General features: G+C 50.1%; 3 protein-coding genes across 10 annotated transcripts; 2 read left to right on the top strand and 1 right to left on the bottom strand.

Annotated features, from left to right (window-relative positions):
- Positions 1 to 1,536: 1,536 nt before the first annotated feature.
- SNX33 (sorting nexin 33) lies at positions 1,537 to 16,043 on the bottom strand. Its single transcript, XM_016927221.4, has 2 exons — positions 13,221 to 16,043; positions 1,537 to 6,839 (listed from the first exon to the last, which is right to left on the bottom strand). Exons 1-2 carry the CDS (start codon positions 14,689 to 14,691, stop codon positions 6,586 to 6,588), a joined length of 1,725 nt encoding a protein of 574 aa, XP_016782710.2. The 5' UTR covers positions 14,692 to 16,043; the 3' UTR covers positions 1,537 to 6,585.
- On the top strand, positions 15,834 to 24,721 carry IMP3 (IMP U3 small nucleolar ribonucleoprotein 3). Its single transcript, XM_003952708.5, has 2 exons — positions 15,834 to 15,931; positions 23,550 to 24,721. Exon 2 carries the CDS (start codon positions 23,650 to 23,652, stop codon positions 24,202 to 24,204), a length of 555 nt encoding a protein of 184 aa, XP_003952757.1. The 5' UTR covers positions 15,834 to 15,931; positions 23,550 to 23,649; the 3' UTR covers positions 24,205 to 24,721.
- A 9,673-nt stretch (positions 24,722 to 34,394) lies between these two features.
- Positions 34,395 to 62,654, top strand: SNUPN (snurportin 1). Of its 8 annotated transcripts, XM_063793968.1 has the most exons (10): positions 34,395 to 34,623; positions 35,010 to 35,142; positions 40,039 to 40,201; positions 43,527 to 43,671; positions 51,087 to 51,191; positions 51,429 to 51,522; positions 53,444 to 53,541; positions 55,520 to 55,597; positions 59,536 to 59,616; positions 62,056 to 62,654. In XM_063793968.1, exons 3-10 carry the CDS (start codon positions 40,044 to 40,046, stop codon positions 62,377 to 62,379), a joined length of 1,083 nt encoding a protein of 360 aa, XP_063650038.1. In that variant the 5' UTR covers positions 34,395 to 34,623; positions 35,010 to 35,142; positions 40,039 to 40,043; the 3' UTR covers positions 62,380 to 62,654. The 8 variants fall into 8 exon arrangements, 7 of the variants coding, with proteins under 7 accessions (XP_063650038.1, XP_016782716.3, XP_016782715.3 ...); XM_016927227.4 differs by lacking the exon at positions 34,395 to 34,623 and having other exon boundaries at positions 34,920 to 35,610; XM_016927226.4 differs by lacking the exon at positions 34,395 to 34,623 and having other exon boundaries at positions 34,975 to 35,142.
- The last annotated feature ends 1,229 nt before the right edge of the window (positions 62,655 to 63,883 follow it).

Below are 63,883 nucleotides of genomic sequence, written 5' to 3'. Positions count from 1 at the left end.
AAACTGAGGCTGAATGATGACCTTACATGAGGTCACCCAGTGAATCTGTTTATGGGAAGCATTGGGTATGAGACTGGGGCTCTTAACCTTGGGCTGTGCTATCCTGTATATGTTGGTATATGTAACTGTTAGTGGCCCAGTGGACCCCTCCTGCCCTGGATGACAAGTACAATGACAGCCAAGGACCCCAAGGAATCTGCTCCCCACGGAGGCAGTGTGGCAACACGGGGCAAGGTTAAAGGTCTGGGGGCGGTTGGGGCCCTGGTTCCAGGCCCAGCTCTGCCATCTACCCACTGTGTGGCTTTAAAGGGCTTGCCCAGTCAGTTTTCCAACCTATGAAGTGGGGGTACCAATACTCTTAGCACTCTCTCTCCCCAGGGCTGCTCCAGCTCTACTCAGGCTGATGACCCCACCTGCTCCTCAGTGGCGCTGGCTGTGCAGGCACTGCCCAGATGATGTGTTCTGCTCACGTCACCCTCCTAACAGCCATCTGGAACTCCCCTCTCAGTGGAGAAACAGAAGCATGAAGCAGTTAAGAAACATCCCTACAGCAAGGCCACACTGGTCAGAATCTGCACTTGCCTCCGGGTGGTAGAGGGAAAGGAATGGGGTTGGGGTGGGGGCTGCTGCTATCTGGGGGCAGCAGGGCTGTATGGAGGAGCCTCATACTCCCTTGCTCCAACCCCAGAGCACTCCTGCCAAATGGCAGCAAGGGGTGCGGGTCAGCCCAGAAGAGGCTCCAGGTGCCTCCAGGCTTCAGCCAGCCTCCAACACCCAGCCCTGGCACTGGCCATCTGCCTCTCAGCACAGGTAGCCCAGGGCTGGGTACTGTTTCGCACCAGCCTTGGCTACTCCAGCACCTCCCTCACTGGACCCCATTTCCTGGTGTGTAAAATGACGGTAATAATCTCTTGCACATGGGATGGTTGTAAAATAACGGCCATCCAGTGCCCATCACAGTGCTGCCTGCACTGGGAGATAGTAGAATCCCCAGAGGCTGGGAGATTCCGAAGCAGTGGGACTCATACCCCCATCCCAGGTAGAACCCCAAGAAAGGAGCCAGATCCCAGAAGAAACCGGGTGGCATGGGGTGTCTAAGCGGCACCCCAGAGCTCCCTGTGCTTGACTGCGAAGTGGGAGCTGTGGAATGATGACCACAGGCCCCAGAGGGGGCCACAGGCCACAGAAAGGACCTCTATCAGCCCCTTAGTACAGGGGAAATGGAAGGAGCCCTGAGTGCCCAAGAGCAGAGAAGAGCCAGACACACAGAGCCTCAGGATGGGCATCAAGGGAGCATGCAGGGGAAAGGCAGGAGGCAGGGCAAGATGATCGGAGGGCCCAATGCTGACCAGGACCATGGCGGGCATCGCAGGCCCAATGGCAGCATCCAGGTCCAGGAGTTCTGCAAGAAGCAACCCGTAACAATGTGTGCTGCTGGGTGGGCAGGGCAGGGAGGAGGGAAGAGAGCAGAGCACCAACAGAAAGGGGCAAAATCAAAATTAATACAGTTTAATTAAGTATCTACAAGACAGGACACAAGTTATAAACTGAACCCTTTAATGTGGAATGCAGGTAAATATTAATATGAATGATAGAGTGTGGGATTCAGCCTTTAAAATGCAAAGCTCCCTAAGGTCTTCAAATGTGCCATCCCCAAAAGTTCTACACATCCCTGGGGAAAGAAAGGGTCCCCAAATTGATTTGAGATTACACTTCTACCATGTGGGGAATGGGGGAGGAAAAGAGAAATTCAGGTCAGATATAAAAAAAAATTAAGTTATGTTCCTCACTCATGTTCCTTTGTAAACGGAGCTCCTGAGTCACTGCAGCTGTCACCGCGCAGTGCCATCTTCAGACCCTTCATCCCTCAGGGCTGGGGGGACTCACCCTACCCTCTCACCCTTCACATTTCAGCCATTGGGTTCACCAGCCTCCTATCCCTTCACTCCTCTAGAGGGGAAATCTGCCTCCCCTTCTTCCTTTGGCCCTAAATGAGTTCATCAGTGTGACTCTAAGGAGTGATGGCAGGGAGCTGGGTTTGAGTCCAGCCCCGCCAGAGATTCCCTGTGTGAACCTAGGCAGGTCCCATCTTCCCTCTGGCCAAGTCTCAGTCTCTTCGTTGTGAAAGGGAAAAAATGCTGCCTACGGGGGCTGCTGAGCAGACCCAGGCCACAGCTATGTGAGCACTACTTCTTAAACAGACTGCACTGCACTGGGGTTTGACTAACAAAACAAAACAAAACCAAAAGAAAAAAAAAGTTTGTGTTCAACTATGTTGAACAGAGCTGGGTTTCACAATCAGCCCTTCTGAGCTACGTCTGGGGGTGGTGAGGTTTGATTTTTCCCCATGGTCTTCCTACCGGGGCTCACCGTCTTCTCCTGCCCCAGCCGGTGGAGAGGGGAACCAGAGCCGAACTAGTGGGGAAGCAGGTTAGGGTGGGTGGGGGAGCTGAGCAGGCTTGGCTCCTGGAGGCCTGAGTCAGCGGGCAGGCGGGCAGGGCGGGCTGGGTCCTCACATGCTTGGGGAGGAGATGGTGCAGGAATGTTCCTCCCGCCCAGGCCCAGGCCCTGCCCACCGCATCCTGGCTCCAGCTCCCGTGGCCACTGCAGCTCAGCTCTAGCTTGAGAAGGGAGCTGCCTGGAGCTCTGCTGGATCGGTTCAGCCAGGGGCCTTCAGAGGCAGCCTGGCCCAGAGGATTGGCCCAGGGGAGGGCAGGGCCAGGAAACAGAGTCTGCCCAGAGCCAGGCTCTGGCCCCAGAGTATCCCCTGCCCTGCTGGGTGATAAGGCCAGCCACCACTGCTCCCTGGGCCTCAGGCGCCCATCTGTTCAATAAGGAGCTGAACTTGGTGGTATCCAGTCATCCCAATTGCATCCCTAGACCTCAGGCTGTGTGCCTGTATGTGGTGCTTGTGACTGGCTCTACTCCCCCTTGGAGACACCCCCTCCAGGGGTGGTGTCTCCAAGCAAAGCTCTCCTTAATCTCTGATGAGGTGGGGACCCTGGGAGGTCATGCAGGTGCAGTCCAGGCACAGAGATGCTTATGACACCTTTGCTCTGTGCAAGCATGGCTTTGTGGCGGTGTGTGCCCGAGTATGTGTCACTGTGTGAGGCTATGACCATGTGCATAGGACTGTGGTGTGGCTGTGTGTGACAAAGTAGCCACTGGTGCTTTGAATGGACGGCAAGGCATGTGTGGCTGTGGCTGTGAATGTGTAATAGCGTGTGGCAGTATGACTGTGTGAGCATACAGGCATGCTTATGTGGCGTATGTGCCTGTGGGCAGGTGTGTGACTGCGTGTGCTTGTTGTGAGACTGAGCGATTACATTCGTGAGTCTGTGCGTGTGTAGACACGTGGAAGACATATGGCTCTGTCATCTGGGAGGGGTGGTGCAGAGCAGGGGCCGATGGGGCCACCTGCCTCTCCCAGGCCTGGCTCTGCTCCAGCCAGTGGCGCAGCCATGGCACAGTGGTTCATAGCCCTCCTGTGTCCAGCGGGTGACGACATGCAGGATCTGAGGTCCGCCTCCATCCCCAGCCCCCATTTGTGGCCACAAAGCGGATTCCTTTTCCTGTACTGGGCCAAGACTGGTGACCAGGGGATCCCCTACCCCGTGTGCTGGTAGCTGTCCAGGGCAGAAAGAGAAGCCTTGTTTTCCACCCCCTCAGAGCAAAGCAAGGGAGGAAACGAGGCAGCTGGGTCCAGCCGAGTCGGGAACATCTGCCTGGCATGTGACGAGGCAGGAATCGGCCATCATCAGGATGCCCCCAACACTGGTCCCCCAATCTCCTGCTGAAAGGGGCTTAGCTACCCCAGAATGGCCCCAAGTTCCCCCAATACCCCCACCCCCATAGAGGCAGAAAGAAAAGAGAGAGGAGGGCCAGGACAGCCTCCCTCCCTACCACACACACACCTGCCCCAGCCCAGAGACCTCAGGATACCAGGAGCAGGCCTGGCATTATCCCAAGACTCCACTTCCTGATGCTTCTCCTGGATCCAAGTCCCTCCTGAGAAAAGTATCAGACTGATGGCCTCACCCTGAGGATGGAAGGCCTGGGAGGTGGTCCCCTCTCAAGGAAGGCACACAGAGGACAACACTGTTCCCAGAGCAGGAAGCATGAGCAGGGGACTTTCCAGGCACCATGGGTTAGGAGGAGCATTCCCACCAGCCCTGCCCCGGCCTGGCCCAGCCCCCACTGCTCAGAGCCCCCTCTGCAGATGGCTACATGGATGGCAGAGCTGAGAAGAGGTTAAGGGCGGGAAGTTCCTCGGATGGGTTAGAAAATGGGGCAGGGTGGAGAGAGGGGAAAATTCCTCAGAAAGTCCCAAATCTGACCTAATGTTGACCAAGGGCCAGGGGGACCCATTCCAGAAGTTCCTCTGAGGACACTATGCCCTGAACAGGGAGTCCTGCCCGCCCCTTCCCCCACCGCACCTGCTGGCCCTTCTCCATCTTCCTGCACAAGCTCCCTGGTCCCTGGTCTAGCCAACCTTCCCTGACGGCCTTGACCCTGGAAGCCCTCCCTCCACCAAGTCCCCATTGCCTCCAAAGGAGAGCCAAGTCTCAACCAGTACCCTCCTCTCATCTGTGGATGAACAGATCCAAGAGCAAGGTCCGCTCATCCTGACCAGGGCACCCCCAAGGGCACAGCCAGCGTCCTCTTCAGTTTCCAATGTGGGAGCCTCCGCAGGGCTGGGTACCCAGGACGGTTTGGGGAAGAGACACAGCTTCTGAGTCCCCCACTTCCCTCCCCTGGACTAGGGCTTTTCAAGGGCAAGGCCAGGGCATGGCTCCTTGGGGAGAGGAGCCACCATCTATTAATTGTCCTAGGGCACAGCATCCTGTCCCTTCCTCATACAACCCTCAGCCCCAGATCACAAGGCAGTACAGCCAGTCCCCTGGGCAGCACTCCACCTGTTTTAGAGACAAGAGTGCGTTCTAGGGAGGGATGGATCCACCCAGGGGTCCACAGCCGCCTCTAGCTCCTCCTGCCTGCTGGCACCTTCCACCAGCATAGCCCTCCCCCGAACTTTTGAGGTTCTGTGGAAAATCTGTGCCCACCACGACCTCAGAATCTCATCCAATGGCTCTCAGGAGCAATTAGGGCTCTATCCTTCTCCTGCCCTCCGCCTTTCTGGGATCCAAACAGAAAAAGTCATGCTTGTGTTATCTTAATTGTAAAAGGTTTATCAAGAAAAAAGATTCAAGGAGCAGCATCCAGGAGGAGACCATGACCCCCCCGGGGGCAAGGGGGGCAGTGGTGACACAGGTCAGCACCCCACAGCAAGCTGCTGGACTACACCCTGACCTGGGTGGGGAGGAGGCAGAAACCCCTCGGGGATGTAAACATAGGTCAGAGACAGCACAACCTGATGGGGAGCAGGGGCCCACATTCCAGCGAGGCAGGCAGAGGGCAGGTGGGCATGGAATCCCTCGCATGGCTGGGCAGGCAGGCCCCTGTCTTTTTCCTCTTAGGTTTCCCATTGTGCAACAGGAAGGATCTGGGGAAGACAGTGCCACGGAGCCCAAGGACCCTGGGATCCTGGGTTTGGACCTGCTTCGAGTGTGGGGAGTTATTGCTGGTGAACTCAAATATACAGTCACTTTTGAGAGTCTTCTCCAGGAAGGTGTCACCAGGGATCTGGGGCCCAGGGCTTATACCTCAGCACCTTGAGCCCGAGGAGGGGAGGATGCTGCAATGGTCCCCTACCCGAGATAAGCTGAGGGCCCAAAAGTGGAGGGGAGTCAGAGGCCTACAGGAGGGAGATGGCCTGTAGCCCCCTCCTGCAGGGGACAGGGTGATGTAAGGACAGCCAGCAACATGGGAGCAAGGGAGATCCCTTCCTACCACACAGGCCAGAATCCCCATGGAAAGCATACCTAACTTGCTTGGAAAGTAAGGGAGAGAAGAGGGAGATGTTTGCATGCCTCCATAACTTTGCCCATGCTGTTCCTCTCCCCTGAAAGTCCTTCTCCCCCATGTACTGTCTGGCAGGCCCTTGTCATTTTTCAAAACACTGCCCGAGTGTTGCCTACTCTATGGAGTCTTCCCTGACCAGTGGAATGCTGTGGTCCCTTCTATGAGCTTCCAGAAATCCCTCACTTAACCATCAGTCATACTGCATTGACTCTGTCTGTGTCTGACCCCGACCTTCACTGAGGACTCCTGAAGAGCAGGCATGTCACAGCCCTGGGTGCCCAGCGTCCGACCCAAGGGTGCAGCAGGCCTCGGTGTCTGCTGAATGGATAAGGCAGCAGTGGCCAGGTGAGCAAGCAAAATAGGCTCTAGGGGAGGCTGAGACCCTGGCCTGACCTTCACTGACTGATCGGCAGCCCAGGCCTTGGCCTCGAGGGCTCCTGACTCTATTCTCACCCCTGCTGTGCCCCACTTCTAAGGAGTGGGGAATTTCCCAGGGGCACCCATGACTCCTTGAAAGCTCCTTCTCCCAGGAGGCAGGACAGGCCGCTTATCTCCCCCACCGCTGACCCCTCCCCCAGCCACTGCTGGTATAGGGAGGTCGGGAAAGTGGGGTACACTGCAGTGACCAGCCCCAGGGGAAGGAGGGGGCCCAGGCACACGCGGTCAGAGGTTGTCATACATGCGCAGGGTCTTCTCCAGCTGCTGGCCCACCCGCTGGTAGAAGAGGATCTGCTGGCGCAGGTAGTTCTGCATCATGTGCTTGAAGTCGAGCTCACGGCGCTGGTGGAAGTGGTTCATCTCGGCCTGCAGGGCGAAACCCACCACGCGGCAGCGCCTGCGAATGCCGTCTGCCTCGTCCTGCACCATGCGGCCCTCGTCACTCATGCGTTGGCTCTCCTTCACCTTGGCGAAGGCGCCTGGCATAGGCAGAGCAGAGGACAGCGTGTGAGGGCTCTGATCTCCATGTGCTCCCTGTACCCTTGAGGGCAGACAGCACCCTCATCAGCTCAACTCGGACGTCATTCCTGAGCCCCAGACCCACATTCCAGCCACCTGGGTGTCTCTGCCAGGATGTTACCCAAGCCATCACCCTCAGCACCTCCTAAACCAAGCACATCATCTTCTCTCCAAATGTGCAGTGCCACCAGTAGCCCATATGTGACCAGTCACAGCCCTGCTTGATGGACTATGAATTCAATGAGGATAGAGCCTGTCCTCAACCTCTCTGTGTCCCTGGTACCCAGAACAAGGCCTGGCCCACAGCAGATCCTGATATAGGCCTGCTGAACTGATTCAACCCTGTCCCTCACTGGACTGCTACAACAGCCCCGCCACGTCTCCCTGCCCTCCGCCCCAGCCTCTGACAGGTTCTCTGCAGCATCTAAAGAGGTCTCCCAAGCTGGGCACCTTTCCTAGCTCTCCACTACCTACAGATCAAGGTCCACACCAATCTGCCTGGCCTGGGGGGCCCTCACCTCTGGGAGTTGGCCCCTGTACGCATTCCACACTGACCCCCATGTTCGTCTAACTTACCTGGCTCTTTCCTACCTTCCTACCTCTGCCCCCTGGATTCCTATTCATAATTCATGGCCCCGATCAGGTGCCACTTCTACACTGGAGCCTCTCCCAGTTCCCCTGACAGAATGTCTCTCCCATGTCACCTGTGCCCTGGCTCCCCACCCCCAGCCCCATCACACTGCTGATTCTAAAACAACTCTTCAAAGGCCACCTGGTGTATCTCCCAGACACGCACGCCCTGTTCCCTCCTCATCCCAGCCCCCAGGGAACTCGAGGAGGTTGTGTAATAACCAGGTGACAGATGGGGGGTGGAGATGAACCTGGGCAGAGGACCCAATTTAGAAGAATCTGAATGAATGAACAAGCAGCTGGTGAATGAATTTCAGTTCTGAATTAAAAGGGACTTGACAAATTCTGCCTTTAAGCCAGTGGGGACAGTTGCTGGGAAGAGAAGGAAGTTTGCCTGTGCCTGGCACTCAGTCGCCGAGGGCTGCAGAGAATCCACCATACAAAGAAGATTAGGAGCAGGGAAGGGTTGGCATAGAGGACAGCACACCCCTGAGCACTGCAAACGCACCCACTACACACAGATAGCGTGCTCAATATCCATGCTTTCCCACTTCTCCTTTAAGGAGGGCTCTTGAGGGCTGTCTAGATGATATTCTCTTCACTCCCTGGCTCAAATTGTCCAGTGCATTCTAAATGCATTCATTGAGCACTTACTGTATATCAGGCCCAGGGCTCTACATGCTGGGAATAACTCTGGATGCCTTTAGAAGGGGCAACATCCATGTTAGTTGATAAGTGCATGGCTAATCGGCTAATAGTAGCATTTCAGGCAAACAGACTCAAGTTCAGAGAGTCTCCAGGGCTGCTCACACAGCGCCCAAAAGAAATCTGCATTCCCCAGCTCCCAGCCCACTCAGTCCTTCTGCCACCTTCCCTGGACCACCTCCTGCACCATCTCAACAGCCCAGCCCTGGGCAGCAGAAGGGGGATCACCCCAAGGCCCAGGATAGGACCCAGTAAGAGACTTCAGAGCTAGAAAGGCCCAAAAGATCAGGTGTCCAACCCTCGATTCCACCTCCATCCTACTACTGTACAGAGGAGGCCAAGGCCCTGAGGGGCAGGAACTTGCCCAGGACTCCCAGCCTCTTTCCTGCCTGGTCCTCCACAGCTGGGGGTCGGACACCACTTCTGCTGCAGGGAGCCCATGCCAGGTCCTTCAGGCATATGTGTGGGGCCCCCAGACGTTGGACACAGGGATTCAAGAAGGTCCCAAGGAGTAGGAAGAACCGTAAGAAGAAAGGTAGAAAACAGCAGGGTGAAGAAACTGAAGTTAAACTTCCGCAGAAGGAACCCAGCTAAAGGGGAGATACTGAACTAGCCTGGATTCCACCTGCCGAGAAAGTTGGAACAGTGGAAGTGCATCTATAGCCTTTTCCTGTCCATGGCCTTAGAGGAAGGAAAGGCCTCTTTTGCTGATGAGGAGCCCAAAGAGTAAGAATGAACCCATTGCAATGGTTAGGCATCCACAGACAGGCAGGAGGCCAGGGATGGGGAGCAAAGGCTGCAGAGGTCGGGGGGAAACAGAGGCCCCACCCTGTTCTCCGTTACCCCTCCACCCTGTGACTCAGCTCTGGGGCCAGGACCAGCTAATGCTAATGCACCCCACCCCACAGGCTGGGAGTCAGGGCTCAGGCCTGTCCAGCATCCCCCCTACATTCTACTTAAGACTTAACCTGAGAGCTGAGGACCCAGGGGGACCTCCTGCCTCAGCACTCCTCTTACAGGCTGGGTCCCAAAAATGCAGAAAGGAGGGTTGGAGCCCACCAGCTGCAAGTCCCAGGGATATTCCCTAAGCTCCCACCTCAATCCATCTTGCCCCTGCCTCTTGGAGACAGTTAACATCCACCCCAGGTTGGGGGCAGGAGGGAGCAGGAGGTCTGAGTCCTAGTCCTAGCTGTATCCTCTCCAGCAAGCCACTGCTCTTGCCTGGGCTCCAGGTCTCCCCACTGCCCAGTGGGACAGGTTGCACTAGATGTGATGCTGTTGACAACCTCTCACATGGTATAGTGCTTTAAGGAGTTTCCACATCTGTAAAATGGGATAATAATAGTACCTGCCCTATAGTATAGTTGAGGCTTAACTGAACTAATATGTACACAGTTCAAAGGAGCGCACCTGAGATAGAATAGAAGCTCCAGATGCTACATGTTATGGCTTGAAAACTGCTTTTCTTTTCTTTTTTTTTTTTATTTGAGATGGAGTCTTGTTCTGTTGCCCAAGCTGGAGTGCAGTGGCTTGATCTCGGCTCACTGCAACCTCCGCCTCCTGGGTTCAAGCAATTCTTCTGCCTCAGCCTCCCAAGTAGCTGGGATTACAGGCACCTGCCACCATGCCTGGCTATTTTTTTGTATTTTTAGTAGAGACAGGGTTTCACTATGTTAGCCAGGCTGGTGTCGAACTCCTGTGATCCGCCCACTTCGGCCTCCCAAAGTGCTGAGATTACAGGATGAGCGGTAGAGGGAAGGCTAGATGATGGCTCAGAACCCAGAGGCTGAACCCACCCGTCCCCCAGGCAAGAACTTGTCCCTACAGTGGCCACTTTGCCTTGGCCACGCTGTCCCTATGGCCCCTCCATGGAAGCTCTGTGGTCCTGGGCCTCTCTCTAGCCCACAGGACCAGTGAAGGAGCACCCAAGCCTTCCTCCCTCCTCTTTCCCCTTCTGGCTCAGCTCTCCATCCCTGGGGATCACCTCCCCTATCTGGGAGGGCACAGTGGAAACAGCCTGGGCTGCGGAGCCAGACACACTGGGCTCCAGCTCCTGCTCTGAGGCTCATCTGCATCGCTGCACCTCGTCTGTAAAACAGAAGTGACCACATCGCCCTCCTGACCTGTCATGAGCCTTAGGACCAGCCCCGCTCTTGCTGGCTGTCAAGTTGGGGGTCCATACGTCCCAGCTTGCCCTGGACAGTTAGTTTCCCCTGTTGTCCTGGGATCACTATTGCTAGGGCCCCCTTTTATGCCCCAAACTGCCCTGGTTAATTATATGGTTACCCTTCTCTTAGGAGACCCCTGGATTGGGCTACAGGGACTAGGCCCGTGGGAAGACCGGGCTCCTCTCAGCTCCAGCCAGGGTTTATGTCCCATTTTATTTCATTTTATTATTTTTCTGAAAAGCATACAAATTTGTTTAATGTAAGTTTCACATGACATGGAGCCCTCCTAAGGAAATGAAGACCCTCGGGTCCCATTTTACTCACCTAGAGACTGAGGGGAGAAATCTCTCCCAAAGTCATGTCAGATGCAAAGTTTGTCCAAATCCTGGTCTCCTGACTCCCACCTAGGCCTCCACTGTCCTTCCTCCCACACACTCACCACCCATTCAGATGTCCAGACAGGCTGGACAGAATCCTGGGGGCCCAGGACCAAACTGTTCTTCTCTTTTCTTTGAGAAGGGCTCCACCCCTAAGGCCAGCATTAGGACCCCCTCCTTATCACTCCCATTGGGCTGTGGTCCCCAAAGCCTGTCCAGTTCTGTCTCAGTACCCCCTCCCTAACTTGCCCCACACCACAGGCCTGGGAGGAGCAGTGCAGAGCCCAGAACTTAGAGTAAGCCAGAGAGGGCTTGGCCCATTGGGAGGGGTCCTCCCGGGGAGGGAAGGCAGTGGGCTGGCCTCTGCTTCAGGTCAAATGCATCAGCACAGAGGACAGTGGCCTCTGACTCTTAGAAACACCTCAAGTAGAAACTCAGAAATGGCCTATCTCAGCTCTGTCTCTCTGCCCAGGGTCAGAAAGGCTGGTCTGGCTTCCCCCCAGCCTGGGAGGCCCTGGTGTCCTTCCTAGGTGTGGGGCTGCCCTAATGTCCTCAGCTCTGCTCTGGGTGGGGGGACCCCAGCCACTGCATGGGAGCATCTGTTTAATCATTGCATTCCCCCTCCTGCTGCCTGCACAGGAACAAGCCATCTAAGGAGCTGGTTGAACCAGCCTTCCCACTTCTGCTCAGGGAGACACCTGCCCCAGTGGGCCCCCAGCAGGCCTGGCCACCTCCCCTGCCCTACTCCTGCCCCAGTGCTCAGAGCCAGAGCTAAGGTGTCATTCTGTTTCTGAGCCAGACCCTCCCCAGGAGTCCCTTCCCACCCACTCCCTTGAAGGCCTGATGGCTCACTGGGACCCCATTCCCTTGTTTTACAGATCAGGAAACTAAGGCCCAGAGGGGCAAAGGCACTCCCCAGGGACGCACAGCAATCTAGGGGCAGAGCCAAGAGTAGCACTCAGGTTTGTGTTTCCTGGAGTTCAGAGGAGGAAGAAAGGTAGAGATGAGAAAAAAAAAAAACAGAAAGAAAGGAAGAGGAAGAGGATATAGCGAGGGGAGAAAGGAGGCTGGGAGCTGGAGAAGTTATAGAAGTCAACCTCTTGGTAAAGGAAAGCAAGGCCAGCTTACCCCAGGCCCTCCCTGGTGGTGGTGGGTGACATGTTTCCTGTTCCCCAGGCTCAGTGCAGAGGTCTGCCCCCTGGCCCCACCCAGAGTCAAACTCCCCACCAAGCCAGGTCTGACCTCAGGGCCCAAGGGCCAGGGAGCCAGCTCCACGCCCTGCAGACGAGTTACCAAGCAGCCCCAGGGAGGATCACACCTCTCTCCTGACATCTGCCCTCCCAGCTGTGCCCAGGACTCAGGCACCTGCTGGGGCAGCCACTGGCTCTCTCCTCAGGCAAGAAGAGAAGCCAGGCTTGGGAAGCAGGAGTTGGATAGGCCATGTGGACAGTGCCCTGGACCCCTGATTCCGCACCCCTGGCCCAGCCAGAGTGCCCCTGTGTGACCCAGGATGAGTCATTTCCCCGGCAGTTCCTTGACAGCCCCAGCAGTAACAGGCAGAGGCCCATCCTGTCCCTCCCCCACAGAGGGGGTCATGAGAACTGAAAACATGGCTAGGCTTGGGAAGTGGCCAACACGGACGTGTCCTTGGGGAGGTGGCAGGAGGAAGGGACCGTCCCAGCCGGGCCACAGGCTGTGCAACCACTTTTCTGTGGACACTAGCTCCTTCATCTGCAAAATGGGGACAGGGATCTTCCTGCACACAGACAAGACGCTCATAAAGAGAATACACAGTGGTGAGAGTAGCTTCCAAAGCTGCAAAGGTGGGGAGGTTAACTTGCAAGGAGCACAAGACAGGCCCCCACTCTGAGCTCTTGTTATCTGGGTTGGGTCTGTGTCTCCCAAGGGCCTACCGGCTCCTCAAGGGCAAGGCCTGGGGCCTGGTCATCTATGTGTTCTCAGAACCCAGCATGACACCATGCATGATGGATGAACGAGATGCAAACAGAGAAAATGAATGAACTGACAAGAAGGTAAATATCAAGCTCCATGAGGACAGAGACCAGGCCTGTGCACAACAATATCCCTGCACCTAGAAGCACATTTGCCACAGACACAGAGTTGATATTCAACACGTTTGTTTGTTTGTTTGTTTGTTTGTTTGTTTGTTTGTTTTAGAGACAGGGTCTCACTCTGTCACCCAGGCTGGAGTGCAGTGGCACAATCGGGCTCACTGTAGTCTCAACCTCCTGGGCCCAAGTGATCCTCCTACTTCAACCTCCCAAAGTGCTGAGATTACAAGCGTAAGCCACCGTGCCCAGCCCAACACATTTGTTAAATGAATGATTGAGACAGAGAAATAAAGACAAGTTGCTCCATTCTATCCAGGCCATCCCCATCTCCCCAGGGCCCAGCAGAGAGCCAGACTCAGGATGAGTTTCCTGCCTGCACTGGGCCTTACCTTTTTGTAGATGGATGATGTCAGGGAAGTTGGAGAGCAGGCCCTGGTAGAGAGACAGTGTGTCCAGCATCTGGAAGAGGTCATTCTTGGGCTGCTCAGCAAACATCTCCCCGATGGCTTCATAGGTACGGCCCGTGTGAGAAATGGCACTGTTGAGGGCCTCAGAGCAAAAGGGGGGGTCCATCTGGAAGGAATGACTGATGGCCTGGAAGGCACTGCCCAGCTTCTGGAATTCCTTGCGGAAGCCCCCCACATGTTTACGCACCAGCTCTGATGCCACAGTGCTGAGCTGCAGGACGCTGTCGTCCATCTTCTTACTGAAGGCCTTGAAAGTGTCCACGCGATCTTCCACGTCCTGCAGGTCCTGGTGCTCGGTGGGGATCTGGAAGGTGAGCAGGAAGCTGGCACCCACCATCTCATCCTTCTCCGCCCGGCGTTTTCCCATCTTCCACTGCTTGTCATCCAGGCAGCTGAGGAAATGCTGGAAGCCTTCGTACTGGGAGAGCACAGGGTGGCTGGTCATGTGGTCCATCCAGAGGATGAGTCTCCGCTTCCGCTTTTCGATGAAGTCCTCCTCGAAGCGGCCAGTGGCCTGCTTCTCAGGCAGGTGGGGCACCGAGATGACAGTGAACTTGTGTAGCAGGCGGTTATAGAGCCAGTCAAAGTGTTTGTAGCGCCGGTAGACGGGTGAGGCAGCATGGGTGGGTGTGAGCTTGTAGGAGATGTAGCTTTTGATGCCCTTGAATTTGGTCTGTTTTGTGGGGTCCTCCACAGAGCAGGCAAATGGGTGGGGATTGGCCTTCCACTGGGGGCCACGAGGGCCCATTTCAATGGAGTATGTCTCAGCGATCTTGGCCATCATGGGCACATCACCCAGGATGAAGGCCTCCACTCCAGAACGCACAAAGCATGAGAAACGGTTGAGGTTACGGCCCACCACACTGCCTCGCTTGGCAGATGCCAGGCTGTCCTGCCGCTCCAGTGGTGGCTTGGGCCGGAAGGCCATGTGCTGGCTGGGGTAGGCACCAGGGTAGGAGAGGTTGAGGGGAGGGTGCCCGTTGGTGCCCAGCCCACCAGCCCGTGGCTCCTCCACCACTGTGCATCCGTCATCCCAGTCATCCCAGTCATCATCATCATCCTCCTCGAAGCTACCCTGGTTTGAGAGGAAGCCACTGCCCCCGCCACTCCTAGCTGGGCTGGCCACACTGGGGCTGTTGTACAAGCTCACCTGGGCTCCGGGAGAGCCTGCAGGGCTGCTGGAGTAGTCAGCATGGTTGGTGCTGATGCCAGAACGGACGATCTCCACATAAGAGGCAGGAAAGAGCCCTGTCTCCCCACGGCTGTTCTGGCCCTGCAGCCAGCCATCCAGTGAGGTCTCGCTAAAGATGACCAGGTCCTCATCCTGCTGGATGCTGATTTCCTCCTTGTTCTCACTGTGAAAGTCATAGAGGGCTCGGCCTTTCAGTGCCATGGCTGGGCTGGGTGGTATAGAAAGATGGGAAGGAGAGGGTCCTGCCCAGACCGGGGATGCTCACAAGGCAGTCCAAGAATGCACTCGCAGCTGAATGGCGCTTACACAGTTCAATCTCTCAGGTCCTAAGGTGGGGTCTCAGCACCCACAGATGCTGTCCAGTCTCCCGCTCTTCAAAGCAATGTCCATGGCCCAGAAACTGCCCTATCAGGTCTCCGGGCATATGCTTGTGAGCAGGGAGGGCTCATGTCCACAGTCTCCTCCTCCCTTAGCAGCCTCTGGGGGGTTAGAGGGGAGTCTCTCCTAACTCCTACTCCCAGAAGAAAAGTCAAGTGACCTGGAGAAATCTGCCCTGCGAGGGGAAAAATTCGACACTTTCTACTGGAACAACGTTCTAAAATAGAAGAGACTCACTCTGAAACCACCATTCCAGAAACCCGGGCAGGGCTCGGCTGTCCCTCTGGCTCCCAGATTCTTTTGGCGGCTCTCGCTTTGGGAGGCTCTCACATTCCTCTGCAGATCTGCCCCTTCCTCCTTCCTCCTCTTGCTCCTGGGCCACTGGGTTTTCAAAAATCCGGAAAATCCAAGAGGGGCAAGGAGAAAAGCAGCAGCCGCCTGAATCGAGTCCAAGGGTGGATGTGTCCGGCTTCACAACGAGCCAGGCCGGGAAAACAAGGACTCAGGCTTACACAACAGGCCGCCAACTCTTCGACCCCGGCTGCGCAGCCGGAGCCCCCGCCGGCTCGGGCGCCCTCTCCCCGCCCCAGAAGTGGCCAGCTCCAACCCCGGAGGAAGGAGGGGGCGCGACGAGGCTGTCGGGCGACTTCTAGCCACTCGCTGAGTGGTCTCTTTTGTTTGCCTAATTCCTCAGCAGTTTCTGAGCCTGACGCTGACCCTGCTCTGAATCCCAGGAACCCCGTCCAAAGGTAACCCCAGCAGAAACCGGTTCCTCACCCGGGACTTACGACCCCCGATCACCACCCTCGCGTGCACGCACACACTCAACAGTTTGGAGTTTGGAGAGTGAGCTCCGGCGAGCAGATGGCGCGGCCAGCCGTCTGTCCGTCCTTCCTCCTCTCCGCCCTGCGGGGCCCGGCCAGTGGGGGGCGGGCTGCGCCCCCAGCCTGCCTTCCCCGGCGCTCGCAGACCCTCCGCTCCGCCAGCGAGAAGGCAGCTCCAAAACAAAAAGGCGATTCCGGGAGGTGGCGTCCTGAGGAAGGAGGGGATCGCCAAAGGGGAGGTGAGGGGTGGGGAGAGGGAGGAGGGAGGGGGAAGCAGGCTGGAGAATCGGGCAAACTCCGCTGCACTTCCGTGCGTCCCGGCGGGGCAGGGACGGCCAGCTCCGCCCTCCCGCGGGCCCGGGGCGCTGCAGCCGAGCCCCCGCCTACTCCTCCGCGCGGCTTCCCAGCTGGCCAGCGCCCTCGCTCGCTGGCGCTCAGTCCGGGAGGCGAGAGGGAGGAAACGACCCGGGAACGAGGGGGCCCGAGAGCCTCCGGGGCTGGTCCCTGGGACCGCCACCTCCCCTCCTCTCCCTCCGCCTGTCCGCCCTCGCCGGGAGACACCTCACGCCCCCGTGGTTGGAGCGCCCGGCGGGGGAGCTTGCCAGCTGCCGCTGCCTCGCTTCCTGGACTCCGTCATCCTCCTGCCTTTTCCGTGACGCAAATGGAGTAAAACTCCGAAAGTTTGCAAAGCGTGGGGCTGCAAGGAGCACCGCGCCAGAGCCAGGATCGGGAGATCGGGGTGGGGGGAGGGGGGTGCGTGGAAAGCCGCCGCGCCAGCTGGGGTTGGGGAGCAGAGTCGCGGACTCGCCTTCCCACCTTCCCATTCCCCACCCCTGCTCCGCAGGGACGGGTCGTGGCGCAGCTCAGAGATTGTTTTCCGGAGGAACAGAAACGGCCTGCGCGTTCCAGGCGTCTGACCTAAGATACCGAGAGCTGCGGGTGCAGCACCCTAGCCAGACAGGGCGACCCTGCCCTGGGCGACTAGCTTGGAAGGAGGGAAAGACACTACTCTACATCTGCAGCGACAGGGAACAAGTCTAGGTGCCACCCGGTTCCGTGTTGCTTAGTACAGCAGCGGGGACTGGATGTTCTGTGCTAGCCAGCGGCAGCAAGGAGAGAAGTGGTCAGGTAGAGAATCTTCGAGAAGAGGCAAGTGGGATCTGACCCTCGATCAGCATATCGGGAACACTTTGGGCATTGATTCTGCTAGGCACTGTGCTGGGCACTGGGGAGTAGTACACCACAAGGCAGTCGGGGTTTCTATCCTGGGGGGCTTACAGTCCACCCTCTCTTGTCTTTAATCAATCCATTCTGTCTCAGTCATTCATTCAGCCAAGTCATGCACTCAAGAAACATTAACTGAGTACCTACTCTGCACCAGGCCCCTGAGCTACAAAGACAAATAAGACATTATCCTTATTTTCCAAAAGCTCAGATATGTTGTGACAAGTAGACAAATGCTCCCTGCCCAGTGTGACTAGTTAGTGCCATGAAAAGTGCACATGAGGGTACCTACCGCAGCCTGGGTAGAGCAAGGATCAAGGAAAGCTTCCTGAAGGAGGAAGTGCCTAAGATGAGGCAAAGGCTTCAGGAGGACTCCCTTTCCTGGCTATACCCTGGAGTCTTGTCTACCCTGTCTAGCTAGATCTTCCCTTCATTCTCTCCCTAGTCACTTATTGCAGATTAACTGGTACAAGGTAGTTCTGCTAAAGATGGATACCTTTGGCTGTTTTGAGGGACATGGTTCCCAGACCTCTGGCTCCAAAACCCAGTTTCACTGGTTCAGTGAGTGGATCCGACTCCCTTTGCAGGTCTGGCATTTGACCAGAATAAAGGCCTATGTACAAACCCCAGAAGGCTAGGTATTAATTTGCACAGAGAAATAAAACTGTCAAGCAGAACTGAATTTCTGCATCAATAGATCAAGGCAGTTTGGGCTACCCCTTGGGAAGCCCAGTTACCAGAAAGTTAGCTCAGTGAGTCTGGAACCCCCAAGAGGGGAAAGGGTATGAGGAGTCTCTCAGTCAAGTAACCTTAAAACCTTGCTTCCTGTCATGGGGCAGCCTTCATTCTAAAGACAGTTCGTCCTAGCATCTCTAAGACAGAATATACGTTTTCCCCACGTGCTTTTAGGACCCCCCTTCCCTGTGATCTATCTTCTGTCCACATAGCCTTTCTCCAAACTGAGTTTAACAATAGCATCAGGGCCGGGTGCAGTGGCTCACACCTGTAATCCCAGCACTTTGGGAGGCCAAGGCAGGTGGATCACTTGAGCTCAGGAGTTCGAGACCAGCTTGGCCAACATGGCGAAACCCCATCTCTACTAAAAATACAAAAAATTAGCTGGGCGTGATGGCGCATGCCTGTAATCCCAGCTACTCAGGAGGCTGAGGTAGAAGAATTGCTTGAACCCAGGAGGCAGAGGTTGCAGTGAGCCGAGATTGTGCCACTGCACTCTAGCCTGGTGATAGAGCAAGACTCCCATCTCAAACAACAACAACAAAAAAAATAGCATCAGCCAGGTGAGGTGGCCAGGAGTCAGAGGTTGCAGTGAGCCAAGATGGTGCCATTGTATATGTCATTATACTCCAGCCTGGGGGACAGATCGAAACCCTGTCTCACAAAAAAAAAAAAAAAAAAGCAAAAAAAAGCATCTACTTCCTTAGTGCTTGCTGAGTGATGGACACTACAGTAAACGCTTTACCTTTATTAGTTTACTTAATACAATTGGGATTTCTTTTCACCCAATAGGGTCCCCCTCCAGCCCAACCTCCCCGAGGCGTCCTCAGCCACCACCCTTGACAGACTTTAGTTGGTTCCCAAACACTCAGTCACACATTTACAGACCAGCCATTTTGGATTTACTCCCACATGTGTTCTAGGCGGGTTTTTTGTAACTCTCAGGAGCCACCCTTATTTCCAGGTTCTTGGGAGGAACTCACTCTTCAGCCTCACCGAGATTTCCAAAACCTGTATCTTCCCATTCCCTCCCCTCCAGGGACCTTCTTCAGTCCTAGGGGAAACAGGCCATGTTAGCAGTCTCAGGAAACTGCACTAACCCTTGTGATCTCCCTATACCCTGCCCATTCCTATGGAAACAGTCCCTTTAGTCAAGTCTCACATTATTCTTTTTTTCCTTTCTGTTTTTTTGTTTTGTTTTGTTTTGTTTTGTTTTGAGACAGGGTCTCACTCTGTTGCCCAGGCTGGAATACAGTGGCACAATCACAGCTCACTGCAGCTTCAACCTCCCTGGGCTCAGGTGATCCTCCCCACCTCAGCCTCCCAAGTAGCTGGAACTACAGGCACCCGCCACCACACCCAGCCAACTTTTGTATTTCTGTATAGGGGGCTTTTCACTATGTTGCCCAGGCTGATCTCAAACTCCTGGGCTCAAGCAATCCTTCTGCCTCGGTCTCTCAAAGTGCTGGGATTACAAGCATGAGCCACCACCCCCAGCTTGTCACGTTATTCTCACTGGGGTGTGTTCTGTCTTTCCTGCTGGGACCCTGATTCATACACAGGAAACAGCATCCATCTCTCATCCAGGCATCCAATTTCCATCCTTTAGGAAAGGAAACAGCAAGGGAGAACTGTGCCCAGTGGTTTTCAGGCTGACTCTGCTGGTGGCAGCCTGCAGGACACACTGGACTATTACTGTAGGAATGCAGACAAAAGATGATGAGGGCCTGACATAGGGCAGGGGTAACAGGCTGGAGAGACAAAAATCTGGGAGAGCTTTTGGAGGTAGAATAGACTGGAAAAGCAACCAATAAGCTGCAGCTATTGAGTGAAGTATCAACCCACATGTTAAAAAAGATTTTTTTTGAGGCCGGGTATGGTGGCTCATGCCTGTAATCCCAGCACTTTGGGAGGCTGAGGTGGGCGGATCACGAGGTCAAGAGGTCGAGACCATCCTGGGCAACATGGTGAAACCCTGTCTCTACTAAAAATACAAAAATTAGCTAGGCATGGTGGTGTGTGCCTGTAGTCCCAGCTACTCAGGAGGCTGAGGCAGGAGAATCGCTTGAACCCGGGAGGCAAAGGTTGCAGTGAGCCGAGATTGCACCCGCCACTGTGCTCCAGCCTAGTGACAGAGCAAGACTCCATCTCAAAATTTTTTTTGACTCCACTTTCCCCACCAGCTATTGCCCCATTCCTCTGCTCACCTTTGCAGCAAAATTCCTTGAAATAGCTGTCTATACTAAGTGCGTCCAATTTTTTTTCTCCTGTTCTCTCTTTAAATCCCTCTGGCCAATCTTTTACTCCCACACTCCACTGAACTATTCTTGTCAAGGTCATCAATAGCCTTGGTGTTGCTGGACCCTAATGGTTATTCTCAGTCCTTCTCTTATTTAGCCTTTTGGTAGCATTTGACCTGGTTGATCACTCCTTCCTCCTGGATACATTTTCTTCATTTGCATTGGAGAGAACATACTCTCCTGGTATTTCTTCCACCTCACTGGTTCATCCTCTTCTCTCCAATAATTCTTTTTTTTTTTTTTCTTTTTTGAGACAGAGTCTTGCTCTGTCACCCAGGCTGGAGTACAGTGGTGCGATCTCGGCTCACTGCAACCTCCGCCTCCCAGGTTCAAGCAATTCTCTTGCCTCAGCCTCCCAAGTAGCTGGGATTACAGGCGCCCGCCACCACGCCCGGCTAACTTTTTGTATTTTTAGTAGAGATGGGATTTCACCGTGTTAACCAGGCTGGTCTCGATCTCTTGACCTCATGATCCACCTGCCTCAGCCTCCCAAAGTGCTGGGATTACAGGCATGAGCCACAGCGCCCAGCAAGCCTCCAATAATTCTTAACGTTAGAGTAACCACAGTAGAGTTGTCCTCTTGTCTTTTGTATCCATAGGCAGTCCTTTGATGATCTCATCCAGCCGAATGACTTCAAATACCACTCATTCTAGTAATGCCCAATTTTTTAAATCTCCAGCCCTTTTTAAAAAAACTCTTAACTCATATATCTATTTCTCCTTGACATCTCCCCTCAGAAGTCTAATGGATGCCTCCAACCCAAGATGTCCAAAATTGAATTTCTGAGCCGGGCATGGTGGCTTATGCTTGTAATCCCAGCACTTTGGGAGCCTGAGGTAGCAGGATCGCTTGAGCCCAGGAGTTCAACACCAGCCATGACAACATAGTGAGACCCCATCTCTACAAAAAATTTAAAAATTAGTAGCCAGGTGCAGTGGCTCACATCTATAATCCCAGCACTTTGGGAGGCCGAGGGTGGGCGGATCACCTGAGGTCAGAAGTTCGAGACCAGCCTAGCCAACATGGCGAAACCCCATCTCTATTAAAAATACAAAAATTAGCTGGGCGTGGTGGCAGGCGCCTGTAATCCCAGCTACTTGAGAGGCTGAGGCAGGGATAATCGCTTGAACCTGAGAGGCGGAGGTTGCAGTGAGCTGACATCGTGCCATTGCACTCCAGCCTGGGCAAGACTCTGTCTCAAATAATAATAATAATAAAATAAAAAATAAAAATTAGCTGGGCATGGTGGCATGTGCCTGTAGTCCCAGCTACTCAAGAGGATTGCTTGAGGCTGGAAGGTTGAGGCTGCAGTGAGCCTTGGTCGTACCACTGCACTCCAGCCTGGGCAACAGTGTGAGACCCTATCTCAAAAACAAAAACAAACAAAAAACATAAGTGTCAATCCTTTGCTCAAAACCCCGAAGTATCTGCCTCTCAACATAAAAGCCAAAGTCTTTTCAAGGGACTACAAGCTCTTTAACCTCTTCCTCTCCTCCTTGCCCACTCTGCTCCAGCCAAGATAGCTTTCTTACTCTTCTGACATGCCAGGCACATTCCTGCCTTAAGGCATTTCCACTGTTTCCTCTTCCTGAAATGTTCTCCCCCTAGATATCCACACATGGCTTAACCCCTATAAAATATCACCTTCTCAATAAGACCTACTCTGGGGCCGGGTGCAGTGGCTTATGCCTGTAATCCCAGCACTTTGGGAGGCCAAAGTGGGTGGATCACAAGGTCAGGAGATGGAGACCATCCTGGCTAACACGGTGAAACCTCGTCTCTACTAAAAGTACAAAAAATTAGCCAGGTGTGGTGGCAGGTGCCTGCAGTCCCAGCTACTCAGGAGGCTGAGGCAGGAGAATAGCTTGAACCCAGGAGGCGGAGGTTGCAGTGAGCCAAGATCACACCACTGCACTCCAGCCTGGGCGACAGAGCAAGACTCCATCTCCAAAAAAAAAAAGAAAAAATCAATTAGATTAAAAAAAGCAAACGATCTGTATTAGCTTTCTGTTTGTTTTAGAGATAGGATCTTGTTCTGTTGCCCAAGCTGGAGTGCAGTAGTGTGATCATGGCTCACTGCATCCTTGAACTTCCGGCTTCAAGGGATCCTCCCCCCTCTTACCCCGAAACCCTCACCAGTAGCTGGGACTATAGGTGCTGCCACCATGCCTGGCTAATTTTTTTTTTTTTTTTTTTTTTGTCCATAGGGACTGAGTCTTACTATGTTGCCCAGGCTGGTCTTGAACTCCTGGCCTCCAGTGATCCTCCCACCTTGGCCTCCCAGTGTTGGGATTACAGGCATGAGCCACCATGCCTAGCCTGGTGATGTTTTCTTAAACTGGCTAAGTTCATGAGTATTTATTATACTTTATAATTTACATATTATATTATTTTCCAGATATCGAATATTATATATATATATACATCTTTTTGAGACAGGGTCTGGCTCTGTTGTGCAAGCTGGGGTGCAGTGGCACCATTGTAGCTCAATGCAGCCTACAAGTCCTGGACTCAAATGATCCTTCCCCCTCAGCCTCCCAGGTAGTCAGGACTACAGGCGCGCACCACCATGCTTGGCTAATTCTTTAAGATTTTTTACAGAGGTGGGATCTCGCTTCTTTTTTCTTTTTTCTTTTTTTTTGCCTAGGTTGGTCTTGAACTCCTGGCCTCAAATGATCCTCCCACCTCAGCCTCCCAAAGTGCTGGGATTACAGGCATGTGCCACCGCACCCAACCCCCAAATATTGTATTGTAAAAGACAATGAAAAGCATACAAAACAAAAATGATCAGTGAGAAGCTAGGTGGCGTCAAATGCCCGGGCAAAAAGGGGTTAGGTCTGCAGCGCTACACTCAGATGTAACTTACAGATGCAACTAGCGGAAACAGCATTAAATTTGTTAACTCAATGCTTGGTGGCCAGAAATTCATGTCAGGATAATTCATTTGAGCACAGACTAAAGGGTTTGGACTTGTAGTTATAGTCCAAGTTTCTCAAACTTGCTGGGTTTTATGAATCATCTGACACTTTAGTTAATAATATAGATTTCCAGGCGACTCCCTTATAGATCCCTTTTCTGTGGGCCTAGGAAGCAGCCAATCAGTATTTCATGGGTTCGTTGCCACCTATCCCAACTTGACAATGAGAGATCGCTCTGCCTGCCAGGTGAAGGACCTGACGCTGGCGGGCGGCGGGGACTACCAGGTCAGCCCCAGGACAGCCGGCTCCGGCAAGCTCCCCCAAGGCATGGCAGGAGCCCAGTGCAAGTTAGCACAGTAAACCCAATCAACAAGCCGCAGTCACCCCTCTTCCCCAGAAATGGCCTCTTCAGCTCTTGCGGGGGAGACTCTGAAAGTCCCCAAAGGACAGAAGTCTAGGAGGAAATGATTGCCGCAGAAAGGGATACACTCTTGGCTACTAAAAACCGCGCGGAGCCGCCTAGGGACCCGCCCCCAACCACCCACCTCCGGTGCTTCTACCCCCTCCCTCGCAAACACGAAGAAAAGAAGAAACGCGAGATCCCAGTGCAGAGGCGTGGTCCCACCCTGGCCAATGGGAAGTGAGGGCGTGACTTTAAGTCTTTCTTTCATTGGCCCAGGGTCCCAGGCCGTCCAGGTCTTGGTGCGCCGCGGCGGAAATCGCGCGGACGCCAGAACGCGCTCTCAGCTTCGGGTCCTGCCGCTGCGGCTGCCGCCATCATGGTGCGGAAGCTTAAGTTCCACGAGCAGAAGCTGCTGAAGCAGGTGGACTTCCTGAACTGGGAGGTCACCGACCACAACCTGCACGAGCTGCGCGTGCTGCGGCGTTACCGGCTGCAGCGGCGGGAGGACTACACGCGCTACAACCAGCTGAGCCGTGCCGTGCGTGAGCTGGCGCGGCGCCTGCGCGACCTGCCCGAACGCGACCAGTTCCGCGTGCGCGCTTCGGCCGCGCTGCTGGACAAGCTGTATGCTCTCGGCTTGGTGCCCACGCGCGGTTCGCTGGAGCTCTGCGACTTCGTCACGGCCTCGTCCTTCTGCCGCCGCCGCCTCCCCACCGTGCTCCTCAAGCTGCGCATGGCGCAGCACCTTCAGGCTGCCGTGGCCTTTGTGGAGCAAGGTCACGTACGCGTGGGCCCTGACGTGGTTACCGACCCCGCCTTCCTTGTCACGCGCAGCATGGAGGACTTTGTCACTTGGGTGGACTCGTCCAAGATCAAGCGGCACGTGCTGGAGTACAATGAGGAGCGCGATGACTTCGATCTGGAAGCCTAGCGGATCTCCCACTTTGCATGGCTGTCTTTTACAGATGGGAAAACTGAGGCCTGATGCTGGAGATTCTATGAGGGTGCTCTCCTCAAGGGTATCAGACGGTCGAAGGTTCTTAAGAATTTGATTCATCAGTGGCAGGCCATGCATAGAGCCACGGGAGGTGCGTCCTTGTTTTCCAGGAAATGTTCTTAGAAGTTGGACTACTTATTATTGACTGTGCCTTGGGAAACAGTGGGAAGTAACTTGGTGCTGCACTGGGGTATTGTTGGCTTCTTGTGTTGGAAACTTTGTAATGTAAAAGGAAAAACTGGAAATCCCCACGCCCTGTTTCCCTTTATCGTCTTGTGGTTGGACTGGTTCAATTCGTTTAACTCGAATTCTTGCTCCTGGCCGTGGTTAAGCTGTGTACAGATGATGGAGAGTTTGGCCTCAAGTTTTTATAAACTGAGCGAGACTAGTGTTCAGGATCTCCTCCCTTGTTTAAATGTCAATAAATGCCCCAACTGCTTTGTAAGTGCAACTTTTTAATCTGTCTGGTTTTCTTTTTTTCTCTAGAGACGGAGTCTTGCTCTGTCACCCAGGCTGGAGTGCAGTGGCGCGATCTCGGCTCACTGCAACCTCCGCCTCCCGAGTTCAAGCAATTTTCCTGCCTCAGCCTCCCGAGTAGCTAGGAATACTCCGCCATCGCGCCCGGCTAATTTTTGTGGTTTTAGTAGAGTCAGGGTTTCACCATGTTGGCCAGGCTGGTCTGGAACTCCTGAACTCGTGATCCGCCCGCCTTGGCCTCCCAAAGTGCTGGGATTACAGGCATGAGCAAACTGCGCCCAGCCTCTGGTTTTCTTACATAGAGTCATATTTATACGTCCCAGGAGCCCAGAGAAGAATAGAGTCAGCAGCGAGTGACCTGCCTGTGGATTAGATGTGCAACAGGGCCACATGTGGAGGATGCAGGATGTTGTACAGGATTGGGCAAATTTGTCACTTTACCAGTCCCTTCCTTGGAATGAGTGTTTTGGCAGAGCTCTTCCTCACATAACTTCCTGTTGATATTCCAGCCCCAGGAAATACTGTATTAGAGGGCTAGGATGTTTGCTTGTCTAAGGAAATAATCACTCTGTAGCTTGGCCATCTAGCGGTTAGAAGTGGCCCAGGAGGTTCCTGGAAATTTAGATGATAGCAGTGATAGAGAATTAGAAGGGAGACTACCAAGTTTTACTCAAGATTTCTTTATTCTTTTTTCTTTTTGTTTTTTTTTTTTTCACACAAGGCCCAAGCTGGAGTGCAGTGGAGCTGTCACAGCTCACTGCAGCCTCGATCTCCTGGGCTCAAGCAGTCCTCCCACCTCAGCCTCCCCAGTAGCTGGGATTATAGGCATGTACCACCACCCCTGGCTAGTTTTTAATTTTTGTAGACACAGGGTTTTGGCATGTTACCTAGGCTGATCTCAAACTCCTAAGTTCAAGCAATCCTGCCTCAGCCTCCCAAAGTGCTGGGATTACAGGTGTGAGCCACCGTGCCTGGCCAAGCCTTCTAAAAGGAGAATAAATAGGATGCCAAGGTCAGTGGATTGGCTTTTAGTGGTGCCTTGTTCGCTTCCCCAGGTGTGAGGCAGCATTAGGTGAAGAAATGATTTAGAGAAGGGGACTTATTATATCATGGGATCATATAATACCAAGTACTTCTACTATATGTCAGCTCCATTTTTAAGTGCACCACCTATATTAGCCCATTTCAACCTCCCAGCAATCCTGTAAAGTGGAGAATCCAATTCTCTACTTTTCAGATAAGGAAACGGAGGCAGAGATGGGTCAAATTACCAAAGATTACGTAGCCAGTAAGCAATGGACTGGGACTGTGTCAGTGTCAGCACACCCAGCCCTTGATGTGTGTCAGAGTTTAGAGAGAGTCTCTGAACTTGAATTTACAAACCAGCAGGGAAAAGCAGCAGCACTAGGCAATTCGATCGGTCTCCACAAGATGCTGTATAAAGGTGTGAGGAGGGAGCAAACATTGAACTGGGAAGGCATTAAGGAAAAGGTGATATTCACGTTAGGAAGGGAACTAACTCTCATCTAGGCCCTGCTAGTTCTAGGCTGCCATTTACTCTTACCAACAACTCTGCAAGGTAGGTGGTGGTATCTGTAACTTCAGTTTGGGAAACAATTGGAATAGCAACCTGTCCAAGGCTAGGTTTCAAGTCCAGTCTCATGTGACTCCAGAGGCCATGTTTGTTTCAGTGCTGTCCCTTTAGAAGTGGAAGGAGAGAGAATCCTGCTCTCCAGCTCTGGTGGCTGGGCATAGTCTGCCCATTTGGAGGAACATCCTCAGGGCTCCCAAGATTGTGGATCTCATGGAGGAAAAACAAAGTGGCTCTACAGGGCAGGACCCCTGTGGCCCTCCAGCTCCCACCAGACCCCACAAGACATGGCAGATAGATCAGCCCCTTTGGAGTAATTGGAGCCTGCACCCATGGCCCAAGCAGATAAAAACCTCAAAATTCAGGCCAGGCGCGGTGGCTCATGCCTGCAATCCCAGCACTCTGGGAGGCTGAGGTGGGCAGATCACTTGAGGCCAGGAGTTCAAGACCAGCCTGTCCAACATGGTGAAACCCCATCTCTAGCAAAAATATAAAAATTAGTCGGGCGTGATGGCACATGTTTGTAAACCCAGCTACTTGGGCTAGGTTTGCAAAGCTGAGGCTGAGGCAGAAGAATAGCTTGAACCTGGGAGGCAGAGGTTGCAGTGAGCCGAGATCATGCCACTGCACTCCAGCCTGGGCGACAGAGTAAATAAATAAGTAAATAAATAAATAAGAATAAAAGCTTTAGATTTAAGAAAAAAAATCTGCTAGGCATGGCGGCTCATGCCTGTAATCCCAGCACCTTGGGAGCCTGAGGTGGGCAGATCACCTGAGTTCAGGAGTTGGAGATCAGCCTGGCCCATGTGGCGAAACCCCGTCTGTACTAAAAATACAAAAATTAGGCGGGCATGGTAGTAGCCACCTGTAATCCCAGCTACTCAGGAGGCTGAGGCACAAGAATCTCTTGAACCCAGGAGGCGGAGGTTGCAGTGAGCCAAGATCGCACCACTGCACTCCAGCCTAGGGGACAGAGTGAGACTCTGTCTGAAAAAAAAAAAAGAAAAGAAAAAAAATGTAAGACAGTGATTCAGAAAGCAAGCTCTGGAGCCAAATAGCCTAGTCTGAATCCTGACCCCTATGCTTAGCTAGCTGTGTAACATTGATTGTTTTACCGAGCCTCTCTGTCCCTCCGTTTTCCTCATCATAAAAATGTGGTAATATTGGAGGGGGGTGTGGAATTACTGTTTAATGGTACAGAGTTTCTGTTTTGGGTGATGATAATGTTTTGAAGTCTGGGCGTGGTGGCTCACCCTTGTAATCCTAGCACTTTGGGAGGCCGACGCAGGTGGATTGCTTGAGCCCAGGAGTTCAAGACCTGGGCAGCATGGCAAAAAAAAAAAAAAAAAAAAAAACCACAAAAATTAGTTGGGTGTGGTGATGTGTGCCTGTAGTCCCAGCTACTTGGGAGGCTGACGTGGGAAGGTCACCTGAGCCCAGGGAGGTTGAGGGTGCAGTGAGCCATGATCACGCTCCAGCCTGGGTGACAGGACAGAGTGAGACCCAGTCTCAAAAAAAAAAAAAAGTTTTGGAAAAACTTTCACAATGTAGAACAACACATTTCACATTCACAATGTAGTACAATGTGGTATAGTACAATAGTGGTGACTGTTGTACTACATTGCGAGTGTAATTAATACCACTGAATTAACACTTAAAAGTGGCTACAATGGTAAATTCTATGTTATGTATATTTTACCACATTTTTTAATGTGAAAAGGTGGGGGTAAAAAATAGTACTGACATTAAAAATTGTAGAGAGGAGGTCGGCGCGGTGGCTCACGCCTGCAATCCCAGCACTTTGGGAGACCAAGGCAGGTGGATCACGTGAGGTCAGGAGTTCGAGACTAGCCTGGCCAACATGGTGAAACCTCATCTCTACTAAAAATATGGGCGTGGTGCTGCACGCTTGTAATCCCAGCTGCTCGGGAGGCTGAGGCAGGAAAATTGCTTGAACCCAGGAGGCAGAGGTTGCAGTGAGCCAAGATCGTGCCACTGCACTCCAGCCTGGGCAACAGAGCAAGACTCTGTCTCAAAAAAATAAAAAATAATCACTCAGCTAGCTAATAATGGCTACCCCGGCAGTGCTTACCACGCCCCAGGCTTTGTGCTGTCTCATGTAGTCCTCACAACAACCTTATGGGTACTATTATTATGGCCATTTTATCACTGACAGAACTAAAGCTCAAAGACAATAGCTTACCTGAGTCACAGAGTTAGCGATGGAGGCAGGTTTGCACCTAGTTCTCTCTGACTCCAGGTTCCACAATTTTAGCCACTCAGTTACACCGGGACTGAGCCTACTATGGCTTGGAGCAGTGGTTCTCAAACTTGACCATGCCACATTTGAACCTTGGGGAAGGATTGTGAAAACAGATGCTGTCTCCACTCCATTCATGTTTCTTTTATTTTTTTTTTTTTTTGAGATGGAGTCTTGCTCTGTTGCCCAGGCTGGAGTGCAGTGGTGCGATCTTGGCTCACTACAAGTTCCGCCTCCCGGGTTCACGCCATTCTCCTGCCTCAGCCTTCCAAGTAGCTGGGACTACAGGCGCCCGCCACCACGCCCAGCTAATTTTTTGTATTTTTAGTAGAGACGGAGTTTCACCGTGTTAGCCAGGATGGTCTCAATCTCCTGACCTCGTGATCCGCCCACCTCGGCCTCCCAAAGTGTTGGGACTACAGGCGTGAGCCAACGCCCCCAGCCCCCTTCATGTTTCTGATTCAGGAGGTCTGGGGCGGGCCTGAGAATTTGCATTTCTAACAAGTTCCCAGGTGATTTTGGTGCTGCTAGTCAGGGGACCACACTTGGAAAAGCACAGGCCTTGTTCCTAGCCCAGTGCTTGGCACAGAGCAAACATCATGCAGATGCTGCATCCTATTCCAGCAGCAGAGGGGCAGAGAGGCTGCAGGGGCTTCAGGGAAGAGAGGTCTTGCCCGCCTCTGACTTGCTGTGGGACTGGGGGCATAAGCTTCTCCTTCTCTCTCTAGGCCTCCCTCCATCTCCTTTCTATGATAGGAAGAGGCAGGACAAGATGGCTCTAGTTTCTGCTCTGTTTCTGATTTAGAGAAAAGGATATAAAAGAGTGCTGTCAACACTTGCAAAGTAGAGAAGAATTTAGAGGTGCTTCACTGCCCCAACAATCCCCAGCCCTGGCTCCGGAAAGCTGTGCAATCTTTAGGACAAACCTTGGCTTTAACATCCAAGAAAGGCCGGGTGCGGTGGCTCATGTCTATATTCCCAGCACTTTGGGAAGCCAAGGCCGGTGGATCACCTGAGGTCAGGAGTTCAAGACCAGCCTGGACAACACGGAGAAACCTTATCTCTACTAAACATACAAAAAATTAGCCTGGTGTCATGGCAGGCCCCTATAATCCCAGCTACTCAGGAGGCTGAGACAGGAGAATCGCTCAAACCCAGGAGATGGAGGTTGCAGTGAGTCCAGATCAGGCCATTGCACTCCAGCCTGGGCAACAAGAGCGAAACTTCATCTCAAAGAAAAACCAAAAAAAAAATCCAAGAATGGGTCCCAACTTTGAAGCCCCTGGGCAGTTTGTAAAGGACATTTCCCCCCTACCTGGGGCCAGGCTGGTTCCCTGCATGGAAGGGCAGAATCTCAGCAGAGATGAACCAAATCACTCATTCATTCAGCTCATGAGCTGAAAGTCAGGAGTGAAAGTAGACCCCTTAAAATATGAGGCAGGGCCCAGGTGCAGTGGTTTATGCCTGTAATCCCAGCACTTTGGGAAGCTGAGGTGGGAGGATTGAGCCCAGGAGTTTGAGACCAGCCTGGGCAACATAGCCAGACCTTGTCTTTACAGAAACAAACAAACAAAAAAGTAGCTGGGCATGGTGGCATTCACCTATGGTCCCAGCTACTCAGGGAGGCTGAGGTGGGAGGATCACTTGAGCCTAAGAGGTAGAAGCTGCTATGAGCTGTGATCACACCACTACACTCCAGCCTGGGGAACACAGCAAGACCCTGTCTCAAAAAAAAAAAAAAAAATTACAGGGCAGGCAACATTCCATGGGTCCATGGGATAAAAATCAGGGATTTTGGCCAGGTTTATGCCTATAATCCCAACACTTTGGGAAGCCAAGGTGGGTGGATTGCTTGAGTCAAGAGTTCAAGACCAGCCTAGTCAACATGGCAAAACCCCATCTCTACTAAAAACATAAAAATCAGGCCTGGCGCGGTGGCTGAAAGTGCTGTAAACGCCCAAAGTGCTGTAATCCTAGCACTTTGGGAGGCTGAGGCTGGTGGATTGCCTGAGCTCAGGAGTTCGAGACCAGCCTGGGCAACACAGTGAAACCCTGTCTCTACAAAAAATTGGCCGGGTGTGACGGTGTGCACCTGTAATCCCAGCTACTTGGGAGCCTGAGGCAGGAGAATTGCTAGAACCCGGGAGGTGGAGGTTGCAGTGAGCCGAGATCGTGCCACTGCACTCCAGCCTGGGCAACAGAGCAAGACTCTGTCTCTAAAAAAAAAAAAAAAAAAATCAACTGGGTGTGGGGGCAAGCACCTGTAGTCTCAGCTACTTGGGAGGCTGAGATCAGGGGATTGCTTGAGCCCGGGAGGTGGAGGTTACAGTGAGCCAAGATCACAGTACCGCACTCCAGCCTGGGTGACAGAGTGAGACCCTGTCTCAAAAAAAAAAAAAAAAAAAAAAAGCCAGGCCCGGTGGCTCACGCCTGTAATCCCAGCACTTTGGGAGGCCGAGGCAGATGGATCACGTGAGGTCAGGAGTTCAAGACCAGCCTGGCCAACATGATGAAACCCCATTTCTACTAAAAATAAAAAAAATTAGCCGGGCATGGTGGTGTACGCCTGTAATCCCAGCTACTCAGGAGGCTAGGGCAAAAGAATCACTTGAACCCTGGAGGCAGAGGTTGCAGTGAGCTGAGATCACGCTACTGCACTCCAGCCTTGGCAACGAGCAAAACTCTGTCAAAAAAAAAAAAAAATTCAGGAATTTTGGAGTCCGTAAGGGCTGAAAGTCTGGATTAAAATTCTCACCCAGTCACCCTCTGCCTGTACCTAACCTGGGCAAATTATTTCACCTCAAGTCTGGGCAAGCACTTTTGTCTGCAGGGAAGAGATTCTCTTGGGCTCACCTAAGTAGGTGTCAATTTATTTATTGTAGATATAAGTAAATCAGTCATGGAGGGGTTATTTTATAACAAGTTAAAGACTAACAAAACAGCACTTTTAAAGACTTACTCTGTGCCAGGTACTATTCTAATCACCTCACCTAGATTAGCTCAATGAAACCGTATAACAACCTTATGAGCTAGGTGCTGTTGTTAACCACATTTTACAGAGAGGGTAATTGAGCACAGAAGGTGAAATAACAAACCCAGGCCACCGTGCCAACAGGTACCTGAGTCTGGATTTGGATCTAGGCCATCTAGCTCCAGGGCCCAAGACCTTAATCCTTAACCACTTTCATGATTTCTCTCACCCAGGACTGGGGCTCAGGGACCTTTGGATGGGGGTGGGTTGGGGTGGGGTGGGAGTAGGGAAGAGGTTTGGCTCCCTGGAGCTTTAGGGTCCCCTGTGGCTGCAGTTTCTGTACCCTGGCTCCTGTGACCCCCTTTGATGCCTGACTTTGCCACCCTTTCACGTCTGCTTCTCCCTCCTAGCATAACTGGCTTCTTTTTTTTTTGAGATGGAGTCTCATTCTGTTGCCCAGGCTGGAGTGCAGGGGCATAATCTTGGCTCACTGCAAACTCTGCCTCCTGGGTTCAAGCGATTCTTCTGCCCCAGCCTCCCCAGTACCTGGGATTACAGGTGCGTGCCACCATGCCTGGCTAATTTTTGTATTTTTAGTAGAGACGGGGTTTCACCATATTGGCCAGGCTGGTCTCAAACTCCTGACCTCGTGATCCACCTGCCTTGGCCTCCCAAAGTGCTGGGATTACAAGTGTGAGCCACTGCGACCAGCCATAACTGACTTTTTTTTTTTTTTTAGACTGAGTCTCGCTCTGTCGCCCAGGCTGGAGTGCAGTGGCACAATCTTGGCTCACTGCAAGCACCCCCTCGGATTCATGCCATTCTCCTGCCTCAGCCTCCCAAGTAGCTGGGACTACAGGTGCCTGCCACCATACCCGGCTAAATTTTTATATTTTTTAGTAGAGACGGTGTTTCACCGTGTTAGCCAGGATGGTCTCAATCTCCTGACCTCGTGATTCCCCCGCCTCGGCCTCCCAAAGTGCTGGGATTACAGGCGTGAGTCACTGCGCCCGGCCAAAACTGCAATTACTTTTGCACCAGCCTATAACATTATTTTCACTGTATTTATTTATTTACTTATTTTTGAGATGGAGTTTCACTCTTGTTGCCCAGGCTGGAGTGCAATGGCGCGATCTCGGCTCACTGCAACCACCGCTTCCTGGGTTCAAGCAATTCTCTTGCCTCAGCCTCCCGAGTAGCTGGGATTACAGGCATGCACCACCATGCCCAGCTAATTTTGTATTTTTAGTAGAGACAGGGTTTCTCCATGTTGGTCAGGCTGGTCTCGAACTCCTGACCTCAGGTGATCTGCCTGCCTCAGCCTCCCAAAGTGCTAGGATTATAGGCATGAGCAATGTATTTATTTTATAGATACCTTCTAATAAAGTGGGAAGTGATTGATGTAAGGTAATGCTATGATGTTGCCCTTTTTTTTTTTTTTTTTTTTTTTTTTTTGAGACAGAGTCTTGCTCTGACACCAGGCTGGAGTGCAGTAGCGTGATCTCGGCTCACTGCAACCTCCGCCTCCCAGGTTCAAGTGATTCTCCTGCCTCAGCCTCCCGAGCAGCTGGGACTACAGGCATGCGCCACCATGCCCAGATAATTTTTGTATTTTTAGTAGAGATGGGGTTTCACCATGTTGGCCAGGATGGTCTGGATCTCTTGACCTTGTGATCTGCCCGCCTTGGCCTCCCAAAGTGCTAGGATTACAGGCGTGAGCCACCACACCTGGCCAATGTTGCCCTTTTAAATAAATGTAGTCAGGCTTTTTTCTTAAATTAATTGATTTAAAGACATAAAGCACAGTGTGTGCATGTGGCCAACATTCTGAAGCTGAGATTCCAGAGGTAGCCCCTTCTGAAACACCCACTGGCTCTAAATGAACCCCTGGGCCAGGTGCTCTGGTTTTTGTTTGTTTTGAGACAGAGTCTCCAGGCTGAGTTCAGTGGCAGGATCACAGCTCACTGCAGCCGTGACTTCCTGGGCTCAAGTGATCCTCCCACCTCAGCCTTCCAAGTAGCTGGGATCATGACTCATACCACTACACCTAGCTAATTTTTTTTTTGTGGAGATGGGTTTTTGTCATGTTGCCCAGGCTGGTCTCAAACTCATGGGCTACTTCCACCTTGGCCTCTCAAAGTGGTGGGATTACAGGCATGAGCCACAGTGCCTGACCTGGTTTTGTTTTGTTTTTTCAGTGATATGGGAAGTTAATCAGCTAGGTGTGAGTGAGGAACTAGAACATTTCTCCTGGACCTCCAGGCATGAATTTGGGAACTTCTTTCTCAGTCTCAGTCTATTTTCCTAAAATGTTTAAGGTCTTTGTTCTTTTCTGTGCAGCCCAACCATTAGATGTGACCTCCGTGGTTGTAAGGGATGGTTGTTTGGACACAAAATACCTAATATCCTGGGTGTCAAAATTCCCTAGTGAAGTCAGGCCCTGGACTTCTCTTTTTTGTCAGTCTCATAAATCAGGCAGACATGAGCTTTTATTTGTGGATGCACCAAATAAATACCCTAGTGGACAGCTTTGCTCAGCCTGGCCACTGAAAGAGCCACCTAAATAAAATCTCAGGTCCAGGCCGGGTGCGGTGGCTCACCCCTTTAATCCCAGCACTTTGGGAGGCCGAGGCGGGCAGATCATGAGGTCAGGAGATCGAGACCATCCTGGCTAACACAGTGAAACCCCGTCTCTACTAAAAATACAAAAAAATTAGCCGGGCGTGGTGGCAGGCGCCTGTAGTCCCAGCTACTCAGTAGGCTGAGGCAGGAGAATGGCGTGAACCCGGGAGGCGGAGCTTGCAGTGAGCGGAGATTGCGCCACTGCATTCCAGAGCCTGGGCGACAGAGCGAGACTCCATCTCAAAAAAATAAAAAAAAATCTCACGTCCAGAAAAATTGGCCTTCCAGGGCCTCAGAACCCTTTTTACCAGTCTAGTAATAGCCTTTCATCAGCCTAATTTCCTATTCTTTTTAGTCTGAATGTATGGTGTAATGTGCATAAAATACACAAGTCCAAATTTTAGCATTCCGTGGACGCAAAATGTGCCAAAGGTGGATACTTTGCTTCTGTCATACATCAGTAGTCAACTTCTCTATACATCAAACTTTCAGCAAATTCAAACATTTTCCTTGAAAGCTGTGTTACTTTGGCCAAATTACTTAACCTCTCTGAGCTTCAGTGTGTCTACTTCCTCATGTCATGATTGAGAGTTAATATCTACTGGCTTAAAAAAGAAAAAAAAAGGGAAAAAATTAAATGAGATGATGGGTGTGAAGCAGGGATTGGCTGAATGTAAGCATTCAATAAATATTCAGTTTTAAAATTGTAATCTCAGCCTTCCCGCCCTGCAGAGGCTACACCCTAGCAGGACTTAATCTCCTAAATCTCTGCCGCTTACCCTAGTCTTTTGCACCAATTCAATCATTCCTTCACGCAGGGTCTACTGAGCGCCATCCCTTGTGCTGGACTCTGGCTACTTAAATAGGAATCAAGCCAGGTCCCTACCATTGCTCAGCCCGCAGCCGAGTGGGAAAGAAGCTCGCAAAAGCAGCAAACAGGCAGTAATCGAGGTATGGATCTGCTTTTGTTAAGGGCAAGTGGGGGAGCGAAGGTCTGTGTCTGAAACTTGGGTGTGAGGGGTTAGTTGGAGTAATCCAGGCAATTGGCACTGCCCGTTTAAGAGCACGGGCCCAAGAGGGGAAGGGGACTCCAGGTGAAGCCCTAAGGCCCAGGAAGATCTGCGGGAGGCGGCAGGGCCCAGGGCGTTGAATGCCCGGCCACAAGATCAGCCTCCTCCCATTGGCGAAAGGAGCCCCGAAGACCTTGTGTTCAGGAGGGAGGCCTCGGCCTGGTCAAGTCATCTAGCAGGAAGAGTCCCGGACAGTGCAAAGCAAATGCAAGAAGACCCCCTCCCTAGCCGATGGGAAATGCCCCAGCCGTTGAAGGCGGAAATAACGGCCTGTAGGCAACGGAACTCCCAGCGTTCGCAAAGGAGGGAGGAGCCGGAAACTCAGGGCGCGAGGCCTGTGGGCCCAGCGGTGAGGCAGCAGCTGGGGGCGGGGGGAGGGCGGGCCTAGCTTCCCAGGGCAGATGATTCGTCGGCCCCGGTGGCGGTGGCGGCGGCGCGTGCGACGGTCACCTCGGTTTCGGTGAGTCCCTGGGTTCGAGCCCGGGCCCCGCCAGCTGCCGAGTTGCCTCTCGGTGCCGGACTGTGACTCTCTCTGGCCGGCCCTGCACTCTGGCCTCCCGGGGCGTCATCTGGAGGGATAGAGCCAGGCCTGGGACTCCTTTTGGGAGAGTTTCCGTTCTTCTATTCCGTGCTGTCCGGCCAGGACCCCTCAGGGACTTTTGTGGGGCAGGGGCGAATCATGCATGGCCTAGATGACCCCATGCCTAGAAAAAGGCAGTGCGGGGCGGTGGCGGCGCGCACGGCCGAGTGAAGCAGATAGCGTCCCCGGGGCTGGAGCCCGGTAGCAGGGGTAGGGAAACGCGGAGGCTGCCAGGATGCGGACCCAGGGGACGCGAGGCGGGGGCGCCGGATGGGGAGACGCGAAGGAGGGGGAACGGGATGGGGGAGGGGGCTAGACAGGGAGGGAGGGTGGAGCGTGGGCGGGGCCTGGGGCGGGTCGGACTTTAGGGAGTTGGAGCGGGGGTTACTGGTGGAGAATAAGACCACCTGGGGCTAAGGTCCGAACACTTGGAGGCAGCACCATCCAAGGAATGGGTTGAAACAGCAGGAGCCCGGCGGGGCGCAGTGGCTCACGCCTGTAATCCCAGCACTTTGGGAGGCCGAGGTGGGCGGATCACCTGAGGTCAGGAGTTTGAGACCAGCCTGACCAACATGGTGAAACCCCATCTGTACTAAAAATACAAAAAAAATTAGCCGGGCGTTGTGGCGCGTGCCTTTAATCCCAGCTACTCGGGAGGCTGAGGCAGGAGAATCGCTTGAATCCGGGAGATGGAGATTGCAGTGAGCCGAGATCATGCCACTGCACTCCAGCCTGGGCAACACGAGCGAAACTCTGTCTCAAAACAACAACAACAAAGAAAAAACAAAACGAAACAGCAGGAACCCGCCAAGAACAGCCTTGAAGGAAGGTAAAGGAACCGCCCCAGTATCCAGGACATCAGTTTTCCTTTTTTTTTTCTTTTTGAGACTAAGTCTCAATCTGTCACCCAGGCTGGAGTGCAGTGGCACGATCTCGACTCACTGCAAGCTCCGCCTTCCGGGTTCACGCCATTCTCCTGCTTCAGCCTCCCGAGCATCTGGGACTACAGGCGCCCGTCACCATGCCTGGCTAATTTTTTTGTTTTTTGTTTTTTTTTTTTTTTAGTAGAGACGGGGTTTCACTGTGTTAGCCAGGATGGTCTCGATCTCCTAACCTCAGGTGATCTGCCCGCTTCAACCTCCCAAAGTGCTGGGATTACAGGCGTGAGCCACTGCGCCAGGCCCAGGACATCAGTTTCAAAGGTTGTGTGGTTCTTGGCAGAGCGGGAGCCCACACCAAGATAGTGCATGATAGGCCTAATAAAGGTGCTTTGGATTTGGTCATTACTGTGGTGATGAACTGAAAACATAATGACTTTTTAAAATTTTTTATCATGAAAGCTTTCAAACTTACACAAAAGTACAGAAAAGTAGAGACAATAGCATACATACCATTATGGATGATTTGAGTAACATACCATATGGATCCCAAGCACTCATCATGAGGCCTCAGTCACTCAGGAATGGCAACCCTTGGTTGCATTGCAAAGATATTAAGGCACACCTCAAGCCGGGTGCAGTGGCTCATGCTTGTAATTCCAGCACTTTGGGAGGCTGAGGCAGGCAGATCACTTCAGGTCAGGAGTTTCAGACCAGCCGGGCCAACATAATGAAACCCCTTCTCTACTAAAAATACAAAAATTAGCCGAGCATGGTGGTGCATGTCTATAATCCCAGCTACTCAGGAGGCTGAGGCAGGAGAGTTACTTGAACCCAGGAGGTGGAGGCTGCAGTGAGCCGAGATCACACCACTGCAGTCCAGCCTGGGAGACAAAGTGAGACCCTGTCTCAAAAAAAAAAAAAGGCCGGGCGTGGTGGCTCACACCTGTAATCCCAGCACTTTGGGAGGCCAAGGTGGGCAGATCACGAGGTCGGGAGATCGAGACCATCCTGGCTAACACGGTGAAACCCCGTCTCTACTAAAAATACAAAAACAAAATTAGCCGGGCATGGTGGCGGGCGCCTGTAATCCCAGCTACTCAGGAGGCTGAGGCAGGAGAATCACTTGAACCTGGGAGGCGGAGGTTGTGGTGAGCCAAGATCGTGCTGTTGTGCTCCAGCCTGGGCAACAAGAGTGAAACTCTGTCTCAAAAAAAAAAAAAAGTTTCTTTTATGTTTAAAGGTTACAGAGGTTCAGTTATTCAAGATAAAAAGAGTTCTGGAGAGTTCTGCACAGCAATGTTGAACATACTTAACTTTACAGAACTGTACACCTACAAATGGTTAAGATGATGAATTTCATGATATGTGTATTTAGCCACAATTTTTTTTTCTTTTTACAGACAAGGTCTTGCTATATTGCCCAGGCTGGCTTCGAACTCCTGGGCTCAAGCATACCTCCTGCCTCAGCCTCCAGAGTAGCTGGGACTAAAGGCAAGCACAACTGCACCTGGCAAACCACGATTTTTAAGTTCCTTTTAAATTAAACAAAATCTAATGTTTCAAATCAAGAAAAAGATCTGACTTCACTTGTGCAATGGAAAGTAACTCACTGGCCAAGTAGAGGCCTATGGAGTTGTATTTTTCACTGTAGAGGCTCTGGAATGAACCTGTTGATTTTGATGCTCAGAGCACTGGACCTGGCCTGGGATGGAGGTTAAGCACTGGAGGTTCCCTCTGGTTTACACTAGAACCAAAGGGCTGGGCCAACCCAGCAGTGCAAGTCAGATTTCTCCCAAATGTTCCTGTTTTCTTATAATCTAAGGCTCACAGGCGCTTGAATGAAGTGTGAATTCACCTTTCTCCCCACTCCCATTCTTTAGGGTCCACCTAAAGTGGGAAGTCTGTTTTCAAAATGACATCTACTCCATGCCTGTCTTGTTTCCCTAATGTACTTTATGGAAGTTCTTCACACTACTGGAGCATTGACATTACTTGTTAAGCAGCCTTCCACATCCTAGCTCTTTTCCAAGTGAGTCCCACATAAGTAGCCCTGAAACCTTCTTTCTGCCCACCCAAAAACAAAACAAAACTAGAATATGAGGAAGTAACAATCAGATTTTTTAAAAAATAAATTATAATTTAAAATAATTTTTTACTTTTTTATTTAAAAAGTAGAGACATAGTCTCACTACATTGTCCAGGTTGGTCTTGAACTACTGGCCTCAAGTGATCCTCCTGCCTTGGCCTCCCAAAGTGCTGGGATTACAGGCATGAGCCACCTGTAATCCCAGGTGGCTAGAGTTTGTTTTTTTGTTTGTTTGTTTGTTTGTTTTTTGAGATGAAGTCTTGCTGTGTCGCCCAGGCTGGAGCACAGTGGCATGATCTCGGCTCACTGCAACGTCCGTCTCCCGGGTTCAAGCGATTCTTCTGCCCTCAGCCTCCCGAGTAGCTGGGATTACAGGCGCCTGCCGCCACATCCAGCTAGTTTTTGTATTTTTAGTAGAGACGGGGTTTCACCATGTTGGTCAGGCTGGTTTCGAACTCCTGACCTTGTGATCCACCCACCTCGGCCTCCCAAAGTGCTGGGATTACAGGCATGAGCCATCGTGCCTGGCGAGTTTGGGGTTTTTGATTGCTTTTGTCTTCCTCCAGGGACCCTAGAACCAGTGTTTCCTCTGGAATTAAATTTTCATAATATGAGTTGGCACTTAGTTGAGAATTAAATAACCAATTGAATAAACTGCATAGAGAGTTATATTGGTTAATGAGTGATGGCTATTCAGGAAACTGTAGAGGAACTGCTCAGAAAAGGCCGGGCGCAGTGGCTCACACCTATAATGCCAGCACTTTGAGAGGCTGAGGAGGGAAGATTGCTTGAGCCCAAGAGTTCAAGACTAGCCTAGGCAACATAGGGAGATCCCGTCTGTACCAATAAATTTTAAAATTGGCTGGGTGTGGTGGTGTATACCTGTAGTCTCAGTTACTGGGGAAGCTGAGGTGGGAGGATTGCTTGGGTCCAGTAGATTGAGGCAACAGTGAGCTGTGATTGCACCACTACACTCTGACCTGGGTGATAGAGAGAGACCCTGTCTCAAAAAAAAAAAAAAAAAGGAAATATCTGTAGGAAAATAATGTTATTGCTAATATATGACTCATTTACCCTTTAACTTCCTTTTTTCTCATGGAAACAATTGTGATTTTGCATTAAGTTAATTTTTTTTCAGGAATGTGGCCATCATATCATAACTGCATAACTGTCTGTATACAGGAGATGATATGAAATGAATGAACCATTTTCTTACGTTTTCCTTTGTAGGGAAGATGGAAGAGTTGAGTCAAGCCCTGGCTAGTAGCTTTTCTGTGTCTCAAGATCTGAACAGCACAGCTGCCCCACACCCCCGCCTATCCCAGTACAAGTCCAAGTACAGTTCCTTGGAGCAGAGTGAGCGCCGCCGGCGGTTACTGGAACTGCAGAAATCGTAAGGAAGCTTTAACTCCTTGTCTTCTTTCTCTGGGCTAGGAGCTATGAACCATTCCGAAGGCTCTAGGCTTGTCTCTACAGACTCTCCCTTCAAAGTAGACCCTTTGTAGGCTGATCTTCTTGCCCACAGGTTGGGAGGGGTAAATCCTGGCAGAGGTAGGTTTCTTTTATACCCAGAGCTTAGGAGAAGATGAGGAATTAGGGAGACACCGAAGTTTGAAACCAAAAGCTCAATTATTTGGTTAAGTTTTTCTTTTTTTCCTGGCAGCTGTACTGAGCTCTGTGGTTTAGGAACTTGCGAAAGCCACGCCCAGACTTTCACTCCCCACATTTCCTGGGATGCTTGTGTTTGGCTTCTGCACTCTGAATGCTGGTATTGGTGTGGTCTTCCCATCTGCCTTCAGCCCAAATGTTTCTGTGGCACTCTTGGGAGTTCAAGACAAATAATTCCTAAGGGAATCTGAGGAAATATCTTCCATACACTTAATTCTAAGTGCCAAAATGTGCAAACAGGGAAAGAGGGCAGGATAAGAGTGTTTGAGGCTGAGCTACTCTGAAGGCAGGGCCGATCCTTGTATTCTCAATGCAGCATGGGCCTCCTCTGGGTCATAAATTAAGGAATTAGGGATCAGAAGAAACTACTAACAGCTGCATAGTTTCCATACAGTCTGCATTTTGCCCAGTGTTGCATCACTGGTTGTGTTTGGCAGAGAAGGTTCCCTGTGGCTCTGGGTGGCTTGCAGAATACATTCCCAGATCACTCCTCTCCCCATTTTTAAAAATGTAGTTATCTTTGAATAGGTAATACATTTGTATGGTTGAAAATTTAAAATATACATAAGAGGCCGGGCATGGTGGCTGACGCCTGTAATCCCAGCACTTTGGGTGGCCGAGGTGGGTGGATCACCTGAGGTCAGGAGTTCGAGACTGGCCTGACCAACATGGCGAAAACCTGTCTCTACTAAAAATACAAAAATTAGCCCGACATGGTGGTGCGTGCCTGTAGTCCCAGCTACTCGGGAGGCTGAGACAGGAGAATCACTTGAACCCGGGAGGTGGAGGTTGCAGTGAGCCGAGATCGTGCCATTGCACTCCAGCCTGGGCAACAGAGCTAGACTCTCTCAAAAATAAAAATAAATAAATAAAATAAATAGAAGAGTATATGGTGAGGTCTTCTTCCCATTTCTGTCCCCTAGCTATCCAGTTCCTCTCCTATATTATTAGTTTCTGGTGTATCCTTCCAAATATATATATATTTTAGACAGGGTGTCACTGTGTTGTTCAGGCTGGAGTGTGCAGATCCCAACTCACTGCAGCCTCAACCTCTCAGGCTCAGGTGATCCTCCCACCTCAGCCTCTGAAGTAGGTGGGACTACAGGCACACTCCATAGCACCTGGCTAATTTTTTTATATTTTGTAGGAGCAGGGTCTCCCTATATTGCTTAGGCTGATCTTGAACTCCTAGGCTCAACTGATCCTCCCACCTTGACCTCCCAAAGTGCTGGAATTTCAGACGTCAGCCACTACGCCTGGCCCTTCCGAAGATATTCTATACATATATGAGCAAGTGTGTGTGGTAGTATGTGTACAAAAGCTTTTTTTTTTGACTCTATCTCCCAGGCTGAGTACTGTGGCATGATCTTGGCTCACTGCAACCTCAGCCCCTCAAGTAGCTGGGACCACTGGTGTAGGCCACCACACCCAGCTAATTTTTATATTTTTGGTAGAAACACAATTTCACCATGTTGCCCAAGCTGGTCTTGAACTCCTGAGCTCAAGTGGTCTGGCCAATTCACCCTCCCAAAGGGCTGGGATTACAGGCAGGAGCCACTGCACCTGGCTTTTTTTTTTTTTTTTTTTTACACAAGTAGCAGTATACTATATACTGTTCTGCACATTTATTTAGTGGTGTTTTGGGGGAGAAATTCTATATCAGTTCATAAAGTACCACATCATTCCTTTTTCGTGGTGCTAGGTATTCCGTGGAATGGATACTTCATAATGCCATCAAGCCAGTCCCTCCTGATGGGCATCTGGGCAGTTTTCTTCTCTTGTGATTACAAATAGTGCTCAGGAAATAACCACAGACAGACTTTCTTTCACACATGTACAAATATACCAGCTCTTTTATTCTCGAGATAAAAGACCATTGTGCTTTCATATGTTCTCTCTGGTGTGTGCCTTTTTATAATGAGCATGAACATGTATGTGTTTAAGAGAAACCAGCTGTGTTGGTTTCACTGCCTCAGTGGTTGAATTCCTGCCTTAGCATTGAAGAAATCAAATGTGGGAGGTTATGTGGTATTTCCAAATCACTTTGAAACAATTAGGTTCCAAAAGATTCTTTTTTTTTCTTTTCAGTTTCCCAAACTTTCTAGCATGTGTTGTTTTAAAACAAGATAACGATAAAGGGAAACAAATAAATAAAATATATTAAATTGTAAACTAAGTGACCTTTTTTGAAAGTTAGACAGGAACTGGAGAAAGGCCTGGCTTCTGAGAAAGCTGTATAAGCTGGGCACAGTGGCATACACCTACGGTCCGTAAAAAAAAAAAAGTTCTCTTTAAAAACAAAAAAGGTGTATAAAGCAGAAATCTCCAGAAGCTGTCCTTGCTTTAGACTTCTCACTGCATCTCAGTGGCTCTTCTCTTCCACCCCTGGGGTCTTTGGATGAGATGTCTGCTAGGCAGGAAGGTGTCAGCTCTCATCTGGGGTGGGATGGGGTAGGGGTGAAGCTAGCCTTTCCATCTAGTGAACCTTGGAAATTTCTTTAGATATTTTATTTTGCATTCTTAGGAAACTCTGAGGAAGGCTGAGTGTATTCAGAGGGGGTTTCGCTATTTAGGATTTTGAGGGGGCGGTCACTGGTTTAGCCTTGCAAAGGAGACTCCATCATTTCTTACTTCCACCAGAATCCCCAAGTTGCTCCCAAATTTGGAGCTTTTGAATTAAATGTGTCGCATTATAGGGCATCTTCCTAAAAGACATAAAGATCTGCCCTGGCCAGATGCGGTGGTTCATGCCTAATAATCCCAGCACTTTGGGAGGCTGAGGCAGGCAGATCACTTGAGGCCAGGAGTTTGAGACCAGCCTGGGCAACATGGTGAAACCCCATCTCTACAAAAAATACAAAAATTAGCCAGGGGTAGTGGTGTGTGCCTGTAGTCCCACCTACTGTGGAAGCTGAGGTGGGAAGATCACTTGAGCCCAGGAGGTCGAGGCTGCAGTGAGCTGAGATTGCACCATTCCAGCCTGGGCAACAGAGCGAGACCCTGTCTAAAAGAAAAAAAGATATGTCCTTATGCCTTTTTTTTCCTTCCAGCAAGCGGCTGGATTATGTGAACCATGCCAGAAGACTGGCTGAAGATGACTGGACAGGGATGGAGAGTGAGGAAGAAAATAAGAAAGATGATGAAGAAATGGACATTGACACTGTCAAGAAGTTACCAAAACACTATGCTAATCAAGTAAGTGGTCCAGAGAAGATTAGACCCAGCTAATCTCACTCCCTTTACTATGCAGTCAAAGTCCACTGAAATAAATGCTGTCATAAAGAGAGGAGAATGAGGCAGGAAAAAGGAATAGGAACTGCAAAGAACATGCCAGTGTACATAGATCATATGGGATGATAAGAAGAGATGGCTTACTGTGCTATGGACTGACTAGGAATCACTGATGGAATCTGTGGGTAGTGGGGTTTGGGAACTATTAGCCTATGCTGTTACCAAAGGCTGCCAGCCCACTGCAGAAAGCCCCTGAGCTATTGATATAGTAACACACTCCATATCCTTGTCATTTTTTTTAGTTGTCACTGCACAGCTGTTCTGGATTGGGCCTGCCCAGCCTACCACTGACTCCTTCCACTTCCCTGGGTGGTAGAGTCTTTCCCAGGCAGTGTACTATGAGGCCAGTCTTGAAATTTCACACTCAGGTGGTGGCAAGTGGGAAGTACAGCTGCCCTTGAATAAAGTGAGCCTGCCCAGCCACCCCAGACCAGCCAGCTGGCCAAGGTGAGGTTCAGGCCATGAAGCAGCAGATCACTATAATAAACCTGACTCAGTGCCCTTTTAGATCCAGAGAGGAAACCAACATGGCTGTGGTACCATAGGGAAAGAGGTGTGGAGAGAGACTGTTCTTGTGTTCCAGGCAGCTCAGGTATTTCAGAAAGCAGGGTATGGGTCCAAGTTGGGATGGAGGTCTACCCTGCTATCATATACTTGTGTCTAGAACCCAAGTATCTTGTCATCTCAGAATTCTCCCCTGCCTTTAGAATATGGTTCCTGGGCCTGAGTGTGGTGGCTCATACCTGTAATCCCAGCAATTTGGGAGGCCAAGGTGGGAGGATTACTTGAAGCCAGGAGTTCAAGACCAACCTGGCTAACATAGTGAGACCCCATCTCTTCTTTTTTCTTTTTTGAGACAGAGTTTTGCTCTTGTTGCCCAGGCTGGAGTGCAGTGGTACGATCATGGCTCACTGCAACCTCTGCCTCCCGGGTTCAAGCAGTTCTCCTGTTTCAGCCTCCCGAGTAGCTGGGATTACAGATGCCTGCCACCACACCCGGCTAAGTTTTTGTACTTTTAGTAGAGACAGGGTTTCACCATGTTGGACAGGTTGGTCTCGAACTCCCGACCTCAGGTGATCCACCCCCCTCGGCCTCCCAAAGTGCTGGGATTACAGGAGTGAGCCACTGCACCTGGAGAGACCCCATCTCTAAAGAAAAAAAAAAAAAAACACAATAGAATATGGTTATTGGATGCACTCCCACAGCCCCTTTCTTTACCCCAAATACAGTACAGATAACATCCTCTGTGACAAAGTACAATTCAGTTTTGTTCAGTAAGCATTATTGAAAGACCTGCTCTGTGTTAAACTAGGCTATGACATGGGAAGATAGATGTGGAGCAGAAATAGCCCCTGTGCTCCTAGAATAGGTGTAGAAGATGTTTTGTGCTATAAAAAAGTGAGATGCTGGCCAGGTGCAGTGGCTCACGCCTGTAATCCCAGCACTTTGGGAGGCCAAGGCGGGTGGATCATGAGGTCAGGAGATCGAGACCATCCTGTCTAACATGGTGAAACCCCGTCTCTACTAAAAATACAAAAAAAAATTAGCCAGGCGTGGTGGTGGCGGGCGCCTGTAGTCCCAGCTACTTGGGAGGCTGAGGCAGGAGAATGGTGTGAACCCGGGAGGCGGAGCTTGCAGTGAGCCGAGATCACACCACTGCACTCCAGCCTGGGCGACAGAGCGAGACTCCGTCTCAAAAAAGAAAAAAAAAAAAATGAGATTCCTTCCAACCAAGGAGGAAGGAGGGGGTGTGAAATCAGAGAAGGGTTAATGAAGGAAGAGGCAGCCTTGAAGGGTAAGTAGGACATTAATAGATAGAAGTGCAGTGCATTTTAGGGCATTCCAGGCAGTGGGAACAAACAGGCTGAGCACGAGGCCCAGAAGCCAGAAAGGAGTATATGGTGTGCCCGGGAGCAGTTTGCAGGCCAGTTAGGGTAGAGTGGCATAGAGTTGGGAGAAGGAGTATGGCAGAAGAGATGTAAAGGGCCTCAAAAATATGTGCAGAGGTTGGGCACAGTGGCTCATGCCTGTAATCCCAGCACTTTGGGAGGCTAAGGCCAGGAGTTCAAGACCAGCCTGGCCAACATGGTGAAACCCCATCTATTAAAAATACAAAAATTAGCCAGGTGTGGTGGGTGTCTGTAATCCCAGCTGGGCAGCATAGGAAGATCCCATTTCTATAAAAAATAAAAAATAAATAAAACAAATAAAAAAGAAATGTTGCCAGATAGAATGGAAGAATTTAGCAGTGGACTGGATATGAGAGGCAGTATAAGAAGTGGTCAAGGATGTAAGCTTTGAGGTCACACAGATCTGATCTCAAAGCTAGGCTCTGTGTTGACCTTAAGCAAGGTATTTTAGCCACTCTAAGTCTTTGGTTTCTTATCTGTAAAATGGGGATAGTAATAGTACTTATCTCATAGGATTGGTAGAAGGATTAAATGAAATAATATGCCTTAAATACCTAGCCCAGAGTCTGGAAGTGCCCGACAAGTATTAGCTGCTACTACTATTTTTTAGACAGTTATATTGAGATATAATTCACATACCATACAATTTGCCTATTTTTATTGTATAGTTTAATGGTTTCTTTTTTTTTAGTGTAGTCACAAGACTGTGCAACCATCACCACTATTTAATTCTAGAACATTTTCCTTATCCCCAAAAGAAACCCCATACTAATTAGTGTCACTCTCCATTCTTCCCTGTAGCCCCTAATCATTAATCTACTTTCTGTTCCTATTTTGCACATTTCATAGAAAGGGAATCATATAATATGTGGACTTTTGTGACTGGCTTCTTTTACTTAGCATGAGGTTTCCAAGGTTCATCATTTTGTACCATGTATCAGTACTTCACTCCTTTTTATTGCCAAATAATATTCCACTGTATGGATAGACTACATTTTGTTTATTTATTCTTCAGTTTATGGCTATTTGAGTTGCTCCTACTTTTTGGCTGTTATGAATAATGCCATTTTTATTTGTTTTTTAATTAATTTTATTTATTTATTTTTTCGAGATGAAGTCTCACTCTCTCACCCAGGCTGGAGTACAGTGGCATGTTCTTGGCTTACTGCAACCTCCATCTCCTGAGTTTAAGTGATCTTCCTGCCTCAGCCTCCCTAGTAGCTGGGACTACAGGTGTGTGCCATCACACCCAGCTAATTTTTATATTTTTAGTAGAGACGGGGGTTTCACCATGTTGGCCAGGCTGGTCTCGAACTTGTGACCTGAGCTGATCCACCCGCCTTGGCCTCCCAATGTGCTGGGATTACAGGTGTGAGCCACTGCACCTGGCCAAATAATGCCATTATTAATATTCATGTACTACAAGTTTTTGTGTGAGCATATGTTTTCATTTCTCTTGTGTATATACCTAGAAGTGGAATTGCTGGGTCTATATATGATAACTCTGTTTAACCTTTTGAGGAAGTGCTAGACTGTTCTCCAAAGTGACTCCACTACTTTACATTCCCACCAGCAACATATAAGTGTTCCAATTTCTCCACAGCTTTGCCAACACTTGTTATTGTCCATCCTTTTAAATATAGCCATCCTAGTGGGTGTGAAGTGGTTTCTTGTGGTTTTGATTTGTATTTCCCTATTTCCCTAGTGACTAATGATGTTAAACATCTTTTCTTTTCTTTCTTTTTTTTTTTTTTGAGTTGGAGTCTCGCTCTCTTGCCCAGGCTGGAGTGCAATAGCACGATCTTAGCTCACTGCAACCTCTGCCTCCCAGGTTCAAGCGATTCTCCTGCCTTAGCCTCCCGAGTAGCTGGGACTACAGGCACCCACCACCACTTCCGGCTAATTTTTGTATTTTTAGTAGAGACGGGGTTTCAGCGTATTGACCAGGCTGGTCTCGAACTCCTGATTTTGTGATCCGCCCACCTCGGCCTCCCAAAGTGCTGGGATTACAGGTGTGAGCCACTGCGCCTGGCCTGATGTTAAACATCTTTTCTTGTGCGTATTGGTCTTTTGTATATCTTCTTTGGAGAAATGTCTATTCAAATCCTTTGCTCTTTTTTTTTTTTTTTTTTTTTTTTGAGATGGAGTCTTGCTCTGTCGCCCAGGCTGGAGTGCAGTGACGCGATCTTGGCTCACTACAAGCTCCGCCTCCCGGGTTCACGCCATTCTCCTGCCTCAGCCTCCCAAACAGCTGGGACTACAGGTGCCCGTCACTGCGCCCGGCTAATTTTTTTTGTATTTTCAGTAGAGACGAGGTTTCACTGTGTTAGCCAGGATGGTCTCGATCTCCTGACCTCATGATCTGCCCTCCTTGTTTTTTAATTGAGTTATTTATCTTTTTATTATTGAATTATAAGAGTTTTTAATATATTCTAGATACAAGTTTCTTATCAGATACATGATTTGCACATATTTTCTTTCATTCTGTGGGTTGTCTTTTTGTCTTCTTGGTGATATTGTTGGCAGCACAGAATTTTTAAATTTTGATGTAGTCTAATTTGCCTAGATTATGCTTAAACTCTAAGATTCAGTAACGGAGTGGTGATGCCATTAACAAGGTTATGAGATGCAGAAGGGAAGGGTAGGTGTTTCAGGGGTGGGAAGTACTTAGGCAACAGAAGGCAGTTAATTCCATTCTGGATATACTGAGTTTTCGGTGCAGAGGAGACAAACAGAAAGAGATACCAAGCAGACATCTGGCAGTATAGATGAGTGTGGAGGAAAGAAGTCTGGAGATGAAGGAGCATTAGGAGGCACAAGTGAAGCTATAGAAATAGATGAGATCCACCCCTAATGGGAACAGCATCTAAGAGAAAAGGGGGACCTAAAACAGCCCCCTGAAGATTACATATTTTGGGGGAGTGTGTGGAGGAATGTTTAGAGGGAAAAACAGAGTAGTGCTATGTCATGGGGCCAAGGGAACGGATGTCAAGAAGGGAGATGTGGCTGGTAGCATTACGTAAGGCAAGGAGTAGAGTGGGGAGAATAAGAAAGAGGTATGGGAGGCCAGGCGCAGTGGCTCATACCTGTAATCCCAGCACTTTGGGAGGCTGAGGTGGGTGGATCACCTGAGGTCAGGAGTTCAAGACCAGCCTGGCCAAAATGGTGAAACCCTGTCTCTACTAAAAATACAAAAATGAGCCGGGCGTATTGGCGTGTGCCTGTAGTCCCGGCTACTAGGGAGGCTAAAATGGGAGGATCGCTTGAACCCGGGAGGTGGAGGTTGCAGTGAACCGAGATTGTGCCACTGCACTTCAGCTTGGGTGACAGAGTAAGACTCCAATTCAAAAAAAAAAAAAAAAGGAAAAAAAGGAAGAGTTATGAGAAGAGGTCAGAGGGCCTTCAGTAGGACTGTGGGGTAGGAAATCTGGACTGTGGCTGTCAGATTGAGCAAGAAGGCAGCATCAAGAAGTATTAAGTAGTTTTTAAACTAGGAGAAAGTGGAGTAGCTCAACAGAAATGCTGAGTGACAAAAAGTTTTTTTTTTGAGACGGGGTCTCGCTCTGTCGCCAGGCTGGAGTGCAGTGGTGCTATCTCGGCTCACTGCAACCTCCATCTCCCAGCTTCAAGTGATTCTCCCGCCTCAACCTCCCGAGTAGCTGGGACTACGGGTGCATGCCACCACGCCTGGCTAATTTTTGTATTTTTAGTAGAGACGGCTTGTCACCATGTTGGCCAGGATGGTCTCGATTTCTTGGCCTCATGATCTGCCCGCCACAGCCTCTCAAAGTGCTGGGATTATAGGCATGAGCCACTGTTCCTGGCCACAAAAAGTTTTTTTTTTAAAGTGAGCCGGGCGTGGTGGCTCATGCCTGTAATCCCAGCACTTTGGGAGGCCGAGGCGGGCGGATCACGAGGTCAGGAGATCGAGAGCATCCTGGCTAACACGGTGAAACCCCGTCTCTACTAAAAATACAAAAAATTAGCTGGGCACAGTGGCGGGCGACTGTAGTCCCAGCTACTCGGGAGGCTGAGGCAGGAGAATGGCGTGAACCCGGGAGGCGCAGCTTGCAGTGAGCTGAGATAGCGCCACTGCACTCCAGCCTGGGCGACAGAGCGAGACTCCATCTCAAAAAAAAAAAGATTGGGAGTGAGTGCCTAAAGGGAAGGAGAAATGAAAGATTCAATGAGAGAGATTAATTGATGGGACAAAGTCTTTTTCTTTTTTTTCTTTTTGAGACGAAGTCTCACTCTGTCACCAGGCTGGAGTGCAGTGGCGTGATCTTGGCTTATTGCAACCTGCGCCTCCTGGGTTCAAACGATTTTCCTGCCTCAGCCTCCTGAGTAGCTGGGATTATAGGTGCCCGCCAACACGCCCAGCTAATTTTTGTATTTTTGGTAGAGACGGGGTTTCACCATGTTGGCCAGGATGGTCTCAATCTCTTGACCTCGTGATCCGCCCGCCTTGGTCTCCCAAAGTGCTGGGACTACAGGCGTGAGCCACCTCGCCCAGCCCATGGGACAAAGTCTTTACAGATGGAAGAGACTGAGTGAAGAGTTTGTCTTCCCAAATTAATTTCACCACATCACTGTTTTTGTTGGTTTGGTTTGGTGTTGTTTCGTTTTTTAAGACAGATTTCCTAACATCCTGTAGTATAGTATTTGGGGCATCGGTTTGAGAAATGCTGGTCTAGTCTAAGAGCATCTCAAGGTCAGGGATCTTATTCATCTCTGAGTTGTGGCAAACATAATAGTAATGATGATAGGAGGAGATGGACAAAGTAAGGAAAGGAAGAGGGTTCATCACCCTGACCCGGGAGGTGAGGCAGTAAGCATGGTGTGGTTGCAGGTGGAGATGGAGGAGAGAAGCCGAAGTTCATAGTCAGTGGCCCCCATCATCCTGTCAGCTGTGCAGGAGACACAGCCAACTCCCTAGAGCACCTGGGGTGGAGGTGCCACTGTCAGCCTTTTCTGCCCTCATTCTTTTTTTTTTTTTTTTTTTTGAGACAGAGTTTCGCTCTTGGTGCCCAGGCTGGAGTGCAATGGCACCATCTCGGCTCACTGCAACCTCTGCCTCCCAGGTTCAAGCAATTCTCGTGGCTCAGCCTTCCTAGTAGCTGGGATTACAGGTGCCTGCCACCACACCCAGCTAATTTTTTATATTTTTTAGTAGAGACGAGATTTCACTATGTTGGCCAGGCTGGTCTTGAACTCCTGACCTCAGGTGATCCACCTGCCACAGCCTCCCAAAGTGCTGGGATTACAAGCATGAGCCACCATGCCCGGCTCTCTGCCCTCATTCTTTCACTCAGGTTTTTAATATACACACAGGATATTAATGCCTTGTCATTGCAGACTTTCGAGTAGCACACCCCTGCTGATCTTTAACACTATTTTTTGCATTTCCAGTTGATGCTTTCTGAGTGGTTAATTGACGTTCCTTCAGATTTGGGGCAGGAATGGATTGTGGTCGTGTGCCCTGTTGGAAAAAGAGCCCTTATCGTGGCCTCCAGGGTGAGTAGCTGCCTGCCCCCATGCCAGTAGGCCTGGTCTGTAGTGGGAGGGATTCTTTGTGCTCCGTTTTCCTCATACGCCACAACAGCTGTGCCTGGAGTGGAGCTTGAAACACTTTCGTGCAGGAAGGTTTGTTGAGAGCCATCTTTGGTCGAGTAACATTCCTGCAGAATGAGGAGGCAAGAGGGCGAGGAGACCTTGAGGTCTAATAAGAATGGTAACTTTCTCTCCATGCAGGGTTCTACCAGTGCCTACACCAAGAGTGGCTACTGTGTCAACAGGTTTTCTTCACTTCTGCCAGGAGGCAACAGGCGAAACTCAACAGCAAAAGGTACCTACATAGAGTGTCTACTTATTGATCAGTAAAAGACAGTGTAATTTGCTTTAAAGACCCACTTTGATAGCTTATCTTTGTTTTTTTTGTTGTTGTTTTTTGAGACAGAGTCTCACTTTGTCACCCAAGCTGGAGTGCAGTGGCACCATATCGGCTCACTGTAACTTCCGCCTCCTGGGTTCAAGTGATTCTCCTGCCTCAGCCTCCTGAGTAGCTGGGATTATAGGCTGCGCCCGGCTAATTTTTGTACTTTTAGTAGAGACTGGATTTCACCATTTTGGCCAGGCTGGTCTTGAACTCCTGGCCTCAAAGTGATCCACCCACCTTGGCCTCCCAAATTGCTGGGATTACAGGCATAAGCCACTGCACCCGGCCTGAAAGCTTATCTTTGAAACTGCATGTAGACACCATCCTGGCCCCTGGACCAAGGACCTCCCCTTCAAGGTCAAGTGTCCCCAGTTGCAGAATAAATGCAGCCCCATGAGGCCTGATGGTCCGTAAATTCCTGAATTAAGGTCAACATGTCTTTGGACTTCTATTACGGGACAACAGATACAGATTTGGGGGGAAACGTCTCTGAGAGAATACTAAGCATAGTGGTACAGCCAGCTGATGCTGGGGCTTCCCTGCCAAACTCCCTTTTCTCCTTTCTCATTGTTGTAACCTTAGGTTCTTCCTCCCCACTGGGCCTAGCTGAGTAGACTAAGGTCATGGAGGAGAAATAACTTACCCACAGTTATTCAGTAAGGAATTGGCAGAGCTGGGCTTGCTTTCTTCTCTACCTGCTCAGGCTCCTTTGGTGGTTCCTCATGTCCTCTGTACTGAGCCCAGACTTCTCTTTTTTATTTTTTGACATGGTCTCACTCTGTGGCCCAGGCTCGGGTTCAAGGGCATGATCACAGCTCACTGCAGCCTTTATCTCTCAGGCTCAAGTGATCCTCCCACCTCAATTTCCTGAGTAACTGAGACTACAGGAGTGTGCCACCATGCCCAGCTAATTTTTTGTATTTTTGGTAGAGATGGGGTTTTGCCATGTTGCCCAGGCTGGTCTGAAACTCCTGGGCTCAAAGCCATCTGCCTGCCTTGGCCTCCCAAAGTGCTGGGAGTATAGGTGTGAGCCACTGCACCTGGCCTTGCTCTGACTTCTCTGTTGGCGTTTAGTACCTTTCACATGCAGGCTTTGTCCCACCCATCCCATGTCTTTCCCCTACTCCTTATACCCACCTTCTGTTCAGCTGACTTATCTCCCCACATGTGCCCAGTTCATTCTGCCTCTGGGGCTTTGCTCATGCCACATCAGTACTTGGGTCTGAAATGCCCTCTCTTCTCCCCTCTGCCCTGTTGTTTAAACCCGGCTGGTCCCAGAAGACTATTTGTATGGCACCTCTCCCTTGAAGCATTTCCTGCTGCTCCAGCCTTCTCTTTCGGGAACTCCTGTTGCTCTTAGTATGAGCTCTGTAATTTAGCTCTTAGTTCTTCTGTGATCATCTTATCCCCTTAACCAAATGGTAACTTCCTTAAAGGCAGGGAATATTTATAGTTAATATTCCCCACATAACACAGTGCCTATGATAGGAACTCAAAAAGCAGTTGTAAACTAAAATGGAAGATGACTTGCTTTTAAACCTCATTGAGGTGAGTAAATGTGCCAGTTTATCTAAAACTTCAGAATTCTCACTTTGCTTAAGGTTTGCCTTGATGCGTCTTGTGCTGTCTTACCCTGAGTCACCATGAAGCTGTAGCTGGTAGCCAGGCAGGGTTCTCTCCCCAGTGAATCCTTAGTCCTTAGTGCCAGTGACTGCTGCAAGCACTGAGGATTGTTGGACTCAAGCCTCTGGGATGGGGCTCCCTAGGTTGTGGTGGAGGGAACCTGGTTGGAAGAAGAACTCTGTGCTGACTTTCTGCTTTGTGTCCTCAGACTACACCATTCTAGATTGCATTTACAGTGAGGTAAACCAGACCTACTACGTTCTGGATGTGATGTGCTGGCGGGGACACCCTTTTTATGATTGCCAGGTAGGGATGGATCCTCCTCTCGTGGCTCTTCCTGTCTTCTCCTCTCCTCCTGGGAAAGCGGCTCAGCATGTGGGTTTGGTATGTGACCAACTTCTTGGTGTGCACAGGATGTGGTATATCAAGAACATTATCTAATGCTCCCTGCATCTTTGAGTGTGTTTAAATTAGCTTAGTTTTAAAAGAGAAATAGGAGGAACTAAGAGAAACATGCAGTTCTTGAGAGGAAGAAAGAAAGAAACGGCAGGGGTGTAGGCTGGGACTTGATAGCAGCTGCACCCGCCCCCTTATCACTCTCCAGAGTATGGGAGGATTTCTGGCAGTGAAGATTGTGGGGCAAGGGGGTGGGGATGCCACCTTGTGCAGCAGCCCCAGGAAGAGAAGGTGGAATTGAATGTAAGTCACCATCTACTAGACTCCTGCAACCTCCACTCCTTCACCAACCACATCCTGACCCTGAAAATGGCAGGGCCTCCTTGGTATGACCCAGAACCTCAAATCTCAAAGGTTAGCTCTAGGAGGAGACTTTTCAAATGAGGAGAGGCCCCAATATTCTCCCCTTCAGTTTCACCATACCCCCAACATTTTACTATTGGTGATTCTTAACAGGTAACAGCAGCAGTCATCAGGTGAGGCTGAGTGAGCCCCACCAGCCTCCATCCCTGTTAATAACACTCTCCCCGTCATTGTCCCTGTTGTATAATGGTGGGTTTGGGAGTTTTGGTACTTCCTTTTGCTCCCTGTCAGTTAGTTTATCATAGTGGTTCTCAATGTGTAGTCTCCAGACCAGGCATATCAGAACGTTGTAGAAATGGTCCTGAGGCTGATGTGTGAACAGGCCTCCAGTGATCTTCATGCAGGCTGTCACCATAGGCTGCTTCTTTCTAAGCCATTCTCGCATACTAGGTTTCCAAAACACGCTAGGTATTGGTACTCAGAATTCTAAGGTGCATCTCATTCAAACAATAACAATCAAGATGTGCATTGCTAAGCACTTTCTGCATTAGCTCATTAAATCCCTTACAACACGTCCTTATTGTAAGGTAAGTACTATTATTATCCTTTTTTTTCTTTGAGACGGAGTCTCGCTCTGTCGCCCAGGTTGGAGTGCAGTGGTGCGATCTGGGCTCACTGCAACCTCCGCATCCTGGGTTCAAGCACTTCTCCTGCCTCCGCCTTCTGAGTAGCTGGGATTACAGGCGCTTGCCACCACACCCAGCTAATTTTTGTATTTTTAGTAGAGACGGCGTTTCACCATGTTGGCCAGGCTGTCTTGAACTCCTGACCTCAAGTGATCCACCCACTTTGGCCTACCGAAGTGCTGGGCATGAATGACTGCACCTGGCCTGTCCTTGACATATAGATATGGAAGCTGAGATGCTAAGAAGCACAGGTCTTAAGTACCTTGCCCAAGTGTAGAACCAAGCCTACAACTCAGAACATAAATTCAATCTAGAACATATTTTCCTTTAATTCTGCTGAAGGATATTTTATTACATGTATTCACAACCTACAAATTTGGTAACTAAAACCAAATATATTTTTATAATTTAAACAAAAGACTGTATGTATCTTTTTAAATTTCCAAAAGCAAAATAATTTAAAAGAATGAAGAGGCCCGGTGGGTGCGGTGGCTCACACCTGTAATCCCAGCACTTTGGGAGGCTCGAGGTGGAGAGATCAAGAGGTCAGGAGATAGAGACCACTCTGGCCAACATGGTGAAACCCTGTCTCTACCAAAAATACAAAAATTAGCCTGGTGTGGTAGTGGGCGCCTGTAGTCCCAGCTACTCGGGAGGCAGGAGAATCGCTTGAACTTGGGAGGCAGAGGTTACAGTGAGCCAAGACTGTACCATTGCACTCCAGCCTGAGTGACAGAGCAAGACTCCATCTCAAAAAAAAAAAGCACGGGGTGTTTTTGTTTATATTAGAGTTTGAAATGGAAAGTATTTCATCTTTCTGTTTCCCTTCTCTGTGGCAGACTGATTTCCGATTCTACTGGATGCATTCAAAGTTACCAGAAGAAGAAGGACTGGGAGAGAAAACCAAGCTTAATCCTGTAAGGCCTGGTGTTAGGATCACCGAGTTCCTTATGGGGAGTAGTGTGGATTGGTCTGTTATCTAAATATAATCATTATGTATGAAATGATCTTTTTTGAGGCAGCATGGTATAAAGGGAAGAGTATCAGTCATGTAGATCTGAATTCCATTTTTGGCTTTTATTATTACTAATTTAACATCCTGTGTTCTCACTCATAATTGGGAGCTAAGCTATGAGGATATAAAGGCATAAGAATGACACAATGGACTTTGGGAACTCTGGGGAAGGGTAAGGGGGGTGAGGGATAATTGGGTGCAGTGTATGCTGCTTGGGTGGTGGGTGCACCAAATCTCAGAAATCACCACAAAAGAACTTATTCATGTAACCAAACACTACCTCTTCCCCAAAAACCTATTGAAGTAATAATAACTAAAAAGACTAAAAAAAATTTATTACTAAGTTAAGTTAATAATCTCACTTACCCTTAGATTTTCCATCTGAAAAATAGGATAATAACATCTAATTTACAGGGTTGTTATAAGAACCAAATTATATAAATATGCAAGTCCTCCTAACATAATACTCATGGTAGGCACTCAATAATAATCAGTGATTTAAATATGTGACAGCTATTTTCAGGGCATTTTATTAGCCCTGCAGATTGGCATTTGCTTGGATTGCTCACAAAAAATGTTAAAGCCAAGGGCCAGGCGCCGTGGCTTACGCCTGTAATCCCAGCACTTTGGGAGGCCGAGGCAGGTGGATCATTTGAGGTCAGGAATTCGAGACCAGCCTGACCAACATGGCAAAACCCCGTCTCTACTAAATACAAAAACAATTAGCCAAGTGTAGTGGTGCACGCCTATAATCCCAGCTACTTGGGAGGCTGAGGCAGGAGAACCACTTGAACCCGGGAGGCAGAGGTTGCAGTGAGCCAAGATTGCGCCACTGTACTCCAGCCTGGGCAACAGAGCGAGACTCTGTCACAAAAAAAAAAAAAAAAAAAAAAAAAGTTAAAGGGAATTGGACAACCAGTTATAGGAGAATAAATATGATCAGTACTTTCAGTGATGTTATTATCATGTAGGTCCTGGAGGAACATGCATTGAGGAAGGGGAAGACTGCTCTCTCTAAGACACTGGTTTAAGTGCTCTATGTATATTATCTCACTGAATCCACACAGCAACCCTATGAAGTAGATATGTGCTGTTGTTATCCCATTTTACAGATGGGAAGATGGAAGTATATGGAGGTTAAATGATTGGCAGAATGGGATTCAAACCCAAGCAATCTGACTTTAGAGTTTGTAGCTCTAATCACTTAGTTATGCTGCTTCAGTCTAAAAATCCTTGCAGGTGTGAAAAGGATTTCACTAGCCCTTTATTAGTGGTAGCTGTCATGGGGCCAAGAGAATAACACACAACCACTCAACCTAGTACAATACAGTGGTTCCCACTCCTGACTGTATGTTAAAATCAACTGGAGAGCTTTTTTTTTTTTTTTTGAGACAGAGTCTCGCTCTGTCACCCAGGCTGGAGTGCAGTGGCGTGATCTCGGCTCACTGCAAGCTCCGCCTCCTGGGTTCACGCCATTCTCCTGCCTCAGCCTCCTGAGTAGCTGAGACTACAGGCGCCCTCCACCATGCCCGGCTAATTTTTTGTATTTTTAGTAGAGACGGCGTTTCACTGTGTTAGCAAGGATGGTGTCGATCTCCTGACCTTGTGATCTGCCTGCCTCAGCCTCCCAAAGTGCTGGGATTACAGGTGTGATCCACTGCACCCGGCCCAGTGAAGAGCTTTAAAAAAAATACCTGGGCCAGGCCGGGTGCGGTAGCTCACGCCTGTAATCCCAGCACTTTGGGAGGCCAAGACAGGCGAATCACGAGGTCAGGAGATCGAGACCATCCTGGCTAACACAGTGAAACCCCGTCTCTACTAAAAATACAAAAAATTAGCCGGTCGTGGTGGTGGGCGCCTATAGTCCCAGCTACTTGGGAGGCTGAGCAGGAGAATGCTGTGAACCCAGGAGGCCGAGCTTGCAGTTAGCCGAGATCATGGCACTGCACTCCAGCCTGGGTGAGGGAGCGAGACTTTGTCTCAAAAAAAAAAAAAAAAAAAAATACCTGGGCCAGGCACAGTGACTCACATCTGTAATCCCAGCACTTTGGGTGGCCAAGGCAGGTGGACTGCCTGAGCTCAGTAGTTCAGAGCAGCCTGGGCAACATGGCAAAACCCCATTTCTACAAAAGAAATACAAACAAAAAAATTAGCCAGGTATGGTGATGTGTGCCTATAATCCCACCACTTTGGGAGGCTGAAGTAGGTGGATTGTTTGAGCCCAGGAGTTTGAGACAAGCCTGGGCAACACAGCAGAACCCCATCTCTACAAAAAAATACAAAAACAGATTAGGCATGGTGGCGTGCACCTGTAGTCCCAGCTACTTGAGAGGCTGAGGTAGGAGGATCACTTGAGCCCAAGAGGTTGAGGCTGCAGTGAGCTGTGATTGTGCCACTGCACTCCAGCCTGGGTGAAAGAGCGCAACCCTGTCTCAAAAAAAACAACAAAAAACCTGGATCCCACCCCAGACCAGTTCAGTCAGAATCTCAGGGTAGGGCCTGTGCATCAGTAATTTTTTTTTTTTTTTTTTTTGAGAACGAGTCTTGCTCTGTTGCTCAGGCTAGAGTGCAGTGGCACAATCTCAGCTCACTGCAACCTCCGCCTCCCAGGTTCAAGCGATTCTTCTGCCTCAGCCTCCCAAGTAGCTGGGACTACTGGCATGTACCACCATGCCTGGCTAATTTTTGTATTTTTAGTAGAGACGGGGTTTCGCCATATTGGTCAGACTGGTCTCGAACTCCTGACCTCGTGATCCGCCCTTCTCGGCCTCCCAAAGTGCTGGGATTACAGGCGTGAGCCACCACACCTGGCCAGCATCAGTAATTTATTTTTATTTATTTTTTATTTTTAGAGACGGAGTCTCGCTCTGTCACCCGGGTTGGAGTGCAGTGGCGCAATCTCGGCCCACTGCAAGCTCCGCCTCCCGGGTTCATGTCATTTTCCTGCTTCAGCCTCCTGAGTATCAGTAATTTTTAAAAGCTCCCTAGATGATTCTTGTGGATAAAAGAAGGTTGGGGCTGGGTACAGTGGCTCATGCCTATAATCCCAGCATACTGGGAAACTGAGGTGGGAGAATCCCTTGAGCCCAGGAATTTGAGGATGCAGTGAGCTGTGATTGTGCCACTGCTCTCTAGCATGGGTGACAGAATGAGATCTCATCTCTTAAAAAAAAGGGGGAGGGAAGATTGGGAACCACGACCTAGTAGTTAAGAGAGTAAGTAGAGGGGAATTAGTAGAGAAGGATGAGACTGAAAACTTTTCTTCTTTGTTTTTTTGTTTTGGCTTGGTTTAGTTTGGTTTGGTTTGGTTTTTGAGACAGGGTCTGGCTCTGTCACTCAGGCTGGAGTGCAGTGGCACAATCTGAGCTTACTGCAGCCTTGACCTCAGGCTCAAGCGATCCTCCTACCTCAGCAGCCTCCCAAGTAGCTGGGACTACAAGTTTTTCTTCTTTGACAGAGATTTTCTTTTCTTTTTGCCTTTTTTGAGATGGAGTCTTACTCTGTCACCCAGTCTGGAGTGCAGTGGCATGATCATGGCTCACTGCAACCTCCCCTTCCTGGGTTCAAGCTATTTTCCTGCCTCAACCTCCCAAGTAGCTTGGACTACAGGCACATGCCACTATGCCTGGCTAATTTTTGTATTTTTAGTACAGACGGGGTTTCACCATGTTGGCCAGGCTTGTCTTGATTTCTTGACCTCAGGTGATCCTCCTGACTTTGCCTCCCAAAGTGCTGGGATTACAGGTGTGAGCCACTATGCCTGGCCTGACAGAGGTTTTCAATTGCTTGGGCCAGTATCATTTATAACGTACTAATTCCTTGTTCTAATTTCTATTTCAGTTTAAATTTGTGGGGCTAAAGAACTTCCCTTGCACTCCCGAAAGCCTGTGTGATGTGCTATCTATGGATTTCCCTTTTGAGGTAACGAAACCATTGTCTTTATTGCCTTGACATGATGATAGGCTGCAGAGAGACTTAGTTACACAAAGTCTTAAAATATTCCTTGATTGTGCTGTGTCAAAGCATCAGAATGGGACAAAGCTGATTCTGGAGAAAGGATGTACTTGCTGCCCTTCAGAGCCTGAGCTCCACCCCTGCTGGATAAGTCAGAATGCTGGCACTGGAAGGGCCCTTAATGGACAGCTCGTCCAACTCCCTCATCTTATAGATGGAGAAACTGAGGTCTGGAGAAACTGAGGCCCAGATAGGAGCAAGACTTGCATGCCTAGATCCTTCTTGTGTGCCTCTTCCTACTGCAAGCTGAGACCCAGGTCCCTGGTTTGGCTGTCGTGGCTGCTTGTAAAGTGAAGGGGCTTCTGTGACTGAATGACTCCAACAAATGTCCAAATCCCTAATCCTTTCCTCACCAAAGAAGATGGCCCTTGGGGACAGCAGCACTTGCTGAGCAGGAGCATGAGTCAGGTGACCACCTCATTCCAGTTTGCTCAGGACTCGCCCTGTTTTAGCACTGAAAGTCTCACAGCAGCTGGGCATGGTGGCTCACGCCTATAATCCCAGCACTTGGGAAGGCCGAGGCCGGTGGATCACTTGAGGTCAGGAGTTCAAGACCAGCCTGGCCAACATGGCAAAACCTCGTTTCTACTAAAAATACAAAAATTAGCTGGGCGTATTGGCACATGCCTGTAATCCCAGCTACTCGGGAGGCTGAGGCAGGAGAATCACTTGAACTTGGGAGGCAGAGGTTGCAGTGAGCCGAGATTGAGCCACTGCACTCCAGCCTGGGCAACAGCGCAAGACTCTGTCCAAAAAACAAACCTCACAGCCCCAGAGGCTCCCCAGTCCTCAACAGTCTTGTCAGCCTCAGAACCTGCAGCTACCTTCTCTAGGCTCAACAAGCACATTTTCCTTTGCCCATCATTCCCTTAAAAATTCTGCCTTGGCCGGGCACAGTGGCTCACACCTGTAATCCCAGCACTTTGGGAGGTCGAGGCAGGTGGATCACCTGAGGTCAGGAGTTCAAGACCAGCCTCGCCAACATGGTGATACCCCGGCTCTACTAACAGTACAAAAATTAGCCAGGCATGGTGGCACATGCCTGTAGTCCCAGCTACTTGGGAAGTTGAGGCAGGAGAATCTCTTGAACCCGGGAGGCGGAGGTTGCACTGAGCTGAGATCGCACCACTGCACTCCACTGCAGCCTGGGCAACGAGCGAAACTCCATCTCAGAAAGAAAAAAAAAAAAAATCTGCCCAGTCACTGCAAGCATTTGCTTGAACTGGATGTAATTTTATATAAGGATCACAGCTTCCCAAATAAGGAAATGGCAAAGGCTGAGTTGCCAGCATTTCTGGGAGTCAATTAAGAAGGTGGTAAGAATACCATCTTTATTTATAACCCTTATGCCCCAGTGACAATAAATGCTTTTTAGAGATGAGTCACTGAATCATAGAAAATAAAATGTGGGACTGTAGGAGGTCTTCCCGTTGAGAAAAACTGTTTCCCAGAACATGGCTCACAAACAATTTAGGGGGAGGTTTAGGCAACCAACAGTAGCCAGGGAAGCAGGGCATCTGGACAGCCTGTTTCCACTGTGTGCAGCAATCTGCTGCCCCGGAGGGGCCTGTCCAGTTCCTCTGCTTTTCATTCCATGCACAGAGCTCATCCACCACAACACAGACCCCTAAGTGGTGGAAAGTCCATGGAATCTGGGGACAGAAGACCAGAGTTCAAGTTGAAGTCCTGCTTCCTACTCACTGTGTGTTTTAAGGAGGTCCTCAGAACTCCCTGAGTATGAGCAGCCCCATCTCTCAGACACCGTCATGGGTAAGATAGTAAAATAGTGGGCAGGAAAGCACTCTGTAAACAGGAAAGTGCTATTTATGTTTTTCTTTTCTTTTTTTTTTTTCTTTTTTTGAGACAGAGTCTCACTCTGTCGCCAGGCTGGAGTGCAGTGGTGCAGTCTCAGCTCACTGCATCCTCTGCCTACTGGGTTCAGGCGGTTGTCGTGTCTCAGCCACCCGAGTAGCTGGGATTACAGGCATGTGCCACACATGCCTGGCTATTTTTTTGAATTTTTAGTAGAAATGGAGTCTTACCATGTTGCCCAGGCTGGTCTCAAACTCCTGAGCTCAAGCAATCTGCCTGCCTCAGCCTCCAAAGTGCTGGGATTATAAGCATGAGCCACCACGCCCAGCCAATGTTTTTATTTTCTCAAATTTAGTTTTCTAGGCCATTTCTTTATTTAGAGAAACGGCATGTGTGAGAAGCTGGGACTCCTTCCTCTGTCAGTGACCCAGAAAAAGGAGTCGGACCACAAGAGCTGCCCTTGTGTGTATAGGCTCTCCTGGAAACATGTGGCCCCAGAAGTCATTTGATCCTCAATTTCCCCCCGTCTTATAGGTAGATGGACTTCTCTTCTACCACAAACAGACCCACTACAGCCCCGGAAGCACTCCCTTGGTGGGCTGGCTGCGCCCCTACATGGTGTCAGATGTCCTTGGTGTAGCTGTGCCGGCTGGCCCGCTGACCACCAAGCCAGACTATGCTGGGCACCAGCTCCAGCAGATTATGGAGCACAAGAAGAGCCAGAAGGAAGGCATGAAGGAGAAACTCACACACAAGGCCTCTGAGAATGGGCACTATGAGTTGGAGCACCTGTCTACTCCCAAGTTGAAGGGTTCTTCCCATAGCCCAGACCACCCTGGATGCCTCATGGAGAATTAAAGAGAGAAGCCTCCTTAAGGAGCCACAGGATGGTACCTGGCCCCAAAAGGAATCCTGGAGAGGAGGACAGTGACAACAGGTGACTTCATTCTTTAGAGTGAACTTTCCAAACCCAGTCCAGCTGGAAACAGCTTATCTATAATCTGAAATGCTGGCTCAAACAGTTATGGGGAGGTTCCCAGATTGCGTAGCATTCAGATTGATTTGAGCAGCTCCTACTGTGATAAGTGTATCCCAGATCCACAATGTAAATATATGTGATTTGTAAGAAAGAACTGGTTTGTGGTTCTTAAGCTTTAGATAGCCATGAATCTCCCCTTCCCATCTCAGTCCCCTGGGCTACTTCAACCATGGCTGTTCAAGTCTTGGCCCATTTCACTCTTTTTAGTACTCAAAGATTCTGCTGAGTTTCCAGTTGCTGCTGCCGAAAGGTTTTACCAGGAACTGCAATTCTGGGTATTTGAATATGTTCCCTCTTCTGAGAAGACAAGTGTGATTTTCTTTGGTTTAGACATTGCCAGAGATAAAATGCAAATGTAGTTCATTCACTCCTTCAGCAAACATTTGTGCCTACCAGGAGATAAGCTTGTCCTAGGCCCCTGCCAAGTAGAGGGGTTATGGAGGTGGACAGTACTTAGTCCCTGCCCTTGAGGAGCTCACACTCCTGTGAGAAAAGAAGCCCACCAGGACAGTTTGGGAGAAGAGGCTGGAGAGAGATAGCAGGTTTTAGATTTTGTGTCATGGATGAAGGGAGCTAAGAAAGAACTTTGAGCAGGCAAGGTCTCTTGAGATTTGTGAACTGGAGGTCTTTGGCAGCTGTGAGAATGGAAGATTGTGTTGGAAACTGACTAATTAGTTTCTGCTTTGTATTCAGGAAATGGATCCCACTTCCTGTGGCTTCAGTCAGCTCCCACATTGCTTCCCATCTTTCTAGGACTCTGTCATGGATACAAGTACTTCACCATTCCCTCCAGCAGCACTAGTGTCCTGTGGACAAATTTTCACAGGGATCCAGGTCAGCTCTTGTCTGACATGCAGTGGTCCCTGCATGTTGATTAGTTCTGGGAACAGATTCGGGCAGAGGTAGTAGTTATTTGGAGCCTGATTACACAACTTCAGTACATCCAGTGGAACTAGTCTTAGTGTCGGCTCTTAGAGAGTTGCTCAAGCTGACCTTGTAAAATTGGAAGACTCCCCGCTCCCACCCTCATCCATTGATGATCCTGCTGGCTGCAGATTCAAGCATTTGCCTACATCAATAAGCTCTTTCCTGAATTTAGGTCAATTCTGTAATAGGAACATTGTGTTCCTCTTGCCAAGGAGCATGTTTTAAGTGCCTAAACATTTAGTCTCTGTTTGATAATTTTCTGAGTGCTCTAGTCTGTGCTATCAGCAGCCAACCGTATCAGTTCAGAAGCTATGCATGCTAGTGTCAATAGTGACTTGGCCATACTCTGTTCAGAAATAATCAGGTCTGGAAGGACTACTTCCCCAAAGGGCGCAC

The sequence above is a fragment of the Pan troglodytes genome, chromosome 16 (genome assembly GCF_028858775.2).
Source record: "Pan troglodytes isolate AG18354 chromosome 16, NHGRI_mPanTro3-v2.0_pri, whole genome shotgun sequence".
Taxonomy (NCBI): Eukaryota; Metazoa; Chordata; class Mammalia; order Primates; family Hominidae; genus Pan; species Pan troglodytes.
The sequence above is the reverse complement of the archived record's forward strand: the minus strand, read 5'-3'. Positions and strand labels throughout refer to the sequence as shown.

Bases quoted from the DNA above. Each gene is read 5' to 3' on its own strand.
- IMP3 (XM_003952708.5), top strand. From the start codon at position 23,650: ATGGTGCGGAAGCTTAAGTTCCACGAGCAGAAGCTGCTGAAGCAGGTG.
- SNUPN (XM_016927223.4), top strand. From the start codon at position 36,556: ATGCCACTGCACTCCAGCCTGGGCAACACGAGCGAAACTCTGTCTCAA. The intron at 51,523-53,443 runs GTACCTACATAG...TTGTGTCCTCAG, and splicing joins GCGAAACTCAACAGCAAAAG to ACTACACCATTCTAGATTGC. The intron at 55,598-59,535 runs GTAAGGCCTGGT...TTTCTATTTCAG, and splicing joins AGAAAACCAAGCTTAATCCT to TTTAAATTTGTGGGGCTAAA.
- SNX33 (XM_016927221.4), bottom strand. From the start codon at position 14,691: ATGGCACTGAAAGGCCGAGCCCTCTATGACTTTCACAGTGAGAACAAG. The intron at 6,840-13,220 runs GTAAGGCCCAGT...TGCCTATGCCAG, and splicing joins CATCATCCATCTACAAAAAG to GCGCCTTCGCCAAGGTGAAG.